The sequence below is a fragment of the Lolium perenne genome, chromosome 7 (genome assembly GCF_019359855.2).
Source record: "Lolium perenne isolate Kyuss_39 chromosome 7, Kyuss_2.0, whole genome shotgun sequence".
Lineage (NCBI taxonomy): Eukaryota > Viridiplantae > Streptophyta > Magnoliopsida > Poales > Poaceae > Lolium > Lolium perenne.
This window is the reverse complement of record NC_067250.2, coordinates 195179398-195251486: the sequence shown is the minus strand read 5'-3', so window position 1 is coordinate 195251486 and position 72089 is coordinate 195179398. Positions and strand designations below refer to the sequence as shown.

The following is a 72089-nucleotide window of genomic DNA, read 5'->3' as shown; positions in this document are numbered from 1 at the left end:
CAGAGTAATTAATCATCATATTATCAAGAAGCTTTGTTGCTTCACCAAGAGTGATGGACATAAAGGTACCTCCAGCAGCTGAATCCAATAGGTTCCGTGAAGAAAAATTCAGTCCTGCATAAAAGGTTTGGATGATCATCCAAGTAGTCAGTCCATGGGTTGGGCAATTTTTAACCAAAGATTTCATTCTTTCCCATGCTTGTGCAACATGCTCAGTATCTAAGTGTTTAAAATTCATTATGCTACTCCTCAAAGATATAATTTTAGCAGGGGGATAATATCTACCAATAAAAGCATCCTTGCATTTAGTCCATGAATCAATACTATTCTTAGGCACAGATAGCAACCGATCTTTAGCTCTTCCTCTTAATGAGAAAGGAAACAATTTTAATTTTATAATGTCACCATCTACATACTTATACTTTTGCATTTCACATAATTCAACAAAGTTATTGAGATGGGCAGCAGCATCATCAGAACTAACACCAGAAAATTGCTCTCGCATAACAAGATTCAGTAAAGCAGGTTTCATTTCAAAGAATTCCGCTGTAGTAGCAGGTGGAGCAATAGGTGTGCATAAGAAATCATTATTATTTGTGGTTTTGAAGTCACACAACTTAGTATTTTCAGGAGTACCCATTTTAGCAATAGTAAATAAAGCAAACTAGATAAAGTAAATGCAAGTAACTAATTTTTTTTTGTGTTTTTAATATAGAGTGCAAACAAGATAGCAAGTAAAGTAAAGCTAGCAACTAATTTTTTTGTGTTTTGATTTAGTGCAGCAAACAAAGTGGTAAATAAAATAATGCAAGACAAAAACAAAGTAAAGAGATTGGATTGTGGAGACTCCCCTTGCAGCGTGTCTTGATCTCCCCGGCAACGGCGCCAGAAAATCTGCTTGATACGCGTACAGCACGCGTCCGTTGGGAACCCCAAGAGGAAGGTGTGATGCGTACAGCGGCAAGTTTTCCCTCAGTAAGAAACCAAGGTTTATCGAACCAGTAGGAGCCAAGAAGCACGTTGAAGGTTGATGGCGGCGAGATGTAGTGCGGCGCAACACCAGGGATTCCGGCGCCAACGTGGAACCTGCACAACACAACCCAAGTACTTTGCCCCAACGAAACAGTGAGGTTGTCAATCTCACCGGCTTGTTGTAACAAAGGATTAGATGTATAGTGTGGATGATGATTGTTTGCAGAAAACAGTAGAACAAGTATTGCAGTAGATTGTATTCGATGTAAAAGAATGGACCGGGGTCCACAGTTCACTAGAGGTGTCTCTCCCATAAGATAAATAGCATGTTGGGTGAACAAATTACAGTTGGGCAATTGACAAATAGAGAGGGCATGACCATGCACATACATGATATGATGAGTATTGTGAGATTTAATTGGGCATTACGACAAAGTACATAGACCGCTATCCAGCATGCATCTATGCCTAAAAAGTCCACCTTCAGGTTATCATCCGAACCCCTTCCCGTATTAAGTTGCAAACATCAGACAATTGCATTAAATATGGTGCGTAATGTAATCAATAACTACATCCTCGGACATAGCATCAATGTTTTATCCCTAGTGGCAACAACACATCCATAACCTTAGAGGTTTCTCTCACTCCCCCAGATTCACGGACACATGAACCCACTATCGAGCATAAATACTCCCTCTTGGAGTTACAAGCATCAACTTGGCCAAAGCATCTACTAGTAACGGAGAGCATGCAAGATCATAAACAACACATAGATTGATAATCAACATAACATAGTATTCTCTATCCATCGGATCCCAACAAACACAACATATAGCATTACAGATAGATGATCTTGATCATGTTAGGCAGCTCACAAGATCCGACAATGAAGCACATAAGGAGAAGACAACAATCTAGCTACTGCTATGGACCCATAGTCCAGGGGTGAACTACTCACTCATCACTCCGGAGGCGACCATGGCGGTGTAGAGTCCTCCGGGAGATGAATCCCCTCTCCGGCAGGGTGCCGGAGGCGATCTCCTGAATCCCCCGAGATGGGATTGGCGGCGGCGGCGTCTCTGGAAGGTTTTCCGTATCGTGGCTCTCGGTACTGGGGGTTTCGCGACGAAGACTATTTGTAGGCGGAAGGGCAGGTCAGGGGGCCACACGAGGGGCCCAGACGACAGGCCGGCGCGGCCAGGGCTTGGGCCGCACCGCCCTAGTGTCTGGCCACCTCGTGGCCCCACTTCGTCTCCTCTCCAGTCTTCTGGAAGCTTCGTGGTAAAATAGGCCCCTGGGCGTTGATTTCGTCCAATTCCGAGAATATTTCCTTACTAGGATTTCTGAAACCAAAAACAGCAGAAAACAGCAACTGGCTCTTCGGCATCTCGTTAATAGGTTAGTGCCGGAAAATGCATAAATATGACATAAAGTATGCATAAAACATGTAGATATCATCAATAATGTGGCATGGAACATAAGAAATTATCGATACGTCGGAGACGCATCAACATCCATACCGGGACAACATAGACAGCAGATAATGGACTCCTCTTTTATGCATAAGCATTCAACAATTATTAATTTTCTCATATGAGATTGAGGATATTTGTCCAAAACTGAAACTTCCACCATGGATCATGGCTTTAGTTAGCGGCCCAATGTTCTTCTCTAACATTATGCATGCTCTAACCATTCTAGCGGTAAATCTCCCTTACTTCAGACAAGACGAACATGCATAGCAACTCACATGATATTCAACAAAGAGTAGTTGATGGCGTCACCAGGAACATGGTTATCGCACAACAAGCAACTTAATAAGAGATAAAGTGCATAAGTACATATTCAATACCACAATAGTTTTTAGGCTATTTGTCCCATGAGCTATATATTGCAAAGGTAGAGGATAGAAATTTAAAGGTAGCACTCAAGCAATTTACTTTGGAATGGCGGAGAAATACCATGTAGTAGGTAGGTATGGTGGACACAAATGGCATAGTGGTTGGCTCAAGGATTTTGGATGCATGAGAAGTATTCCCTCTCGGTACAAGGTTTAGGCTAGCAAGGTTTATTTGAAACAAACACAAGGATGAAGCGGTGCAGCAAAACTCACATAAAAGACATATTGTAAACATTATAAGACTCTACACCGTCTTCCTTGTTGTTCAAACTCAATACTAGAAATTATCTAGACCTTAGAGAGACCAATTATGCAAACCAAATTTTAGCAAGCTGTATGTATTTCTTCATTAATGGGTGCAAAGTATATGATGCAAGAGCTTAAACATGAGCACAACAATTTCCAAGTATCACATTATCCAAGACATCATACCAATTACTACATGTAGCATTTTCTATTTCCAACCATATAACAATTAACGAAGCAGTTTAAACCTTCGCCATGAAAATTAAAAGCTAAGAACACATGTGTTCATATGAACCAGCGGAGCGTGTCTCTCTCCCACACAAGCATGCATTTATTCAAACAAAAACAAAAACAAACAGACACTCCAAGTAAAGTACATAAGATGTGACCGAATAAAAATATAGTTTCAAGAGAAGGAACCTGATAATTTGTCGATGAAGAAGGGGATGCCTTGGGCATCCCCAAGCTTAGATGCTTGAGTCTTCTTGAAATATGCAGGGGTGAACCACCGGGGCATCCCCAAGCTTAGAGTTTTCACTCTTCTTGATCATATTGTATCATCCTCCTCTCTTGACCATTGAAAACTTCCTCCACACCAAACTCGAAATAAACTCATTAGAGGGTTAGTGCATAATCAAAAATTCATATGTTCAGAGGTGACACAATCATTGTTAACACTTCTGGACATTGCCCAAAGCTTCTGAAAGTTAATGGAACAAAGAAATCCATTCAACATAGCAAAAGAGGCAATGCGAAATAAAAGGCAGAATCTGTCAAAACAGAACAGTCCGTAAAGACGAATTTTAAAGAGGCACCAGACTTGCTCAAATGAAAATGCTCAAATTGAATGAAAGTTGCGTACATATCTGAGGATCACTCACGTAAATTGGCAGAATTTTCTGAGTTTCCTACAGAGAATTCAACCCAGATTCGTGACAGCAAGAAATCTGTTTCTGCGCAGCAATCCAAATCTAGTATGAACCTTACTATCAAAGACTTTACTTGGCACAACAATGCAATAAAATAAAGATAAGGAGAGGTTGCTACATTAGTAACAACTTCCAAGACACAAATATAAAATAAAGTACTGTAGCAAAATAAAAACCATGGGTTATCTCCCAAGAAGTTCTTTCTTTATAGCCATTAAGATGGGCTCAGCAGTTTTAATGATGCACTCGCAAGAAATAGTATTTGAAGCAAAAGAGAGCATCAAGAGGCAAATTCAAAACAAATTTAAGTCTAACATGCTTCCTATGAAAAGGAATCTTGTAAATAAACAAGTCATGTAGGCATAATGCAATAAGCATAGGAAAACTAGACAAGCTCAACTTCAAAAATTTCAGCACATAGAGAGGTGTTTTAGTAACATGAAAATTTCTACAACCATATTTTACTCTCTCATAATAATATCCAGTAGCATCATGAGCAAACTCAACAATATAACTATCACATAAAGCATTCTTATCATGAGTCTCATGCATAAAATTATTACTCTCCACATAAGCATAATCAATTTTAGTAGTTGTAGTGGGAGCAAATTCAACAAAGTAGCTATCATTATTATTCTCATCATCAAATATAGGAGGCATATTATAATCATAATCAAATTTATCCTCCATAACAGGCGGCACCAAAAGACCACTATCATTATAATCATCATAAATAGGAGGTAAAGTATCATCAAAGTAAATTTTCTCCTCAATGCTTGGGGGACTAAAAAGATCATGCTCATCAAAACCAGCTTCCCCAAGCTTAGAATTTTCCATAGCATTAGCAACAATAGTGTTCAAAGCATTCATATTAATAACATTCCCATTAGCATGCATATAAAGTTCCATGGGTTTTTTAATTCTCTCTTCAAACACATCATGTCCTAATTCAAGATAAAGTTCATAAAGATCTCTCATATTTTTGTTGTTTTCCATTATGCCTAACTAGTGTAAACAAGAAACAAAAAGATGCAATTGCAGGATCTAAAGGAAATAGCTTCGAGTACTTACAACGGCGAAAAATAGCTTAGTAGCCGAGATCCGGAGTGTGAGTACCTTTTACCTTTCCTCCCCGGCAACGGCGCTGATGGCGTGTAACTCACACGTTCGTTGGGAACCCCAAGAGGAAGGTATGATGCGCACAGCAGCAAGTTTTCCCTCAGAAAGAAACCAAGGTTTATCGAACCAGGAGGAGCCAAGAAGCACGTTGAAGGTTGATGGCGGCGGGATGTAGTGCGGCGCAACACCAGGGATTCCGGCGCCAGCGTGGAACCTGCACAACACAACCAAAGTACTTTGCCCCAACGAAACAGTGAGGTTGTCAATCTCACCGGCTTGCTGTAACAAAGGATTAACCGTATTGTGTGGAAGATGATTGTTTGCAGAAAACAGTAGAACAAGTATTGCAGTAGATTGTATTTCAGTAAAGAGAATTGGATCGGGGTCCACAGTTCACTAGAGGTGTCTCTCCCATAAGACAAACAGCATGTTGGGTGAACAAATTACAGTTGGGCAATTGACAAATAAAGAGAGCATGACCATGCACATACATATCATGATGAGTATAGTGAGATTTAATTGGGCATTACGACAAAGTACATAGACCGCCATCCAACTGCATCTATGCCTAAAAAGTCCACCTTCAGGTTATCATCCGAACCCCCTCCAGTATTAAGTTGCTAACAACAGACAATTGCATTAAGTATTGCGCGTAATGTAACTAGTGACTACATCCTTGAACATAACACCAATGTTTTATCCCTAGTGGCAATAGCACATCCATAACCTTAGAGGTTCTTGTCACCCCTCCAGATTCACGGAGACATGAACCCACTATCGAGCATAAATACTCCCTCTTGGAGTTACTAGCATCAACTTGGCCAGAGCATCTACTAATAACGGAGAGCATGCAAGATCATAAACAACACATAGATATAACTTTGATAATCAACATAACAAGTATTCTCTATTCATCGGATCCCAACAAACGCAACATATAGAATTACAGATAGATGATCTTGATCATGTTAGGCAGCTCACAAGATCCGACAATGATAGCACAATGGGGAGAAGACAACCATCTAGCTACTGCTATGGACCCATAGTCCAGGGGTAGACTACTCACACATCACACCGGAGGCGACCATGGCGGCGTAGAGTCCTCCGGGAGATGATTCCCCTCTCCGGCAGGGTGCCGGAGGCGATCTCCTGGATCCCCCGAGATGGGATCGGTGTTGGCGGCGTCTCTGGAAGGTTTTCCGTATCGTGGCTCTCGGTACTGGGGGTTTCGTCACGGAGGCTATTTGTAGGAGGAAGGGCAGGTCAAGAGGCGGCACGGGGGCCCCACACCATAGGGCCGCGCGGCCAAGGGGGGGCCGCGCCGCCCTAGGGTGTGGCCCTCGTGGCCCCTCTTCGTCTCTCCTTCGGACTTGGAAGCTTCGTGGAAAAATAGGCCCCCTGGGCTTTGATTTCGTCCAATTCCGAGAATATTTCCTTACTAGGATTTCTGAAACCAAAAACAGCAGAAACAAAGAATCTGGCACTTCGGCATCTTGTTAATAGGTTAGTTCCAGAAAATGCACGAATATGACATAAAGTGTGCATAAAACATGTAGATAACATCAATAATGTGGCATGGAACATAAGAAAGTATCGATACGTCGGAGACGTATCAGCATCCCCAAGCTTAGTTCTGCTCGTCCCGAGCAGGTAAAACGATAACACAGATAATTTCTGGAGTGGCATGCCATCATAATCTTGATCATACTATTTGTAAAGCATATGTAGTGAATGCAGCGATCAAAACAATGTATATGACATGAGTAAACAGGTGAATCATAAAGCAAAGACTTTTCATGAATAGCACTTCAAGACAAGCATCAATAAGTCTTGCATAAGAGTTAACTCATAAAGCAATAATTCAAAGTAAAGGCATTGAAGCAACACAAAAGAAGATTAAGTTTCAGCGGTTGCTTTCAACTTGTAACATGTATATCTCATGGATATTGTCAACATAGAGTGATATAATAAGTGCAATAGGCAAATATGTAGGAATCAATGCACAGTTCACACAAGTGTTTGCTTCTTGAGGTGGAGAGAAATAGGTGAACTGACTCAACATTGAAAGTAAAAGAATGGTCCTCCATAGAGGAAAAGCATCGATTGCTATATTTGTGCTAGAGCTTTGATTTTGAAAACATGAAACAATTTTGTCAACGGTAGTAATAAAGCATATGCATCATGTAAATTATATCTTATAAGTTGCAAGCCTCATGCATAGTGTACTAATAGTGCCCGCACCTTGTCCTAATTAGCTTGGACTACCGGATCATCACAATGCACTGTTTTAACCAAGTGTCACAAAGGGCTACCTCTATGCCACTTTGTACAAAGGTCTAAGGAGAAAGCTCGCATTGGATTTCTCGCTATTGATTATTCTTCAACTTAGACATCCATACCGGGACAACATAGAACCTTGAGATAATGGACTCCTCTTTTATGCATAAGCATGTAACAACAATTAATAATTTTCTCATTTGAGATTGAGGATATATGTCCAAAACTGAAACTTCCACCATGGATCATGGCTTTAGTTAGCGGCCCAATGTTCTTCTCTAACATATGCATGCATAACCATAAGGTGGTAGATCTCTCTTACTTCAGACAAGACGGACATGCATAGCAACTCACATGAAATTCAACAATGAATAATTGATGGCGTCCCCAGTGAACATGGTTATCGCACAACAAGCAACTTAATAAGAGATAAAGTGCATAATTACATATTCAATACCACAATAGTTTTTAAGCTATTTGTCCCATGAGCTATATATTGCAAAGGTGAAGGATGGAATTTTAAAGGTAGCACTCAAGCAATTTACTTTGGAATGGCGGAAAATACCATGTAGTAGGTAGGTATGGTGGACACAAATGGCATAGTGGTTGGCTCAAGTATTTTGGATGCATGAGAAGTATTCCCTCTCGATACAAGGTTTAGGCTAGCAAGGCTTATTTGAAACAAACACAAGGATGAACCGGTGCAGCAAAACTCACATAAAAGACATATTGAAAACATTATAAGACTCTACACCGTCTTCCTTGTTGTTCAAACTCAATACTAGAAATTATCTAGACCTTAGAGAAACCAAATATGCAAACCAAATTTTAGCATGCTCTATGTATTTCTTCATTAATGGGTGCAAAGCATATGATGCAAGAGCTTAAACATGAGCACAACAATTGCCAAGTATCACATTACCCAAGACATTTATAGCAATTACTACATGTATCATTTTCCAATTCCAACCATATAACAATTTAACGAAGAAGAAACTTCGCCATGAATACTATGAGTAGAAACCAAGGACATACTTGTCCATATGCTACAGCGGAGCGTGTCTCTCTCCCATAAAGTGAATGCTAGGATCCATTTTATTCAAACAAAACAAAAAAACAAAAACAAACCGACGCTCCAAGAAAAAGCACATAAGATGTGATGGAATAAAAATATAGTTTCAGGGGAGGAACCTGATAATGTTGTCGATGAAGAAGGGGATGCCTTGGGCATCCCCAAGCTTAGACGCTTGAGTCTTCTTGATATATGCAGGGGTGAACCACCGGGGCATCCCCAAGCTTAGAGCTTTCACTCTCCTTGATCATGGTGCATCATACTCCTCTCTTGATCCTTGAAAACTTCCTCCACACCAAACTCGAAACAACTCATTAGAGGGTTAGTGCACAATAAAAATTAACATATTCAGAGGTGACACAATCATTCTTAACACTTCTGGACATTGCATAATGCTACTGGACATTAATGGATCAAAGAAATTCATCCAACATAGCAAAAGAGGCAATGCGAAATAAAAGGCAGAATCTGTCAAAACAGAACAGTTCGTATTGACGAATTTTAAAATGGCACCAGACTTGCTCAAATGAAAATGCTCAAATTGAATGAAAGTTGCGTACATATCTGAGGATCATGCACGTAAATTGGCTTAATTTTATGAGCTACCTACAGGGAGGTGGCCCCAGATTCATGACAGCAAAGAAATCTGGAACTGCGCAGTAATCCAAATCTAGTACTTACTTTTCTATCAACGGCTTAACTTGGCACAACAAAACACAAAACTAAGATAAGGAGAGGTTGCTACAGTAGTAAACAACTTCCAAGACACAAAATAAAAACAAAGTACTGTAGGTAAAAAACATGGGTTGTCTCCCATAAGCGCTTTTCTTTAACGCCTTTCAGCTAGGCGCAGAAAGTGTGTATCAAGTATTATCAAGAGACGAAGTGTCAACATCATAATTTGTTCTCATAATAGAATCAAAAGGTAACTTCATTCTCTTTCTAGGGAAGTGTTCCATACCTTTCTTGAGAGGAAATTGATATTTTATATTACCTTCCTTCATATCAATAATAGCACCAACAGTTCGAAGAAAAGGTCTTCCCAATATAATGGGACAAGATGCATTGCATTCAATATCCAAGACAACAAAATCAACGGGAACAAGGTTATTGTTAACGGTAATGTGAACATTATCAACTTTCCCCAAAGGTTTCTTTGTAGAATGATCAGCAAGATTAACATCCAAATAACAATTTTTCAGTGGTGGCAAGTCAAGCATATTATAAATTTTCTTAGGCATAACAGAAATACTTGCACCAAGATCACATAAAGCATTACAATCAAAATCTTTAACCTTCATCTTAATGATGGGCTCCCAACCATCCTCTAGCTTTTTAGGAATAGAGGCTTCGCGCTCTAGTTTCTCTTCTCTAGCTTTTATGAGAGCATTTGTAATATGATGTGTAAAAGCCAAATTTATAGCACTAGCATTAGGACTTTTAGCAAGTTTTTGCAAGAACTTCATAACTTCAGAGATGTGGCAATCATCAAAATTCAAACCATTATAATCTAAAGCAATGGGATCATCATCCCCAATGTTGGAAAAAATTTCAGTAGCTTTATCACAGGCAGTTTTAGCAGTTTTAGCAGTTTCAGGCAGTTTCTCGCGCTTTGCATTAGAAGTGGAAACATTGCTAACACCAATTCTTTTATTAGTATTAGTAGGAGGTGCAGCAACATGTGTAGCATTAGCATTACTAGTGGTGGTAATAGTCCAAACTTTAGCTATATTCTTCTCTTTAGCTAGTTTTTCATTTTCTTCTCTATCCCACCTAGCACGCAGTTCAGCCATTAATCTTATATTCTCATTAATTCTAACTTGGATGGCATTTGCTGTAGTAACAATTTTATTATGATGATTCTCATTAGGCATAACTTTTGATTTCAAAAGATCAACATCAGCAGCAAGACTATCAACTTTAGAAGCAAGTATATCAATTTTCCCAAGCTTTTCTTCAACAGATTTGTTAAAAGCAGTTTGTGTACTAATAAATTCTTTAAGCATGGCTTCAAGTCCAGGGGGTGAATTCCTATTATTGTTGTAAGAATTCCCATAAGAATTACCATAGCCGTTGCCATTATTATAAGGATATGGCCTATAGTTGTTACTAGAATTGTTCCGGTAAGCATTGTTGTTGAAATTATTATTTTTAATGAAGTTCACATCAACATGTTCTTCTTGTGCAACCAATGAAGCTAATGGAACATTATTAGGATCAATATTAGTCCTATCATTCACAAGCATAGACATAATAGCATCAATCTTATCACTCAAGGAAGAGGTTTCTTCGACAGAATTTACCTTCTTACCTTGTGGAGCTCTTTCCGTGTGCCATTCAGAGTAGTTGATCATCATATTATCAAGAATCTTTGTTGCTTCACCAAGAGTGATGGACATAAAGGTACCTCCAGCAGCTGAATCCAATAAATTCCGTGAAGAAAAATTTAGTCCTGCATAGAAGGTTTGGATGATCATCCAAGTAGTCAGTCCATGGGTTGGGTAATTTTTAACCAGAGATTTCATTCTTTCCCAAGCTTGAGCAACATGTTCAGTATCTAATTGTTTAAAATTCATTATGCTACTCCTCAAAGATATAATTTTAGCAGGGGGATAATATCTACCAATAAAAGCATCCTTGCATTTAGTTCATGAATCAATACTATTCTTAGGCAGAGATAGCAACCAATCTTTAGCTCTTCCTCTTAATGAGAAAGGGAACAATTTTAGTTTAATAATATCACCATCTACATCTTTATATTTTTGCATTTCACATAGTTCAACAAAATTATTAAGATGGGCAGCAGCATCATCAGAACTAACACCAGAAAATTGCTCTCGCATAACAAGATTCGGTAAAGCAGGTTTAATTTCAAAGAATTCTGCTGTAGTAGCAGGTGGAGCAATAGGTGTGCATAAGAAATCATTATTATTTGTGGTTGTGAAGTCACACAACTTAGTATTTTCAGGGTTGGCCATTTTAGCAACAGTAAATAAAGCAAACTAGATAAAGTAAATGCAAGTAAACTAATTTTTTTGTGTTTTTGATATAGCAAACAAGATAGCAAATAAAGTAAAACTAGCAACTAATTTTTTTGTATTTTGATTTAGTGCAGCAAACAAAGTAGTAAATAAAACTAAGCAAGACAAAAACAAAGTAAAGAGATTGAGAAGTGGAGACTCCCCTTGCAGCGTGTCTTGATCTCCCCGGCAACGGCGCCAGAAAATATGCTTGATGGCGTGTAACTCACACGTTCGTTGGGAACCCCAAGAGGAAGGTATGATGCGCACAGCAGCAAGTTTTCCCTCAGAAAGAAACCAAGGTTTATCGAACCAGGAGGAGCCAAGAAGCACGTTGAAGGTTGATGGCGGCGGGATGTAGTGCGGCGCAACACCAGGGATTCCGGCGCCAGCGTGGAACCTGCACAACACAACCAAAGTACTTTGCCCCAACGAAACAGTGAGGTTGTCAATCTCACCGGCTTGCTGTAACAAAGGATTAACCGTATTGTGTGGAAGATGATTGTTTGCAGAAAACAGTAGAACAAGTATTGCAGTAGATTGTAGACAGTGTTGGGCCTTGATACGTCTCCGACGTATCGATAATTTCTTATGTTCCATGCCACATTATTGATGATATCTACATGTTTTATGCATACTTTATGTCATATTTATGCATTTTCCGGCACTAACCTATTAACGAGATGCCGAAGAGCCGATTCTTTGTTTCTGCTGTTTTTGGTTTCAGAAATCCTAGTAAGGAAATATTCTCGGAATTGGACGAAATCAACGCCCAGGGGCCTATTTTACCACGAAGCTTCCAGAAGACCGAAGAGGAGACGAAGTGGGGCCACGAGGTGGCCAGACAACAGGGCGGCGCGGCCCAGGTCCTGGCCGCGCGGCCCTGGCGTCTGGGCCCCTCTTGACGCCCCCTGACATGCCCTTCCGCCTACAAATAGTCTTCGTCGCGAAACCCCCAGTACCGAGAGCCACGATACGGAAAACTTTCCAGAGACGCCGCCGCCGCCAATCCCATCTCGGGGGATTCATGAGATCGCCTCCGGCACCCTGCCGGAGAGGGGAATCATCTCCCGGAGGACACTAGACCGCCATGGTCGCCTCCGGAGTGATGAGTGAGTAGTTCACCCCTGGACTATGGGTCCATAGCAGTAGCTAGATGGTTGTCTTCTCCCCATTATGCTTCATTGTCGGATCTTGTGAGCTGCCTAACATGATCAAGATCATCTATCTGTAATGCTATATGTTGTGTTTGTTGGGATCCGATGGATAGAGAATACTATGTTATGTTGATTATCAATCTATGTGTTGTTTATGATCTTGCATGCTCTCCGTTACTAGTAGATGCTTTGGCCAAGTTGATGCTTGTAACTCCAAGAGGGAGTATTTATGCTCGATAGTGGGTTCATGTCTCCGTGAATCTGGGGGAGTGAGAGAAACCTCTAAGGTTATGGATGTGCTGTTGCCACTAGGGATAAAACATTGATGCTATGTCCGAGGATGTAGTTATTGATTACATTACGCACCATACTTAATGCAATTGTCTGTTGTTTGCAACTTAATACTGGAAGGGGTTCAGATGATAACCTGAAGGTGGACTTTTTAGGCATAGATGCATGCTGGATAGCGGTCTATGTACTTTGTCGTAATGCCCAATTAAATCTCACAATACTCATCATGTCATGTATGTGCATGGTCATGCCCTCTCTATTTGTCAATTGCCCAACTGTAATTTGTTCACCCAACATGCTATTTATCTTATGGGAGAGACACCTCTAGTGAACTGTGGACCCCGGTCCATTCTTTTACATCGAATACAATCTACTGCAATACTTGTTCTACTATTTTCTGCAAACAATCATCATCCACACTATACATCTAATCCTTTGTTACAGCAAGCCGGTGAGATTGACAACCTCACTGTTTCGTTGGGGCAAAGTACTTTGGTTGTGTTGTGCAGGTTCCACGTTGGCGCCGGAATCCCTGGTGTTGCGCCGCACTACATCTCGCCGCCATCAACCTTCAACGTGCTTCTTGGCTCCTACTGGTTCGATAAACCTTGGTTTCTTACTGAGGGAAAACTTGCCGCTGTACGCATCACACCTTCCTCTTGGGGTTCCCAATGGACGCGTGCTGTACGCGTATCAGGCCTCCAAGAGCAGAGGTTTGTAGAACAGCAGCAAGTTTCCCTTAAGTGGATCACCCAAGGTTTATCGAACTCAGGGAGGAAGAGGTCAAAGATATCCCTCTCATGCAACCCTGCAACCACAAAGCAAGAAGTCTCTTGTGTCCCCAACACACCTAATAGGTGCACTAGTTCGGCGAAGAGATAGTTAAATACAGGTGGTATGAATAAGTATGAGCAGTAGTAACGGCGCCAGAAAAGTGCTTTGCTGCCCAGGACTGGCGTGTGGTTGATGGTGGTAATATTGCGGACAGTACAGATGCAGTAGAACTGTAAACAAGCAGCGATAGCAGTATTGGAAACAAGGCCTAGGGATCATACTTTCACTAGTGGACACTCTCAACATTGATCACATAACAGAATAAATAAATAGATGCTAGACTCTACACTCTCTTGTTGGATGATGAACACCACTAACTGTGTAGGATTACACGAACCCTCAATGCCGGAGTTAACAAGCTCCACAATATTCGATGTTCATATTTAAATAACCTTAGAGTGCATGACAGATCAACACAACTAAACCAAGTACTAACATAGCATGCACACTGTCACCTTCACGCTACGAAAGGAGGAATAGATCACATCAATACCATCATAGCAATAGTTAACTTCATAATCTACAAGAGATCACAATCATAACCTACGCCAAGTACTACACGATGCACACACTGTCACCATTACACCGTGCAGGAGGAATAGACTACTTTAATAACATCACTAGAGTAGCACACAGATAAATTGTGATACAAAACACATTGTAATCATAAAGAGATATAAATAAGCACTTCACTATGCCATTCATAACAGTGAATAAGTATTCTGTGAAATATAGCCTAAGAGACCCACACGGTGCACACACTGTCACCTTTACACACGTGGGACAAGGAGTCTCCGGAGATCACATAAGTAAAATCCACTTGACTAGCATAATTACATCTAGATTACAAGCATCATCATATGAATCTCAATCATGTAAGGCAACTCATGAGATTATTGTATTGAAGTACATAGGGAGAGAGATTAACCACATAGCTACCGGTACAGCCCCTTAGCCTCGATGGAGAACTACTCCCTCCTCATGGGAGACAACAGCGGTGATGAAGATGGCGGTGGAGATGGCAGCGGTGTCGATGGAGAAGCCTTCCGGGGGCACTTCCCCGTCCCGGCGGCGTGCCGAAACAGAGAGTTCTGTCCCCCAGATCTTGGCTTCGCGATGGCGGCGGCTCTGGAAGGTTTCTCGTACCGTGGCTTTTCCGTATCGAAGATTTAGGTCAGGGACCTTTTTATAGGCGAAGAGGCGGCGTCAGAAGGTCAACGAGGCGACGACACAACAGGGGGGCGCGGGCCCCCCCTTGGCCGCGCCAGGGTAGTGTCTGGTGGGCCTGTGGCCCCCCTCTGGCTCCTCTCGGGTGTTCTGGAAGCTTCGTGGGATCCTAAGATGCTGGGCGTTGATTTCGTCCGATTCCGAGAATATTTCCTTACTAGGATTTCTGAAACCAAAAACAGCAGAAAACAGGAACTGGCCCTTCGGCATCTCGTCAATAGGTTAGTTCCGGAAAACGCATAAATATGACATAAAGTATGCATAAAACATGTAGATATCATCAATAATGTGGCATGGAACATAAGAAATTATCGATACGTCGGAGACGTATCAGTCCTGCATTTTCCGGTTCCACGCCCGGCAGTGCCGGCTGTCTCATCGGCTGGCCCGGCGCCGACCGGCCCTAGGACCGGTGCCATCCGGGCACATACCAGGGAGCCTGTCACCGTCGCCCGGTGCCCGCCCGACCTCACTTCCGGTTTCAACCGGTCGCCCTAGTGCCTGGCCCGACGGCGACCTGTGGATCAGACCTCCCGGCACACACCGGCTCCTGCTCCGGTGACATCCGGGCACATATACCGTGAGCCCAGAATCCGCCCGGTTCTGGCCCGGCGCCTCGCCCGGCAGCTACCGGCTAGCCCGGTCTGAGACCCGACAGGACCGGGTGTCCCACCGGCCGGTCTGGTGCCACGCTCGGTGAACCGGCTGGCTGACCGGCTGGGTCGTTTTTTGCCCGTTGTTCTCCCCAACGGTTATATTTTCCCTTGGGCTATAAATATCCCTTCTTCCACCTTGGGTTGAGTAAGTTTTTCCACACTCTCTCCTCCATTGTTGACTTTGAAGAACTTGCCATATCTCTTGATTCCCCCCATGATTCTTGCTCATCCTTGAGGGATCTAAGAGAAGAGATCTAGATCTACAATTCCCACCAATCCTTTTCTCTTCTAAGTGAGGAGAACCCTTTAGATCTAGATCTTGGAGTCATTTGTTGATTTCCTCCTTGTTCTTCCCCTCTAATCTCATCCTAGCATTTGTTGCTTTGGTGGGATTTCAGTATGAAGGCTTTGAACACCTCTAGTGTTCTTGGTTTGCATCATTGCATAGTGTTGAGCTCTCAACCACGATTAGTTCGAGTGAGAGACCGTGAGCTTGTTACTCTTGGAGGGTGACCTCCTAGTTGGCTTGGTGGCTGTTCTGGTGACCTCTTCGTGGAAGGTTGTGAAGAGGCCCGGGCTTCTCATTCGTGGAGCTTGTGAAGTGGTTGTGGAACTTTCCATCTCCGGAGTGGAGGAAAAGCTAACCATAAGAAAAAGGTCATTATCCTTCGTGGGTTTGGCTCGGAGAAGAAGGTGAGCCTTTGTGGCGTTGGGGAATCCTTCGTGAGACCTCCACCTCTCCAAACGTGACGTACCTTCTTGCAAAGGAAGGGAACATGGGAATACATCTTCATGTCCGTGTGCCTCGGTTATTTCTATACCCGAGCTTACTTTCCTTGTGATAGCCTTCGAGCTTGAAGTATCTATTATATCTTGCTATCACTTGTTGTTCATATACATATCTTGTGCCTATCTTACTTAGCTCTAATTGTTATTGTTGCACTTAGTTGAGCCTATCATATTTAGGATTTGTGCTTGTAGAATAAACATAGTTTAATTCTTACAAGCCAAATTCGTAAGAGTTTTTAAACGCCTATTCACCCCCTCTAGACGACATCTCGTCCTTTCACAAGGAGACACCGTAGGTGGAGTTGTGTCTAGGTCTAATATTGCGTCTATGTTGTCAATGTTGCGATATGTCTAAGGAGTGCCCCTACCTGAGTTTATATATGCAACCAGACTAAAGTTTACAAGAGTCTTAGTCGACTACATATTGAAGTTGCTTTCTTGAGCCTTCTTCATAATGTATCGAGCTAGATATGATAATAATGGGTAGAGTCCGCGTAGATACTCAAAGTTAGAAGTATCATTCGGAATCAAGTGAGTAAATTGACTCGGAAGTACATCAGATCAACGTCGTAAGTCATGTGTGGCCCGTTGAATAAAAAAAAAAACCAACAGGCCCGAAGTCTCTAGCTACAACGCCGGGCCGGGCCGGACTATGCTACGTACGGAATATAACAGACCCCACCCCGGCCTCTGTCCGTATCTTAGGTCGTTGGTGACTGACTTCGTGTATTCCAAAAGAACAGGCAATGTCGAGTGGCGGCAGCAGCGGCGGAGGAGAAGAAGCGGCTAGCGAAATCTCGGAGGTGCTCTCCTCCGTGGTGCAGCCGTTGCCAATACCTCTCTTCTATAGCCGGACGAGACGGTCCTCGCAGCATGTCAACGCGAGAGAAAAGATGCTTCACCCGGGATCAGATCACGACCTCAAATTGAAATCCATCTCCTGCAAACCAACCACGGAGGTGTTTGAGGTAGAGGAAGAGATGGAGGGACAGCAAGAGGAAGATGAAGAGGAGCAGGAAGAGGAAGAGGAGGAGGAGAAGGAGGAGGAAGAAGAGGAGGAAGAGGAAGAGGAGGATGAAGAGGAGGAGGAGGAGGGGGGAGAGGAAGACGAGGAGGACTCCATGGAGGTCGAGAAAAAGGAGTTCGCTGAACACCAGAGATGCTGGGAAAACAGATTTGGCAAGGGATTCGGAGCTTCGAGTGAGTAAGCGTATCTGATTTTAGCATGCTTTTCTTCTTGTTACTGCACGACTCTCAACCCTCCGCAAGGCCTCGTTAATGCACTAGTGGGACGATTCCAGGGATCCACTCAATCCCCTAGTGAAACTAATTAATCCCTTCCCAGCCCAATACCCTCAACTCATTTGTTTTGTATGAGTGCTTGGAAGTTTGAGTGGATTGTTGAAGATTAAACTAGAACTAGCTCCCCACAGTGAAGATGCAAACAACGCCACAAGAATATCAGCTACTCATTTTCCCGTTGAATTATTCCCTATCATTAGTACAATGAAGTAGGAGAAGAAAAGGTTAATTTCAGCATGAACCGAAAAGAAAGACATGACTAAGAGAGCTACTGATCTAGATACCAACAGAGTTAGCAATATTGAATCATTTTCAAAAAAAAAATCTCATCAGAGCATTGATTAAAGGCAGCGAACAATTTCTGTTTCAAGAGGAGAATAAATGTGGTCCGGATTGTGTAATCATTGAGTATCTAGAATTGCACAAGAAGAAGCTCATTTTAACTTCCATAACATCATGCCATAGAAACACAAACAGTTCCAAAGGTTGATAGTTTAAGAAATTAAAACAATAAGATTATGTTCAGTTTATTACTAATAGTCAAACGAGAATTAGTACTCAAATATTAGTGCAGATTGAAGATTTTTGACCCTCCACTAGAGGCTTTGTAAAAACAACGATATATGCTGGTCAGTTGATTAATATGAACAGTAGGGGTAGCTTCTGCTGTATTTTATTGCCTAGATGAACACACACAAAAAAGGAGCTAAACTAACAAGTGCTTTATGTACAACTGTCACAGAGAAAGCATGAAAGAACTAAAGCAGTGTTCAGCAGTAAATTCATGTTATTTCGTTTAAAGCTGAAATTAGCAGATATATAATGAATAAGATCAACAGTGAACAGTCGACTGATTTTGAAATGTGAAGATTAAGCCTGGACTTGGAAAGGTAAGTAGGTGACTCCGCCGAGACTAGAGAAAGGTACATAGCGGATACCAGATTCTAGAAAACAAACAGTATGGCACCCAATACTGAATGGATAAGCAATTGGGGCTGGTGGTTCCCACTGTAGAATGTACCAGCACTGGGTCAAAGAGGTGTCTTGCACAGGCAACCGTCCAAGTGCAACATCTGTTCCTGCCCAGTATCTAGCAAAGTTAGGTAAGAGTGCAAAATCCATAGCAATCAGCATAATTGTTACTAGACTACTAAACTAGTACAAGTCCATGCTGATGATGCACTAAAATTTGATACTCTAATATATTCCAACAATTTGCACTAGTCTGATTTTCATATAGGATATAATTTCATATAGCCCACAAAACACATAAAGGGTGATTTTTTCTTAGTGAGAGAGACATTCATGGTCAATGCTAATGCGTGTTTTGAGCTTTATGCATGATGTTCAGATTAGAACATGTTTAATAGTGTACCTATTTAGATTAACATGGTGATATTTTAGAGTGGGCAATCAGCATATACATGGACAGGTCGAAAGGTAAAGGGAGAGTGTGCAACTAATGCAAATTACAGAAAATTTAATAATAAGCACAGCCAAATACTATTGAATGCTCTCATTTTAAAGAATCTAGCATCCTCAGATTTTGCATATCTTCTGTTAATACACTGAGGCAGCGCTGGTGCCTTCGTCCAAAAATAAAGTGTAAGCACACTCGATGCAGGTCATTAGGGCATTGGCTGATGGGTTGACGCTTCATGTCCATGGACATCATGAAAGTTTGAGCAAATCAGAAAAGCAATAGCTTGAAGAACTGCAGGAAAAGTCGTGAGCAACGACTGGATATATCAGCCTTAGTGGACCACGCCGAGTTCGTAGCATGGGCTGCGTGGGCTGCCACATCCTATGCATCTCCGTTAACCGTCCATGTCGCCTCTACCCTCTGATATGTGCTTGAGGTCGATGCAATAGCACCAGTGGCCGGGGGTGGTGTCTTCTAGAGGACATGATGCTGCAGTCTGCAGAAGGCTACGGACTTAGGTGGTGGATGGCCAAAGGTGGGAGGAGAATAATGGCATTGGCGGGGAAGTCCCTGCAGCACGGCGCTCTGCGGAAGGGAGGGGCGGCTCTTCAGAGAGGAGGGGCGGGCACATACAGGGTCAAATTAGTGCTCCGTGAAGGACTTTTTTAGCGACGGGGAGGATGTGATTGAGAGAGAAGCGATGGGCTGGTTTTGTTGGGCCAAATCGGCTGGCTTTGTCAGTTTGTATGTACGAACTTTTTTTAGATGTAATACCAGTTGATAAATAGGGGTAAAAAAATGGACAAAAAATTTGCAAGAAGCCTTTCTATAGATCAGTATATCAAAATTGGCTACAATGGGTGGATGATCCTGCGGTAACTTTGTTACTGGCAGTATGTAGCCATTCATTATTATGTTTTATGACGGGATCAATTGGGTAAAATCCACGCTCTCTTTAGTTCATTCATATTAGAGTATTTATCTTGCACACTTTACTAATTGGGTGCTAAATGAGTGCAGCGACATTCAGTCCAATGCTCTTTACACACTACACACCGGGTTTTATCCCGTTAGGTGCAGTTCGTGCCAGAAGCCTACAGATCTATTCCATCAAATTTGCTAAAATAAAACACCTGAAGTGGCCACTGGATGTGTATGGTGTGGTTGCGGCGCGGGACTATGTGGATAACAAACGCAACATTCTGTTCTATCGTACAAGCTGTTGGTACCAAACCCTCAATAAAAATGTACGTATGGTATTCTTTGTATTCATTTTACTGAGCTTGTTGTCTGCTTGTTGATTACTTCAATATTAACGATCATGTTTGCAGAATCCTTATTTGCATTTGACTGGCCCTAGTCGCGCAATTGTGTCCGAGGAACCTGTCGAAATAGAAATCCAACTGAGAGTAACGGGACAGCCTGAAGATAGACAGTTGATCAACCAAGTTATCCGATATAAGAATCCTGGCAATTTTGAGTGGTTTTATTCCTACCCCTCCAACCGCTTGTGCAAACTGGAGTTATGCTTTGAACAACTTGAACGGTCATGTCAGGCCACTGTGGTTGGTGTTCGTGCTATTGAAGGGTCGCCTTTTAAGTACGGTGGACGAGTTGTTTGTTGTACATTACCTTGGGAGGACCCTTCTAGGAAAGTTGTGCTATTTGATTCGAAGCATGGAACAACGCGAATGTTTTCTGAGGGACGTATGACTGCGAAGTCAGATGGTTACCTCGATCTGTCAAGATGTGTTGTTTCTGTACAAGGAATGCTCAAAGTTTTCATTCATACCTACTCGCGCTCTGGTGCTACCCTTGCAAGTGGTCGTGTGGTCTTCAAAGCCAAAGAAAGCCAAATAAGTAATGCTACATGTGTCCTTCACAGCAGCAAGCCGTCTAAAGGGAAGGACTCTAAAGTAAAAATTACTGTTGCTTGGTCCCGCTTGGTTAGAACCAAATCCTCTATCGAGCATAAGTGCTTAGGTATTTGTTAATGATGGTCGAGCTTGAGATTGCCATGAACGTCAACCAGTCTTATGTGTAATGATCAAACCAAATGTACTACTACAGGTTATATGCTCATTTACTGCCTTTACTTCTGATTACCGTTTTGCCCAACAATCTATTACTAGCTAAATACTCTGTGTGTTGCCATGGAATAATAAAATAATATTTTGAACCATTGACAAACACAATGTTTCAGTTTCAGCTTGTAAATCTGGGGTCTTTGTATGTCTAAACCTCTTCATTAACCATGCCGTGCACATCTCCATCTCTCTTACTCCTTACGTAGAAGTGCCGCTAGTTGATTAAAAAATGTTTTGATTGTAGTCTATATCACATTGTGTGCATTAATTTAGGGGAATTGCTAGTTTAGAATTAGTTTTGCTCAGTCAATGTATCAGTCTGATGGATGTATTTGTCTCCGGTGTATTTGAGCAATCTGGGCTTTGTGGGGTTGTCTAGGCTTTTCTGTTGGATCCAGCAGGATCAACTAGCTCTAGTTTGAGCCACAAAAGAATAAGATCAGAAATACCTTGGTCTGAAGATGATGCCATGCCTCCTCTTGTTTAATTGCTCACACCAGGATGGAGCAATTTGTGCTAGGTTCTTCCTTGTGCTTTAGTGCTAGTCTGATCGGTGGCTTGTTCTTGAGAGAGAGTGTGTAAGAGAGAAGGCAGAGAGCAGCAGCCATATGTTCTACTCTCTTCTAGGGTCATTTGACCCCTTTATATATGTTTAGCACTATGCACTAGGGGAACCAGCACCGTTGGATCAAAATCGATGTCTCCGATCAAGACAACACATAAGGATAGGTGGCCATTTACTGTAGCACCGGCCTACTGTAGCACCGCCCTACTGTAGCACCGTCCTACTGTAGCAACCCAAAAAGATCTGACCTAGGAGAGCAGCCTAGATCACCAAAATATCCAACATTCTCCCCCTTGATCGTAAGGCTGATCATTATAAGCTCATTTTTTCAACAAAATAATGCACTAGGACGAAAAGATTATAATGGTCTGTTAGGTACCATTTAATCTAGTGACTATAGCACATTACTTCATATCAAAATGAACCTCTTTAATTTATGAGCTCCATAAACTTTATTCACATCATATATTAACTTAATTTACATAATTCTTTACATAAACATCATAAACATTACAGACTCATCTTTTGATAAAATGGTACATCAAGACAATAGGTTACAACAGTCAATTAAGTACTGCTAAACCAAGTGACTATGGTTCCCATCCGATCTCAAAATGAGCCCCTTTTGGGGAGATGGTGCCATAATAGTTCCAACTTCTCCAGGATTAAAAGCTTTCAACCAAACCCATGCCGGCAACATGCTCTCTAAATACGCTGGGTGGTAAGCCTTTCGTGAGCGGATCCGCTAACATAAACTTAGTGTTAATGTACTTGATATCTATTGTTTGATCCTGGATTCTATCTTTCACAACAAGATACTTAATGTCAATAAATTTGCCAGCTGCACTTGACTTGTTGTTACTCGCATAGATCACTGCGGGTTGATTATCGCAGTATAGAGTGAGAGGCCTGGAAATGCTGTCAATCACTCTTAGTTCCGGGATAAAATTCTTCAACCATACCGCCTGCCCGGTTGCCTCATAACATGCTACAAATTCTGCCTGCATTGTCGACGATGCAGTAACAGTTTGCTTTGAGCTTTTCCATGATATAGCTCCTTTTGCAAGGGTGAAGATATAACCTGATGTGGATTTCTTAGTATCAACACACCCCGCAAAATCAGCATCTGAATAACCCACTATTTCGAGGTTATCAGATTTTTCATAAGTAAGCATGAGGCCTTTAGTACCTTGCAAATAACGCAAGACCTTTTTAGCAGCCTTCCAGTGATCCAGACCTGGATTGGACTGATATCTGCCAAGCATCCCGGTCACAAAAGCTAAATCAGGGCGAGTGCACACTTGTGCATACATAATACTCCCAACAATTGAGGCATAAGGAATTGACTTCATCTGCGCAGATTCATAATTATTTCTTGGGCACTGGAAAGTCCCAAATTTATCGCCCTTAACAATAGGAGCAGGCGAGGCTGAGCACTTATACATATTGTACTTTTTCAGTACCTTTTCAATATATGCTCTCTGAGATAGCCCCAAGATCCCTCTGGATCTATCCCGGTGAATTTCAATTCCTAAAACATAAGTTGCTTCACCGAGATCTTTCATATCGAACTTTGAAGACAGGAATCTCTTGGTCTCCATCAACATATTTTTATCACTACTGGCCAAGAGTATGTCATCAACATATAATATCAGGAAGATAAAATTACTCCCCCTGAACTTAACATAAACACAATTGTCCTTCTTATTTTCCTTAAAGCCAAATTTCTTTATGACTTGATCAAATTTGAGATACCACTCTCTTGATACTTGTTTCAAACCATAGATGGATTTCTTCAGATGACATCCTAAATGTTTATTTTCTTCCATAACAAAACCTTCCGGTTGTGCCATGTAAACATCTTCGCGTAAGTCACCATTTAGAAATGCCGTTTTGACATCCATCTGATGTAGCTCTAAATCATAATGAGCTACGAGTGCCATAATTATTCTGAATGAATCCTTCGAAGAGACGGGTGAAAAAGTTTCATTATAATCAATCCCTTCTCTTTGAGTGAATCCTTTTGCCACAAGCCTTGCTTTAAACCTTTCGATATCACCCTTGGAGTCACGTTTGGTCTTATAGACCCATTTGCATCCAACTGTTTTGGCTCCTTCAGGGATTTCTACTAAGTCCCATACATCATTAGTGCTCATGGACTTCATTTCATCTTTCATAGCATCGAGCCATTTAGACGAATATTCACTTTCCATAGCCTCCTTAAATGAGGTGGGATCATTATCCAACACTGGCTCATTTGTATCCTCACTCATGTAGGTGAGATAATCATCAGGAATAGCAGGCTTTCTAGCCCACTGTGACCTTCTAAGAGGCTCATTATTCGGCACATTAATAACAGTTTGAGACTGCTGATTATTTTCAATAAGAGCATCATTAGATGTGACATCTGGAACAGTCGTCGGTGTATCAGCAGGTGTTGCATTAGCAGCACGTTGCCTTCTTGAATACACTCGTAATTGCTGTTCTTGGTCCTTTTGTTGTCCAGTTATGTGAGCACCATCAGCTACAGGAGCTGAAACTTGAGGTGCAATTTCAGTATGTACTGGAAACACTGGCTCTTGGATTACAGGCATCGGGACATATTCCTGTTTTTCCTCCAAGACTATTTCTCTGGGAGTCATGCTCCCCCTCATCATATCACTTTCCAAGAACACAGCGTGTCTTGTTTCAACAAATTTCGTTGTCTGATTTGGACAATAAAATCGATATGCTTTAGATTTGTCAGGATAACCAATAAAATGGCAACTGACTGTCTTGGGGTCTAATTTTCCCATAACCGGATTAAAAATCCTTGCTTCAGCAGGACAGCCCCATACATGAAAATAATTCAGGGTTGGCTTTTTCCGATCCATAATTCATACGGTGTTTTGGGCACCGATTTACTGGGAACCCTGTTAAGAATATGTGCTGCTGTTTTAAGGGCTTCCATCCATAAATTCACCGGTAAAGTGGAGTGGCTTAACATACTCCGCACCATATCCATAAGTGTGCGGTTTCTCCTTTCAGCCACCCCGTTTTGCTGAGGTTCACCCGGTGCTGAGTACTGGGCGGCAATGCCATTTTCCTGTAAGAATTTTGCAAATGGTCCAGGAATTTGACCATAAGTTGCATGTCTGCCGTAGTATTCACCACCACGATCAGATCTTACAACTTTAATTCTTTTATTACATTGATTTTCAACTTCAGCTTTGAAAATCTTGAACTTGTCTAATGCCTCTGATTTTTCTTTGATTTGATAAATATATCCATAACGGGAGAAATCATCAGTGAACGTTATGAATGAATTATAACCGTCCACCGATCTCACATTAAACGGACCACATATATCCGTATGAATTAATTCCAAAACTCCCGTGCTTCGGTTTGCACCTTTCTTAATTTTCTTGGCATATTTTCCTTTGATGCAGTCGATACAATGATCAACATCCGCATCCGAAAAATCAAGAGAAGGAAGAACTTGATCTTTAATGAGACGCTCAATCCTCCCCCTCGAAATATGGCCTAAACGATAGTGCCATAATTTCGAAGAAGTCTCATTATCATTACGTTTGCGTTTGGTACCGACATTTATATTTGAGGTAGAACCCACATTATTTATATCATCACAAAGGGAAATTACATAAAGTTTGTCGTGTCGACAGGCAAGGCCAACATTATTATTGTCATACATAATTATACACTGCTTATTCCCAAAGTGACACTCATAACTATCATCATCTAAACATGAGACGGAAACTAAATTCCGTTTCATCGAGGGTACATAAAGAACATTATTTAGCTGAAGCTTAAAACCGCCATGAAGTGTAAGAGTGAAGTCTCCAATCGCCTCGGCATAAGCTTCAACACCATTAGCAACTCTAATTGTTCTTTCCCCTCTTTTTAGGGTCTTCCTCATATTGAATCCCTGCAACGAATTTACAACATGAATTGTTGCACCTGAATCAATCCACCAAGTATTGGTGGCATAATTAACATAAAGGGATTCTTCAACAACAGTAATAGTGTCGGTACCTCTTTCTTTGAGCCATCTCTTGAAGCCAAAACAATCCTTTCGCCTATGCCCACCTTTTCCACAAAAGTGGCAAGCATTGGAATTATTTCCTTCAGCATTAGGCGCTTTTTCTGGCTTCTTTTGCTGTGAACCTTTTGAGGATTGGCCTTTTTCCTTGAACTTATAAGGCTTGGGCTTCACATATTCATTCACAAATTTTCTATACTTCTTCTTTTGTGAATGACCAAACTGATTAACATGATCAATTCTGTCAGCCTTAAGCCTTTCTTCTTCTTGCACACATCGCGCCATCATTTCATCAATCTCCCATTTAACATCCATCGCATTATAGTTGATCATAAATGGATCAAATTGGGGAGGCAAAGATGACATAATAAAATGGACGAGGAAACAATTAGAGATTTCCATCTCCATTGACTTTAGTTTGGCGGCCATGTTGCATTTTTTCATAATATGCTCTCGAAGACTTCCAGTGGGATCATATTTTTCATCAATTAGCCTTCTGATAAGACTTGTTGCATAAACTTTAGAAGACCCTTTAAATTGATGCTCAATTTTTGCAAAGTACCCTTTTGCTGTCTCACAATCAGGAAGGGCTCCCCTCATACTCTGTGTAATGGAGCCCTTTATCATCATAAGGCACTTGCGATTAGAGTCATCCCACTTAGCCTTAATAATGTCATATTCCTTCTTGAGGGCTTCATAATTTTCATTATTTTCTTTAGGCACCTCAGGAGGATCATTAAGGAGAGCATAATCAATATTGAGTAAGGCCATAGTGATCTCAAGCTTCTCCTTCCACGTGACATAATTGCTGCCATTTAGCTGTTCGATGCCATTTAGCATTCCAGCAATATTAGAGACATTAGTTGCTGCAAAAGAAAAATTCAAAATGCTTTAGTAAGCATCATCATAATCATCATTAAATTTTATTGATCAAATTCAAATCAGCTTTGGCCAGAGATGAAAATGAACAACAAAATTTTGTGGACAAATATTCATCAATTAGCTTTGGCCAAATTGATAAATAGAAGCCACACATTAATGATCCTCATTCATTATTTTCTTTTACCGACCCGGTTCACATCAGCTTTGGCCAGAAGTGAAACAGACCAATAAAAGAATTTTGCAGTTAAAATGCCCGTCAAACAACTTTGGTCAGAATGACAAGGCATAAAACCACACTTTATTTGAGGATCCATAAACTTTATTTTGCAGCGAAAGCATTATCACATAATAATTATAGTGATAAATATCACCATAATTCATTAATCATAAATAAACTAAATAATAAATATAATAACAACATGCAAATTATCTAAGCATGGCAATTAAAATTGTGGCCTAAAATAAACATAATAAGCATAATCAATTTATCCAGAAAAATAGCCTTGAAAAGATATTTATTTCAGCCCTAATTTTTTTTTATTTTTTATTTTTATTATTAGCATAATAATCCTGCTGAACTGGGCCAAAATTGGCCCAGCCCAGCACTTTAACTCCCCCTGATCCCCTCCTGGGCCTTGGCCCATTAGCAACGTGCCAGGACGACCTGGACCGTCGGATGCAATCCGACGGCCAGGAACGACTGCAGCTGGAACAAAACCAGCCCGCCGTCGCCTGGCCCCCGCGAAACCCTAGCCCATTTCATTTCCTCCTCTCCTCTCCCGACAGCGGCGGCAACGCCGAGCGACCAAGAGACAGCGGCGGCGAGTACCACGCGACGGGGAAGAAGACTCGGCGTCATCTAGGCCCTCTCGCCGGAGTTGCGTGCAGCTTTGGCCAGCGCGCAGCTCCGTCGAGCGGCTCTGGACGGCACCCTGCGCGAGGCGAGCGAACGCGTGCGGGCGTCCCCGCGACAGCGTCGACCGCCAGCGCAAGTCCGGCACCGCGGCGGCCTTCAACGGCGACGTGCGCGCGAGGAAGGAACGCCAGGGCCCGGTGCGGTGGTCGGCAGGTTTGCTCGGGTACATGCCCGGGCAGAACCGCCATCATTAAATGGTGGCACCGGCGCCGCCGTGGCCAGCGACGGCGACGACACCCATAAGGTAAATTCCACCGCCATGATTCTTAAGTTAGGGTTAGGGTTCCTCCAAAATGGGGAATTTCATGATTTAGGGTTTCGGTAAATTGGGGATTTTGCTTTAGGGTTGATCACGGCATCAAATCAATCCATCCCCACTTCAATTCACACTTAGCCGAAACCATAAACATCAAAATAGGGGAAAATTTCATCACTTTAGGGTTTCGGATTGGGAAAAAACATCAAGATTTATGCATAATTAACTTATTTCCCCTTAAATCTTAATCAATCTGAAACCAAAAGTTCATAATTGAGGAGGGGAAAGGAGGAAAAACAATTTCTAGGGTTTCTGGAAAAAAATAGGAATTTAACATAAGGGCTTTAATTCCTTTAGTTAATAGCTCAAATTGAAACCCTAGAGTATCACATAGTCTGTTAGGGCTTGGAGTTTGAAAAAACAGGGCTTAAACTTAAGGCATGATTAATAACCAGGAAGAACAGCCTTTAAACATAAGCATAAAATTCTTTCACAGAAGCAACTTGGGCATATGCCTTGACTTGGTGACAACATAAACACATGGGTATGTGCATATGCCCTTGATCTTGATCTTAGCTTGATAAATCAAACATGAATCTTAACATAAGAGGGCTCAAACTTAAGAGCTAGATGCTCTGATACCATTGTTGGATCCAGCAGGATCAACTAGCTCTAGTTTGAGCCACAAAAGAATAAGATCAGAAATACCTTGGTCTGAAGATGATGCCATGCCTCCTCTTGTTTAATTGCTCACACCAGGATGGAGCAATTTGTGCTAGGTTCTTCCTAGTGCTTTAGTGCTAGCCTGATCGGTGGCTTGTTCTTGAGAGAGAGTGTGTAAGAGAGAAGGCAGAGAGCAGCAGCCATATGTTCTACTCTCTTCTAGGGTCATTTGACCCCTTTATATATGTTTAGCACTATGCACTAGGGGAACCAGCACCGTTGGATCAAAATCGATGTCTCCGATCAAGACAACACATAAGGATAGGTGGCCATTTACTGTAGCACCGCCCTACTGTAGCACCGTCCTACTGTAGCAACCCAAAAAGATCTGACCTAGGAGAGCAGCCTAGATCACCAAAATATCCAACATTTTCTTGTACCCTATTTGCCCTCCGAAGTGAATTCCCTCGCTAGCGATTGACTGTCCGCGGGGTCTGACCAGGTCCGCGTGAAGCGCTATTTTTTCGTTTTTTGACACAATGATGTTCCCTTCCGTGTGGAGATTGACCGGGGAGGGGATGGAACGCTGTCGCGCGGCAGCAGTGCGGTAGAGGGCGGAGCAGCATCGTGTCGTGAGCCCCTAGCGGTTGTGGGTGAGCTGGCAGGGTGGTGAGCTTGCAGAGAGCCGGCCAGCATCGTGGAGGACAGGGAACACGTCGAAGGATGCCAACGTTGACACGGTGAAGGCATGGGACAAGGTGGAAAGCTTCAACTATGTATGGAGAGCCGGCGAGACTGAATGTGGAGGGTGGTTGCGGTGCTTGATTGGGAGCGACCGACATTTTGGGAGATCAAATGTGTTCTGTGTTCTGTTGTAGGAAAAATATGGACCCGATCGCCTTTTGCAAAGAGGAGTCAGGGTTGGATGTAAAATGAGAGGGGGGAGCCGTACCCGTAAAGGCCTGGTGTAGTTGAGCCATTGGAAGTTAGGCTATTTGTTTGTCAATTCCCTTTTGTCTTTTTGTCAACTGAGAAGCTCGCCGTTGGGAGTTGGCCTAGTGTGGTTAATTATGTAGTTTTATTTAAAATTTAACTTAGTTGTACTCACAAACAGCTGCTAACTTGCATCCATCTCCGTCCAACGAAACCGAGATCGGCACATCCTTGTAGATAGATGTATCAGTATCTTATTTTATTTCCTTGTAGATAGATGTGTTAGTTATCGCAATGCTTACTGGGCAAAGTGTTCTTCTTCTTCCCCAATGCAAGTTCGCTCTATAACATGATGATATATCTGTGTCAGTTACTCAAGTGTATCCTTTGCTCTAGTCTAGTTCATATATCTCCCCTACCAGACACTGCTGCATGATTATTTACATCTGCCTGGAATTCCGTACCTTCTTATTTTGAGACACGTTTGCTTCTTTTCATTTCAGGATGTGAAAATAGTTCGATGGGAACTCAAGACTGATTCTCTTGATATTATTAGGATGTCTATTCATGGTTTCAAAACTGTGCTCCGTCGTAGGCGCAGACTTTTCAAAAGAGTGATGTCGCTCCATGTTAATGGTACTCCAGTCACCCAGCTGAATCATGGCCCAAAAGTAATGTCCATTGCTTTGCTTGCCTTATATCCTGTGTGAGGTCAAATTGTTGTTAATTGGGACCTAACAATATCGTTAAATTGATAACTGCAGGAGACCTACCACATTGTTGAGATCACTCTTGATGGCCACGCCGTTTTCCAACTTCTTTTTCGACAGAGTGATGGATATTTAGTTGCATTTCGTCTTCTCAAAAACAAGAAAAACCTACTTGCCTGGGAGGGATGGTTTCATTTCAGTGACCCTGACATCAAGTTACCTCTCTTTTTTGGCGAACGAAGATCAGTGGAGTGGGCTTGTGGCTACCTGACGGCAGATAAGGTGTCTATTTGCAGACACACTATGCATTCCTTAGTGACATGTGTTATGGATTATAAACCAGCAAATTGCACTAAGAAGAGCTTTGGAGGTTATGATAGGGTTATACTGTTTCAAACATGGATGGTATTGCTTGGGGAATGCCAAAGATCTGGCGTATTCGTGGAATTTGTTGAGCTCCACCATGACAGTGAACAGCCGTCTCCAGTTGGTATTGAACTTGAGGATCATCTCCATAGTTGGGGTAATTTCTGTAGGGCTGTCCTACACATATACCTAGCACTTTTGATGAGAGACTATGGAGAACGTGGTTGGGAAAAGGAATTAGAGCTGGCTGAGTCTGAACTGTCACAAGCAGTTCTGGCTGTTACATCTAAGGGTTACGAGCTTATCAACAGGTATATAGTTTACGTCACGAGCCAGATGGTACTGAGACTAATAAAATCAACGGTGAACTCTCCATGCCTCTTCTCTTGGGTACTGAAGTTCATCACTTGTTGCATTTGATAAAGTGCGACAGTGAACTTGTACAGGACATTCACAAGTTGATGAACATTGGGGCATTAGGGATAGAAGCCAGATGCATCACTGCCAGATTCTGGCCCTGATGTTCTCAGTCCAATCTGCTTATCAGATTCAGTTTCTGGGCAGCATCCCTTCAGCGTTGCCCTTGACAGTGGGGGATTCCGATAGTCCACTGAAGTGCCAATTTTGTGCTTGGCTTGCGGCAAAGAACTGCTGTTTGACTTCAGATAATCTTCAGAAGAGAGGCTGGCACTGCAATCCGATCTGCCAGCTATGTTCATTGCAACCTGAAACTGCCCTGCACCTGTTTGCAGCTTGCTCTTATTCAAGGCAGGTCTGGGGCTTGGTCCTGCACAAGCTGGACACCACCCTACCACTCCCCTTGTGGCTGCTTCCTGACCTTCTCCACCCGTTGTTGCTGCTTCTGGCCTGCTCCAATGGTGGTGAGACAATTGTGTTGCTTTTTTTTTGCAGAAGTGTGTAAAGGCACAATTCTTCATCACTGGACCTTGACTTTGGTTCATCATCATCAAGTGCAGCTATCAAATGGACTCTAGTGCAAAAAACAAAAAAGATTATTTCAAGGACTGAACTAGAAGAGAGCTAAAGAAGAAAAGGATCTTTGTGCTAAGAATAGAAGAAAACTAGAGAGCCTGATTACATAGAGACCAGATGAGATCGGGAGAAAAGGAGCCGCAGCCTCCATCTCTTCGTCAGGTTGGCTTCTATCCCTAATCCCCCAACACTCTGCTCAGTTCCAGGCCACCGCCGGCCAGCAGGTGGCGCGTCACCACACCTGCCTCTTTCCACTACTCCTTCACTGACGCTGGGATGCTGCACCGCCGGGACGTCAAGGAAGACACGCCTTCGCAACGCTGAACTGCTGCTGCTATTCTCCAACCATCTGCTGCTGATCTTCCCCAAGAAGAGAACGACCTGAAGCTCTCCATCCTCTACCGTCCCCTGCTGCTGCTATTTCCGTGGTGACCAAACTCACTCTTTCCGGGTCTTCTCCTCTGTTTATCTTCTCTGCCAAGTGAACTGAAACTTTGTAATTCGAGTTTGTGGTCTGTGCCTTCCAAACCATGTGAGAATTGGATACACGTGCAACCTGTTTGTTGACATGCCCCTGTGATGTACTGTTACGTGTACTACTGCGTGATTGAGGTTGTACTGGCAGACAGATTTATCTCCTGATTGTGCGTGGTGAGCTGTGCCTTGGTAATTTTGATTGATTGTGCCAGTCTTGTTAAAATTGACTATATTGTGACAATGATCTAGGACCATGAAGTTTGTAACTTGCTAATTTGGTACGTGTACGACTGCGTGATTGAGGTTGTACTGGCAGACAATGATCTAGGACCATGCAGTTTGTAACTCGAGAGATAATTATTTGCAAAAGCTCTAAACATATATTTACACCGTTTAACAGCGTACCAATGGGGGCTCTGATGTGTGCCTAACCGGTGACCCAGTTGCCACCGTGACCTTCGGTGTGTTCTGATTTTGTGCTAACAAAAAAAATTCGTAGGGACTCAACAATCTGACACTTTTCCCTTATATCACTGGCAGCGCGGCGATCAAAAACAGCTATCTGGGGTTTGCTACAAGTGGCGCACTGCAATAGGGTTGTGCCGCTACAATGTACCAGTGCCGCACCAATAATACTGCGACACTACCGTGAACTTAGCAGTGGCGCACCATTTCAAACAGGGGTGGGTTAGGATTTTGGGGACCACTTACTAGTAGCACGGTAAATACAAAGCCCGGACCTTATGCGCCCGGACCCAATCCCGGCCGGACGATACGGATGGAGATTCGCGCATGGCTGTCTTGCAAAAAGGACCCTCCACATTCCGCTAATCAGGACCAGTCCCAAGAAACAGAGGTATAAATTGCCCAACTCGGGCCAGAAACCCTAAAAAAAATCCCCATCCTCCAATCCAGCCGCCGTCCTCTCCTCCCAGAGGCCAGAGGTGCCCTCCGCCCATCTCTTCGCCACCTCGCGGCGGCCGGACGGCGCGGCCGCTCACCCGCCGCCGCTAGCGTCGCCGTATCGGCGGTCGTCGGACGGGAGCTCCAGCGCGAGATCCACGGGCGGGGCCGTCGGCCTCCACACCGGCGGACGGGAGCTCCGGCGCGAGAGCCACGGGCGGGGCCGTCGGCCTCCACACCGGCGGACGGGAGCTCCGCCGCGAGAACCACCTCGCCAAATCTGCCTTTTTTATTTTGTGATTTCGATATTTGTCCTTTTTTTGGTGGATTTTTTTGGATACTCACACGAAAATGAAGATTGTGAATGGATCCCCTCTGCTTCCTGTATGAATCTTGTACGAATTTGGTGGAACCTTTTTGTATGGGTGCATGTTACTTACACTGATGTACATATGTGAAGATCTGCAGAGATTTCTTGTATATTTAGCAGGAAAGGTTAAGTTCTTTGACTACCTGGAATGGATCCTTTTTGTTCCGTGTATGTATCGTGCACTGATTTCTTGGATATCTACCAGGAACCGTGAAGATCTTTTATGCCTATGTAGATACTCATCTTCAAATTCTGAAGAACTTTAGAATGACAATAATAGATCCGTATAAAAACTTTTAAAGAACTTTGTAAAAACATCACCAAATCTGAAGAACTTTATAGTCACCCAAATGGATCCACACCTCAGTTGTGAAGAACTTCATAACAGCAGCAAGGGTCTGTGAAATCGAATTTTATAAGTTGTAGGATCTTTTTGCAAAAATGAATCACCAATCTTGATGCAATGGAGGGTTGGAGATAAGGTGCTGGCGCCATAAGGTCCTGGCGAAATTCGCACCCCTAGTAGCACCATATCTTAAATTTTGGGCTACGAATGCATCGGTGCGGACACACCGGTCAATTTGGGCTGGGCCTCGGCCTGGAGGCAAGCCATTTTTTTTTACCGCATATGCTTTTGACTTTTGATCCCTTTACATCGGGCCGCTGGAGATGTCTTATGAAAGTTTTCTTTTCCAACGTCCCTAACTCCAGCGGCACGAGTTTGGGCCAGCTCGAGCATGCCTGTGGGTCGGGCCTAGGCCAAAGATTTAGGCCCGACGGTCAGGCCAGGGCTTGAGAAATACATCAAATAGGGAAGAGGTCCGGCCCAAGGCCTAGCTGTCTTTTGCTGTGATGGGCCTGGCTTGGGCCGAGATATTAGGCCCAACGATCAGGCTAGGCTAGGCCTAGGTTTTTTACGTCAGGCTTTGTTAGGTCCGAAGCCCGTCCCGACCCGACCCGAACAATGCCTACTGCCTAGGTATAATCTCACTCTTCTTTTACAAGGTGTGCACAACATGTGCACCAGGTGATAACTTGTTGATGGCTGGTGGCGAGACTTTGTTTTTTGACAACTTAATACCTCTTTATTCATTCAAAATAAGTGTTACTATATCAGGTCAGATTTAATTGACACTGGTAGAAAAACAGGCTTCCGGTGAGCCCCATAAGTCGCGAAGCTATAGGAACCGTGACTAATGGGACCTTTAGTCGCGGTTCGGGAGGCGAACCGCGACCAAAGGCCTGGGCCCAGGGCGCTCGGTGGCCAGCCGGTGCACGTGGGGGTCTTTAGTCGCGGTTGGCCTGGCCAACCGCGACTAAAGGTGCCGGAAGGCCTTTAGTCGGGGTTGGGGAGGCCAACCGGGACTAAAGCCCCTCCCCTATATATACCCATCCAGCAGCCAACACTTAGCCATTTGGAGCCATTCTCTTCACAAACTTCACAAGTGGGTGTTAGGTTTGCTTTTGGTTCCTCTTATGCACATAAGGTGTTTGATGAAATGCCCCAAGAGCATGAAACAAACATGATATGAAGTGTTGGAGCCACACTTGAGCTTTCTCATTTATTTTTTCCTCCTCGATCGCGGTTAGCAACTTGAACCTTTGATGTGTCGTTGATAAAATATGCATGTGTGTGTAGTTCATTGTTTAATTTATATTGTTTGTAGCTAGTTAGTTTAACAAATGCATGATGGTTAATTATATATTTTATATTATAATAATGCAGATGAATCGACAATGGATGTACGGTAACCGACTCTCCGGCGAGTTCGGTACGGGTTTGAAAGATTTCCTCGTAGTGGCTAATGCGAACAAGCGTGGGGTTTTGTTATCTGTCCATGTGTTAACCGTAAGAATCGGAAGGGTTACTCTTCCTCAAGAGATGTTCACATGCACCTGCTTCGGCACGGTTTCATGCCAAGCTATAATTGTTGGACCAAGCATGGAGAAAGAGGGGTTATAATGGAAGAAGATGAAGAAGGGGATGATTTCATCGATGAAAGCTATCTTGCTCATTTCGGTGATACTTTCATGGAGGATCTTTGAAGGTGAAGGGGAAGGTGAAGGGGAAGGTGAAGAAGAGGCACGTGATGATCCCGTTGATGATCTTGGTCGGACCATTGCTGATGCACGGAGACGTCGCGAAACCGAAAAAGAGAGGAAGAATTTGGATCGCATGTTAGAGGATCACAGGAAGGCGCTGTACCCCGGATGCGATGATGGTCTGAAAAAGCTGGGCTGCACACTGGATTTGCTGAAATGGAAGGCACAGGCAGGTGTAGCTGACTCGGCATTTGAAAACTTGCTGAAAATGTTGAAGAATATGTTTCCAAAGAATAACGAGTTGCCCGCCGATACGTACGAAGCAAAGAAGGTTGTCTGCCCTCTAGGTTTAGAGGTTACGAAGATACATGCATGCATCAACGATCGCATCCTCTACCGCGGTGAATACGAGAATTTGAATGAATGTCCGGTATGCACCGCATTGCGTTATAAGATCGCAGGCGGTGACCCTGGTGACGATGTTGAGGGCCGAAAACCCAGGAAGAGGGTTCCCGCCAAGGTGATGTGGTATGCTCCTATAATACCACGGTTGAAACGTCTGTTCAGAAACAAAGAGCATGCCAAGTTGTTGCGATGGTACAAAGAGGACCGTAAGTCGGACGGGGAGTTGAGACACCCCGCAGATGGAACGCAATGGAGAAAGATCGACAGAGAGTTCAAAGATTTTGCAGCTGACGCAAGGAACATAAGATTTGGTCTAAGTACGGATGGCATGAATCCTTTTGGCGAGCGAGCTCCAGCCATAGTACCTGGCCGATGACTCTATGCATCTACAACCTTCCTCCTTGGTTGTGCATGAAGCGGAAGTTCATTATGATGCCAGTGCTCATCCAAGGTCCGAAGCAACCCGGCAACGACATCGATGTGTACCTAAGGCCATTAGTTGATGAACTTTTACAGCTGTGGGGCAGACCTGGTGTCCGTGTGTGGGATGAGCACAAAGAAGAGGAATTTGACCTACGAGCGTTGCTTTTCGTAACCATCAACGATTGGCCTGCTCTTAGTAACCTTTCGGGACTGTCAAATAAGGGATACAATGCATGCACGCACTGCTTACATGAGACTGAAAGTGTACATTTGCCAAATTGTAAGAAGAACGTGTACCTTGGGCATCGTCGATTTCTTCCGAAAGGTCATCCAGTAAGAAAGAAAGGCAAGCATTACAACGGCAAGGCAGATCACCGGCCGAAGCCTGCGGAACACACTGGTGCTGAGGTATTTGATATGGTCAAGGATTTGAAAGTCATCTTTGGAAAGGGTCCTGGCGGACAATCAGTTCCGAAGGGAGCTGACAGGCACGCAGCCATGTGGAAGAAGAAATCTATATTCTGGGAGCTAGAATATTGGAAAGTCCTAGAAGTCCGCTCTGCAATCGACGTGATGCACGTTACGAAGAATATTTGCGTGAACATCCTAAGCTTCTTGGGCGTGTATGGGAAGTCAAATGATACAAAGGAAGCACGGCAGGACCAGCAAAGTTTGAAAGACCCTGATGACCGGCATCCGGAACGGTTTCAAGGTCGTGCCAGCTACGCTCTGATGTGGCGGTGGCGGTGGTGGTGGTGGTGCTTCACCTACACCTCCTTCACGTCAGCCGACGCTGCCCCCCAATTCACCTCCGGCGGGTAAGCAGACGCCGCCCCCCAGTCCTCGTCCGGCGGGTGATCAGACACCGCCCCCCAATCCACCTCCGGCGAAGAAGCAGAAGCAGTCCTGGGTTATTAACCCGGACCCTTATGTACCTAGAACCACAAAGATACCAGAGCCATCACTGAAGCCTCTCCCCACAAGGCCTTGGGAACGTAGTGCCGAGGAAGTCGACGCACACGCGGCTGCTGATTATGAGAAATGGAAGGCGGACTGCAAGAAGAAAAGAGAGCCCGAGCCCAAGCAAGTATTTTCTGACAAGGAAAAGAGCTGGGCTAAGTCATTTTTGAACACACCGTCCCAAGCCACGAAGAATCTGCCTGACGACTATTTACGTGAACTTCGTAGGCAAGCACTCGCGTTCAAGAGGAACCAAGAGTTGGCGGAGAAGAAAGCCTTGGAGGAGGCCGAGAAAAAATTAGAAAGGGGGAAAGAAGTTGCCCAGCTCGGGGAACAAAGTAAACAATTGATCGCCCCGCTCATAGTGCAAGCCGCCGGTCCGGATGCCCCCGATATCATAGCAGCTGCGGCAAAGACATGGATTGACTTGTAACGAGTGCCAGAGAACAAGCGGCCGACTTAGGTATCACTCTTCGTGCACTGTTAGGCCTTGATGAGGCGCCAATGAAGGACGTAGTATTTCATATGTGAAGAATGGCCCTCTCGTCGAGCCTGCGCAGGAAGAGGATCTACCTCGACAAATGAAAGGTCTGCTAAATTGGTACAAGGGTTACATAAAACTTAAAAACGCCAAAGACTATATTTATGCGGAAGTTAGATATGAGCATCACTTCAAACATTACTATATAACAATTCATCGGAGTGAATTGTTCCAGCTGTTCAATCTGCGCAAGCTCGATAAATCTATCATCAGTTGCTACGTTCTGTAAGTGATTTATTAATTTCTACCCCATCTCGTTCATTGCCTGCACTATATATATATATATATTGTCCTAACTATCTTGTTGTGTACGCTATTATGCAGAATGAAGAAGCGGGAAATGCGAATAAGGAACATCCATGATGTTGGGTTCATTGACCCACAAATCGTTAATTCATATGTGTTAGAACACCACCCCGCCGACGTGGAGGATGACCTGTGGCGGTTTTTTAGAAAACAGAAACTCAAAAGTGATATTCTATTTCCTTACCATTTTGGGTGAGTGTTTCTGTCTTGAGCACATTCTCTTTTGTTTACTCCATGCATGGTATGTGGCTAATCGATGAGTTATGCATGACTGTGCATGTATCGTGTCCGCAGGTTCCACTGGATTCTTATGGTAATTCAATTTCACACCTCCACAGTTCTCGTCCACGACTCTCTGAATATGGATCCGGCGCTTTGGGCCGACATGAGAAAAATGATGCAAAAGTAATTATTTTCATTCATTTACGCTCTATATCGATCGGCCTATTTCGTTCATCATTTCCTAATATCAAGTAACTAATTAATAACTCTCTTGTTCATTTAATTTTCTTTGCCTCGTAGGGTTTGGAGACGGTTCGTAGATCAAAAGGTCGGTGAATTCAAAAAAGAGCTACAATTTAAATTGGCAGTGCGGACGACTGGGGATATTCAGCCACCGGGGACCAATCTATGTGGATACTATGTTTCTGAGATGATCCGTAGATACACCAATGAGCGGGACCAGCAGTGTGAGAACAACATCATGAGGAATAACCTCCGGAAGACGCTTAGTCCAGAAGCTCGCTTCCGACCACTTCAAGAGGAACTAGCTGGATGGTTGGCGAGGGAAGTCATCGATCCTAGAGGAGAACACTATTACGATGACGTAGAACTTCATATGCACTAAATTATGGATGGAAACTTGTTCAAAATTGTATATGGTCATCCGATATTGAATATATATTGTATATTCCTCTTGAATTCTTTTTGGTTCTAATTTCAAATTTGTTTGAAATTGTACATTCATATGCATGTATGTAGTACCGTAGAATATGTGAAACTCCTTCAAAATTAAAACCCAAAAGAAATAAAATAATACAAATTAAAAAGAAACCAGATTTAGGGGAGGGGGGCTAAACCCTAAACCTGCGGAGGCCTTTAGTCGCGGTTGGCCGAAGAACCGCGACTAAAGGTCCTCCTCCCCTGGCGCTCGCACTGCGGCCCACGTGGACGGGCCTTTAGTCGCGGTTCGTAAGGAACCGCGACTAAAGGGGGGGGCCTTTAGTCGCGCTACTTTGGTCGCGGTTGCGCAACCGCGACTAATGGCAGTTGCGAACCGCGACCAAAGGCCCTTTTTCCACCAGTGTGACGTGGGTAACTGCACTGCATGCATATATTTAGTACAATGCGCGCGTCAATCTTTTTCGACCGGAGGTAGTACATCTTTAATCAAAAGAGATGCAATATTAGTAGGGGGTTTCTCCATCCAAATACTAGGATTAGAAAACCTAGCCATACGGGCTGGTGGCGAGACTTTACTCGTGGTCGTGAATACTAAGAGCATCTCCACTCGTGTCTTCCAAACTGTTCCCCAAAGGGATTTGGGTCGCGTCGGATAAAAAATCGTTCTTAGCCGCGCGTCCAAATGCCTTTTTGTCCAGCGCGGCCCAATACGATGTCCGACGCCCCGAGCACGTCCCCACTATAGGGGACGCTCCGGGCACGCCGGACACAACGAAATGAGAGGCGAGGAGGCGCGGGCCCGACGCATCAGCGGCTCAGACGCTCAACCGCCGCCTACGTAGCGACGATGTAGTTTCCGGGAAGGGGAACATCGCATTGGCAACCGCGTCGACCGACGCACCAACCGCCGGAATGGAGGGCGAACTCCTCGGAAGAGCAACCGCCTCTCTCTTCGACTTCTGCGTCGCCGTTCATCCGCGCTCAATAAGACCCGTACGTAGACGCTTTCGGATCTTCAACTGGCCGCCATTCATCCAAGCTTCTCACGATGAGCTAAATCTCTGGCCTTCCATCTGACACCGACAACGAGGGCAAGTCTCCAGGATGGCGCCATTGGTGGGACAGAGTCCGGACGGCCAGCAGCGGCGATGATTCCCCGCCACCACTGGACAACGCGGAGGAATGACATGCCGTGGAGGAGGAGGCGGAGGAGGAAGGGTCTGAGGAGGCGACGACGACGCACTACTAGATATCTCCTTTTAGCCGAGGGTCAAATTACCGTCGGATATTTTAGTTCACCCTCGGATACAATTATATCCAACGGTTCACCGTCGGTAATCTCCCGTCGGCTTTGCTCGGTCGGCCATTACACAAATAGCCGATGGTACGCTTGGCTAATATCTTTTCCCACGGTAATAAATCGACGGTGATCCATCGGACATGTTCTAGTCACCATCCACCGGTTCCCCATGCATCATGTTTATATTAACCGAGAGTTTTTATCTCCCGTCGGTTACTAGGGTTAATGCAAATGGGGGTCGCTATAGATGAAAGGCTGGTCAACCGTCTAAAATATAGGCCCATTTTATTTTTCTTATTCATTCTTCCTTTATTTCAGCTCTTGTTGCCATCTTTCAGCTATGTCCCACAAGATTTGTTCGTCCCCGTTGTTGTGTTTCCATTTATTCCAGCTCGTGTCTCCTAATATTTCATACATATCGGAGAAATACCGAATATTGAGAAACAGAGAACGTTCATATCAGCCAAATAAATTATTACAGAGACTTCACACACTGCAATTAACAATTAACACAATGTGATCTCAATTACAAGATCCATCACGTCCAAGTCGCGTAGAAGCGACCTTTGACTGGATCTGGCGAAGGCAAGCCCGTGGAGGATTGATATACAGTGGTAGACGACTAGCTTTGGCTCCTTCCAGCAGGGACTGAGGGCATCTCCAACCGCGCGACCCAAACCGCGCCCGCGCGTCCGGATGGATCGAGCCGGACAAAAACACGGCACAGCGCGGGGACGCACCGCAAAAGCGGACGGCCGCGACGTCCGGAACGACGCAAACCCGGCCCAAATCTGGGCTAGGTTTGCGTGGCCGCGGATGGCACGCGCCGTCCGCTAGCGTCCGGGCGCTGGTCGCCTCGTCTCCCTGGGGCCCACCTGTCGGTGACCAGGGGAATCTATTAAATGGGGACTGGAGGGGATCTGGCCCTCCACTCCAGTCCCCACTCCACTTCCCGCAGCGAAACCGCCGCCATGGCCAAGCGACGGTTCGCCAACGACGACGAGGCGAGCAACAGCCGCCGTCGCCCGCCGGCGCTGCGGGCTGCGGGAAGAAACCGAGGCGGCCTCCACATCGGAGTGGCCGCCCGCGGCGGTGCGGCATTGCCGCAACCGCCGCCTCTCCTGCTCGAGCCGAAGCCCGAGTCCTCAGAGGAGGACCCGGACCTCCGCGCCGCGCTGATGATCTCGGTGGCGGAGGAGGAGGCGAAATGGCCGCACCTCCATGCGGCCATTCGCACCTCCGAGATGGAGGAGGCGGCCCGGCGGGAGGTCGAGGAGGCGGAGGGCTGGGAGCTCTACGCCCAGGCCCGCCAGGCGCGACGGGAGGAGGAGGAGGCGGCGCGGCGGGAGGAGGCCAGGCGCCGCGCCGACGAGAGCGCCGCCGGAGCAGCGGCGGAAGGAGGACAGGCGCCGCGCGGAGCAGCGGCGGCGCCAGGAGGCCAGGCGCCGCGACTGGCAGGAGAGGAGCAGCGCCTCAGGGAGGAGGCGTTGCTCCGTGCGCCGCCGCAGCCTCGGGTGGCTCCGGACCCCCACTCGGCCTGGGAGGAGGCCCTGTGGTCTCCGTGGTCGGAGTCCCCGGCGCGGTCCAGCCACAACAGCGCGTTGCCGCCCGGGGACGTCGTCCACGACGACGACGTCGCCGACGACGCCAACATGGGCTAGGCGGCGCACCGGCGGCCACCGCGCCGCCGACCAAACCCTAATAGAGGGTTTTTATATTAGTTTAAATTTAAAAGCCCATATAGGGGCTTCTTTTGTTAGTTTTATTTGCCCAAAATAGGGCTATGTACAAATTTGCCCAAAATAGGGCATATGTTCAATGAAATTTCGTTTAAATTCGCATTTTTTTTTTGTTTTCGTGTTTCTCCGGTTATGCGATGCGTCCGCGTGTTGGGCGCAACGCGCGACCCAAACGGACACGCGGACGCGAGCCGCTGTCCGTGTGTCCGCTCGGCCACCCAAACGGCCCAAACCGGACGGCCCAGCGCCGTCCGTTTGGGTCGCGCGGTTGGAGATGCCCTGACCTCCGGATCCGGTGCCTCAGGGACGCACAGGTGGCCTGCTCAGCTCGCTCTCGTAGTTGTCCTCACCACATCCTATAGAGAAACGGAAACAGGGAGGAGGCGCTGCTCCGTGCGCCGTCGCAGCCTCGGGTGGCTCCGGACCCCCACTCGGCCTGGGAGGAGGCCCTGTGGTCTCCGTGGCCGGAGTCCCCGGCGCGGTCCAGCCACAACAGCGCGTCGCCGCCCGGGGACGTCGTCCACGACGACGACGTCGCCGACGATGCCCACAGGGGCTAGGCGGCGCACCGGCGGCCACCGCGCCGCCGACCAAACCCTAATAGAGGGTTTTTATATTAGTTTAAATTTAAAAGCCCATATAGGGGCTTCTTTTGTTAGTTTTATTTGCCCAAAATAGGGCTATGTACAAATTTGCCCAAAATAGGGCATATGTTCAATGAAATTTCGTTTAAATTCGCATTTTTTTTTGTTTTCGTGTTTCTCCGGTTATGCGATGCGTCCGCGCGTTGGGCGCAACGCGCGACCCAAACGGACACGCGGACGCAAGCCGCTGTCCGTGTGTCCGCTCGGCCACCCAAACGGCCCAAACCGGACGGCCCAGCGCCGTCCGTTTGGGTCGCGCGGTTGGAGATGCCCTGACCTCCGGATCCGGTGCCTCAGGGACGCACAGGTGGCATGCTCAGCTCGCTCTCGTAGTTGTCCTCACCACATCCTATAGAGAAACAGAAACAGGGAGGAGGCGCTGCTCCGTGCGCCGCCGCAGCCTCGGGTGGCTCCGGACCCCCACTCGGCCTGGGAGGAGGCCCTGTGGTCTCCGTGGCCGGAGTCCCGGCGCGGTCTAGCCACAACAGCGCGTCGCCGCCCGGGGACGTCGTCCACGACGACGACGTCGCCGACGACGCCCACAGGGGCTAGGCGGCGCACCGGCGGCCACCGCGCCGCCGACCAAACCCTAATAGAGGGTTTTTATATTAGTTTAAATTTAAAAGCCCATATAGGGGCTTCTTTTGTTAGTTTTATTTGCACAAAATAGGGCTATGTACAAATTTGCCCAAAATAGGGCATATGTTCAATGAAATTTCGTTTAAATTCGCATTTTTTTTTTTCGTGTTTCTCCGGTTATGCGATGCGTCCGCGCGTTGGGTGCAACGCGCGACCCAAACGGACACGTGGACGCGAGCCGCTGTCCGTGTGTCCGCTCGGCCACCCAAACGGCCCAAACCGGACGGCCCAGCGCCGTCCGTTTGGGTCGCGCGGTTGGAGATGCCCTGACCTCCGGATCCGGTGCCTCAGGGACGCACAGGTGGCCTGCTCAGCTCGCTCTCGTAGTTGTCCTCACCACATCCTATAGAGAAACGGAAACAGAGATACTGATAATAAAGTCTGAAATAAACCTTGTATTCATAGAGGGGGTTGGAATGAAACCCTATACTCCTAATCCCGGAAATCATCACCCTAAACTTCTTGTTCCCGGTCTATTTTTGCCTTTGTGTAGTTCCCAAACAAGGATACTGTGACGTGGCCAGGAAGTCCCATATCTCTCTCGTTGACATCATCAGTCGCTCTATCTCTTTCTCGAAATCGTTGTGTAGCATGGCAGGGCCACTCAAAATCGTGCCCTGGAGCTCGCCGGCGTAGCCTGCAGCAGGACGCGCGACCGGTAGCTCGACCCCGCGGTCTATAGCACGGGGCCCACATATCAGTGACACAAGGGGGGGTTATGATAAAAGTACCCCCCAACTGGGGGGGTTATCATCAATTTTACCATAGCACGGCGCGTGACCGGGAGCTCCACGGCGCGGCCTGCAACACAGAGCACGACCGGGAGCTTAACATCGCGGCCTGCAGCACGCCGCGCGAACGGGAGCTCGACTGCGTGGCCTGCAGCATGGCGCGCGACCGCGAGCTCGACGGCGTGGCCAGCAGCACTGCGTGCGCTCGACGGCGCGGCCTGCAGCATGGCGCGCGACCACGAGCTCGACGACGTGGCATGCACCACTGCGCGGACGGGTCTCGACTCTCGACAGCGCGGCCTGCAGCACGGCGCGCGACCGGGACCTATACGGCGCGGCCTGCAGCACAACGCGCGAACGGGAGCTCGATAGCGCGTGGCCTGGACCTCGATCGATGGTGCGGCCCGCAGCCCGGATCACGACCTAGAGCTTGGCGATGTGGCATGCAATGCAACCCTATGTGTGACCTGCAGCGTGGCGCACAACCTACATCCCGGCGGCACGCGGCCTCCAGCTCGCTCAGTTTTCTTCCACCTCGCGCTGACAAGTTCGCCGACCGTCAGTGTGACTTTGAACCGTGCTGGTCAGGTTCACCTTTGGCAGCGGAGACGCCGAGCAAAACAACGGTGATCACAGTGCAGCAGAAGTTCGGCTATGGCCTGCAAGGATGACAAAGGGGAAAGGGCAGGCTCGCCGATAGAATCATTTGAGTCCGCGATCCTGGTGTTGACTTGTGCCACGTCTGCAAATCCCGGTGCAAACAAGCTTCGTGCAAGTAAATACCGGGAACCCGGAAGTCTAGGGTGCTGATTCGTGGGATTAGGAGTATAGGGTTTGATTTGGCTACCCTCTACAAATACAGGGTTTATTTCAGACTTTACTCAAAACGAATAGAGAGAGAGCCGGGAAGGAGAATGTCAGGAATCCAGGCATGCTAATTAAGACTTGTCGTTGTGACCGCTGCACGGCACGCTATATTAGTACCAATGGGAATCTGCTTCAAATTATAAGATCAGACAACGATCAATTAGTAGTTGGAAAAGATGAAACCGATCTACTCCGTATCTATGTAGATCAAGATGAGATGCAGATTGATTAGCTATTTGAAAAGTTCCATGTGCCAGACCATTCCGCTTGCATGCAGCGCCATGACAGACTTAGAGCATCTCCAGTCGCGTCCCTCAAAAAACGTCCGGCACAAATGATTTGGGGCACGTTTAGGATCGCGCCGGACAAAAAGAGATCAAAAATCTGTACATAAAAGAGACCCTTTTCAGCCGCGTCCCTCAAACAGCGTCCGGATGCATGCATTTTAATAGAAGGGACCACCCCATGTGGGAAAAGTAGGTGACAGAAAGTGTGGGGAAAGAGAATGGCATGTGGGGACGCCGGACACAAAATGAGGCGCTATTTAGCTTTGGGGGACGCGACTGGGACGCGATTTTCTCCATTTCTTGTCCGCCGTCCCCCAAACGTCGTTTGGGGGACGCGACTGGAGATGCTCTTAGAGATACAAACCACGGACGGAGATTAATAGAAACGAGATTACCTCGCTGGAGGATCTGGAGACTCGGCGTGCTCCGGCCTCGGCGCCATCCTCTATCCAGTGGGCACCTACGCACTGGCGGAGCTTCGTTGGGGCCAAACCGGGCCGTGGCCCGCCCAGCTTTTTTGCAAAATATTCAACTCCTATAAGGCCCATCCTAGCCCGTGAGCACACAACAGCCTGCCCTTCCACCCAGCCACAGTCCACGGAGATGTTCCTGCGCTCGACTATCTCTGTCAGTCTGTCTGCATTCCCCTCTCGAAAGAACTCTACACAGGCAGCGGCCATTGGGATGGCGGCCACACGTGTTTAGACAAGGAAATGAGGGGATTTGGGGGGCAATTGGAGGAGGGCAGAGGAGGCAGCAGCGCCGCGTGCAGCTAGCGTGTCCAGGGCACCACTGCTGCAACCTGTAGGTGCGGCCGCATCGCAAGGGTCCGATGCGTCGGCACCGGCCGGAGGTTCAGCAGCCGGCAAGCGACCGAATCAGGCCCTACTCCTTTCCAATTTTCTATCCAGATGTATTACTTCTTTCTTTCCCTGTTTTTTTTTTTTGGTAAGGAGTAGCAATTTCATAGCATGGGATGGCGGAATGTTTAGGTTTTCTTCAAATTGCAGCAGCCATGAGAAAAACCACTTAGAGAAGAATTGACTTTGTCTTGGAAATAAAAGAAATGAAATCAGTGAAGTTAAAGAAAAAGAGAAGAAGACGATACTTCAGCACTACATTTGCTCGTTAGTCGGTACTCTTCCAGTTTCTCTACAAGCGCTGAACATGTATTTCCTAGTATGAAGATTTTTTTTTGAGGTATCCTAGTATGAAGATTATTAAAGCAAGCCTGCACAACAAGATGGAAGATGTCAATCTTGCTAATAACCCGTTAGTTCACATAGAGTGTGATATTTTGGAGGAATCAACTATGATGATGCCATTTCAGATTTCAAAAGCATCAAAGATTGGGCAGCTGACCTGTAATATGTATCTCCATACTTAAACCCATCTAATATCTAGCTTATTTTGGTATACCTTCTGATTTTATGTAACCAATGGGAACAATGAAATTTGATCAATAACTAGTGAAGCGTTGTGTTTCGCAACAAAAAAATTTGTGTTTATTTTAGCTTGGCCCGCCCATGATTTCTTGTCAAGCTCCGCCACTGCACCTACGTACGGTCCATCAACTTGGTGTCTTGATCACGCTTTTGGTTCAGCTTCTCGCGCGAATCAGTTCAACTTCGCCGACCTCGAGCGCGAGACGCTGGAACACATGGAGGAAGAGTGCGCTCCTCTGCCAATGTCCTGCACACCGACGACCGCTCGCCTCCTGCCCCTGGGCTCGATCAACATGTGCGTCGCGAGAATGGTATAGCACAGTATCGTCGGCAGATCGCAGGAGAAAATAATGGGAGGGATCGTGAGTAGTTTTTTTAAACTGAAGGCCTAAGCCCTGCTTTATAAATTAATAAAGCACCAAGAGAATCATACATAGTCAGGATACATAACGAGCAAACGCTCCCACACTACACAGCACGAAACACAGGTCCCCAGACCTACCCATAGCTAAGGTTCAAGATGACAACAACATAAGATAGAAACAAGGTTCAGCACAACAACCGGCACCATCCCCCTGGTACAAGGTAGAAAGAAGAAACAAGACGGCATCAGGGGCCGTCGACGCCGCCAGGTCCGCATGCATCCGCCGAAGAGAATCCATCGCCGCATCCACGAGTCCTCTATCCTTCCACTTCACCAGCATCCGCCATTGCTGCATGTAGATGGTCATTTTGAACAAGGCATCAGCTGGTTTGCCAATAAGAACTCTTTTCATAGTTAGCTTATTACGGATATTCCATAAGGTCCAAGCTAACGCCGCGAAGGAGAACCAAACTACTCGTCTATACGGCCCGGTCAAACCATGAGAGATAGCAAGGAAATCGCCTGCCCCTGCAGGGTTCCAGGAGCAATGCAGGAGCTCCCTGACTCCCGCCCATAGGAAGCGCGCCAGTGGACATGTGAAGAAGATGTGATCACAGTCCTCAGGCTCACCACACAGAGAGCAAAGCCCATTAGACGGGCCTCTCCGCTTGGCCACCTGCAAAGAGCAAGGCAGTTTACCCCAGAGGAGTTGCCACAGGAATACCCTTATCCTCGGTGGCACCCTCGTCCGCCAGACCTCCCTAAAGTGCGTAACCGCCGCGCCCTGCGACAGCCGGCAGTACAGAGACTTAGCAGAGAAGTCGCCTGAAGCCTCCAAGCGCCAAGAAACCACATCGTCATCAGCACTGGCCTGGGTGAAATCTAGCTCCCTCGTGAGATTGTCCCATTCCACCGACTCCGCGAGGGAAAAAGGACGCCTAAACCTCAAGCGCCAACCCGGGCCATCCCTGGCCCCCAACACCGTAATGAACGGTGAGTCACAACAGCTGAAAAGCACCGGATATCTGTCCCTGAGCGGAGCGGTGCCCAGCCACCAATCCAGCCAGAAGAACGTCTGTTTCCCGTTACGGACGCTATGCTTCGCGCCCAGTTTAAAATACCACTTGACTCTCTGGATCGAGTTCCAAAATTGTGATCCCTTGGTAGGCACCAGCGGCGAGAAGAGATCATGCTCCCCAAGGTACTTTGCTCTAATCAGATCAGCCCAAAGCCCATCTGCATTGTGGTAGAGTTTCCACACCCATTTAAGCATGAGCGCAATGTTCATATGCCTGGTGTTGAGGATACCCAAACCCCCAACCTCCTTTGGCCGGCACACCGTCGCCCAGTCGACCATGTGGTATTTGCGCTTATCCCCCACCCCTTCCCAAAAGAAGCGGGAGCGCACCTTGTCAAAAGCCACATGCGTTGAGTCAAAGAGCATAAACAAGCTCATAGCAAACAACGGAAGGCTTGACAAGCAAGAATTCGTCAGCTCCAGACGTCCCGCTGAAGCCAAAAAGATACCCTGCCAAGGATCCACCCGTTTGGCCACTTTCGCCGTCAAGAAATCCCAGTCCGAGGCGCGCAGCGTTTTGTTGCTCAAAGGTAATCCCAGGTACTTAATGGGAAATCTCCCCAAACGGCAGTTAAGGAGCCGAGCCACCAGCTCCTGTTCCTGAGGTGTGGTCCCAACCACGACAACCTCACTTTTAGCAAGGTTGATCTTAAGGCCGGACATCAGCTCAAAACTAATCAAAACGAGCTTTAGATTGGCAATACCCTCATCTGACGGCTCAATCATCACCATAGTGTCGTCGGCATATTGCAAGTGGGTGACTCCCCCAGGAATCAAATGCCGCACCAGCCCCAAAATGTGTCCAGCCTCCTTAGCCCGCGACAGCATGGCCGCCAAGGCGTCGACCATGAAGTCAAAGAGGATGGGAGACAACGGGTCTCCCTGCCTGATGGATCGTGAGTAGTGGAGGCGGCGGTTTGTTTTCCGTCGACGTGCCCAAATATCCCGCGCCATGGGAATTAAATAAATTTTGACCATATGCGCGCGTGCGTGCGCACTGCATTCGTCGCCAGAAATTCAGATTGATGGATTGATGCATTCGTTGCACAGTATCGTAGGCTTTGCGAAAATTAAAATGAATAGATTGATGGATTGGCGAAAATATTTTACCTAGGATGACTAGTCGGATAGTACTAATCTCCTTCGATATTTTATGCTTATAACCGATGGTCACAATAAAACAGTAGTGTATTAGATTGCATAGCCGAGAGTTAGCTTTTCCCTGTCGGCTATGCAACTTAATACCCAACCGTGAATGTAGAGCCCTCGGGTATTCTTTCTCACCGTCGGGCATTTGGATAAATAGTCGAGGGTTAGACTGTCCCCGTCGGGCAATGGGATTTACCGTCAGGTAGTACTAGTCATACCCGAGAGGTTTTCAATTACCGTCGGGCATGAATTTTACCGTCGGTTATTAGTGGTTAGCCGACGGTCCGTCGGTTATTACAATACACCGTCGGAAATTAGGGGATTTCTAGTAGTGGCGGCGGCCCGTGCGAAGACGGAGGCGGACACGAAAGCGAAGGCCAAGGCCAAGAAGCAGCCGGCGAGCACCGGCGATGACGAGGACACAAGTTCCTCCGACGCGTTGACCGACACCGCCTCTTTGGAAGAGGTGACGAGCAGGAAGCGCCACCATGCTGAGGACGACGAGGCGGGGCCATTAAAGAAGAAGTAGTAGTTTAAATTTTTTACATGTAATTTCATTATGTTTTTTTGAAGTTTTTATATGTAATTTGTTTATGTTGCACCGATTTGAGTATTAGTAAAGAGTTTTCTTCTATCAATTAAAATTAATTTTTAAGTTTTGGGGGCGCGTTTGAGGGACACGGCTGGGGAGCGACGTCCTCCAAACGCGGCACGAACAAAACAGGTACCCAAACGCTCGATCCGGCTCCGTTTGGGGGACGGTTTGGGGGACGCGACTGGAGATAGCTGTGTTTGGTTGTTGCCCACACTAGCCCTATCGAATAATTGGCAAGAGTTGGCTGCCAATTTTTTTGGTTAAGGAATCCTTTACCCACATTTAGCCAACTATTTGGCAATAATTTGTGAGTGAGAGGGTTGGACATGTATTGGCAGGCAGCCAATATTTTCGCTACAAATAACCATAATTTGATGGGCAACACATTTTTTGGCGGGGCTACTTGAAAAACCAAACCACAATTTGATGGGCAAAGTCATGTTGCTCGAGTCAGAGCCATGTTTTCATAGTTCCTTGAACAGCATAGACGTTTGTTTCCTCCCCAACTGTACGTACGGATGATCCATTGGTCCTGCCATTTGCATACCGCCTCATTTTTTTTCTAACGGAGTACCGCCTATTAGTTACAGTTAATCAATAAACTTATTTCTTATGTGACTGAGATATATAACGTTTTACCATAATGAGAAAACCTCATATTCATCATGCATTTATGGAAAGGATCTATGAAATAGGGAGTACTAATTACTAAACAAGTCAATAAATGAATAAATGGGATCTTGTAGAGCAACTTTTGCCTACTCAATTCTTGAATTTACCATCTCAGAACGAAAGAAAACGTGACTTGATGCATCCATAGAAACGTTCCCATTAAACAGTCTGTTTTCTGATTGTTACTAGAAAAGTACCTACAAATGGAATCTGCCCTCTCCTCAAACTGTTGATCATCTCATTTCATTGTCTTGTCCTTGAGCTAAATTTGTGTGTCTTGTGGTTAGGGAGGTTTTGGGGTGGAAATAGTCTCCTGTATCAGTTGAGGTATTGTTATTATTAAGGGGACTTTTTTATGTGGTTTGGGATTTGGAACATTCCCAAAAAAAAAACTGATCTTTGAGGAAAGATCATCAAGCTTCCTACTCATGGTCTGTAAGGGTACATTGCCCCTATGTGTGGTTTTGGTAATTAATGACAACCCCTATGGACTAATGTTTTCATTGAGTTTATATGAAGGAATATTCCATAGGTACTTCTTGTATTCCATGTGTTGGATTCAAGTATGAATGCCATGAATATAAAGATACACCTTGTGTATTGACATCAAGATCATTGATTTAAAGATACATATGTGATATGATCAAGAAGATGAAATGAAGATGGAGTTCTTATGTGGAACTTAATATTAGCCATGCTCTATCTTAAGTGAGTATGAGAAGATACAAGGTTGAGTTGGGCAAGTTCAAGATGAGCATCTTGAGTGGATCACATGCTTGAAGCTTGTCGTCCATTTGGTGATAATGGACATGTGAAGATGTGCATCAATGGGGCTTTCCCATCATAGTGTATGGGGGAGCATTTGTGAGTCTTCACGAAGCAACATTGATCAAGTGAGGCATTCCGGCTTGAGTGAAGCTTGAAGAGTTATCATCAAGATCAAGCGGGATGCGCAAGGCAAAGATATGGCCTTGCTAGGTTTTCCTTTTACCGGTCTCAAGGTGGATGTTGGGAGACCGGATTATAGGATAGATAGCCGCACTATTAAGAGGGGCTTTCGGTTGAGTAACTTGATCACATCGTCTTAGGGAGCTCCATCCTTTGCATCCTTTGCATATCCTTATTGCTTCTTGGTGTTTCTATGTGTAAGGTTCTTGAGCTTGTTGCTAGCTTTACAACAAGCCCAAGTTCATCGAGAACGGAGTTCGCATGCATCTTCTATTGCGTTTTCGAGGTTGGGTGATTTTACCGGTTATTCATGATATACGGTTCTACCCTTTTATATTCATGATAAAATCCCCTCCTACAGTTTCTTGTGTTTGCACTTTCTATTGGATAGCATTTGTTGTTATCTTTCCAACAAAATTGGTTTCATGCGAATCGGAGTTCGGGAGCAATAGTTATTAAAGAAAAAGGAAAAAGGAAATAGTATAAAAAGAAAAGGAATAAAAGGGGCCAGCCGACCGGCCGGCCTGACCGGACCAGCGTCCGGCCCACCCGGTCCGAGCCGGGTTTGGCGCTGGTGCCATCCGGCCGGGATCCAGAGGCCTTTTGGCCCAAGTCCGGCTGCAGGCCCGGTCCGTGACCGGCCTGCCCGGCGCATCTCCCGGCCCAGCCGGGCTCTGCGCTTGCTGGGCTTCGCCTCCCCCGCGCGGCCCACCCGCGGCCTGCTCCCTCGCGTTGGCCAGTTTGCTGCCGCCCGCGCGGCTGCTGCTCAGCCCGGTTGCTGGGCCGGCTGGGCCGGATCCCAGGCCGGCCTCCTCAGCGCCTATTCCGGTCAGCCGGCCTGGCAGCCGGCTGGGCCATTTTCGGGCCGTTTTTCCTGTGTTTTTAATGGTTCTTTTTCCCCAACGGTTATATTTGCTCCCATGCTATAAATAGCCCTTCTTCCACGTTGATCAAACTTACTTCTTCCCTTTCTCTCACCTCCATTGTTGCATTTGAAGAAGTTGCTCTCTCTCTTGTTCCCCCCCATGATTCTTGCTCATTCTTGAGGGATCTAAGAGAGGAGATCTAGATCTACACTTCCACCAAACCATTTCTTCTCTAAGTGAGGGAATCTCTTGGGATCTAGATCTTGGAGTCTTTGGTTGACTTTCCCCTTTGTTCTTCCTCTCCAATCTCATCCTAGCATTCGTTTCTTTGGTGGGATTTGAGTGTGAAGGACTTGAACACCTCTAGTGTTCTTGCTTTGCATCGTTGCATAGTGTTGAGCTCTCCACCACGATTAGTTCGAGTGAGAGACCGTGAGCTTGTTACTCTTGGAGGGAGACCTCCTAGTTGGCTTGGTGATTGGTGCTCCGGTGATCTCTTCAAGAAGATTGTGAAGATGCCCGGGCTTCTCCTTCGTGGAGCTTGTGAAGTGGTTGTGGAGCTTGCCATCTCCGGAGCGGAGGAAAAGCTAACCATAAGGAAAGGGCCATTATCCTTCGTGGGTGTGGTTCGGAGAATAGGGTGAGCCTTCGTGGCGCGGGGAATCCTTCGTGGGACCTCCACTCCTCCAAACGTGACGTACCTTCTTGCAAAGGAAGGGAACACGGGAATACATCCTCGTCTCCGCGTGCCTCGGTTATTTCTATACCCGAGCTCTCTTTCCTTGTGATAGCCATCGTGCTTGAAGTACATATATCTTGCTATCACTTGTGCTACATATATCTTGTGCCTATCTTGCTTATCTCTAGTTGATATTGTTACACTTAGTTGAGCTTAGCATATTTAGGGTTTGTGCTTGTAAACTAAACGATAGTTTAATTCCGCATTCTTACAAGAAAAATCCGTAAGAGTTTTTAATTGCCTATTCACCCCCCCTCTAGGCGACATCTCGATCTTTCAGTTGGTATCAGAGCAAGGTCTCTCCTTGTTTAAGGCTTCACCGCCTTGAGAGTAAAGATGTCGGCTAGTATAGTGCACAATGACACAATTGTCTTTAATGGCACAAATTATCTTTTGTGGCGAAATTGCTTGCTTTGTAATCTTCGGACCTTGTGTCCACATATAGAGCAATTTCTAGATGTCGGTTTTTCTCCTCCGATGGATTCTCAAAATATATCTTTAGAGGATGAGAAAAACTTACATCTTGAAGCTCAAGTATCTAATGAGCTTTTATTCTCCTTGAGACCCGATTTTCGTAGGTTCTTGATATATATAAAGCGAAAATCGTCTCATGAGATGTGGATCAAGCTTAAGGAAATGTTTGGTGGATCCACTTCTCAATTGGTCGGTGGTGACTCCGAGGAGCTCTCTTCCCCTTCACATCATGAAGAGCTCCAAGTTGCTTCCACCTCCGGTCGTGATGAGTTATTATCTTCTTCCACTTCACCAACGTGTAGCAAGACACGAGGTAATGATATGGTGAGTGGTGAGGAAAATTGCAATGTTGATATTGTGCTCAATAGTGATGATTCTTCATCTCTATCCCATTGTAATGCTTCCTCTTTGGACTTAAACATATCTAGCATTGAAAATAACCTACATGCTTGTGTTGATAGTCCTTGCATATCATGTGTAAATTGCTTACATAGATCTCATGATGATATGCTTACCTTGTCTTGCTCCCATAATCAAAATGCTTATATTTCCTCTAGTTGTTTGTTGACTAACAATGTAGAGGAAACCGAACACTCTATGGATCAAGACATGTTTTCAAATGAGGATTCAAGAATATCTTCATCTTCATCCTCCGGTATGCACATGTGCCTTATGGCAAATGGATCAAAGGTATCTCCTACTTTGACTCCTAACACTTCCTCTAATGATGAGAGTGATGATGATGATAATGATGAAGAATATAATACCTTGGTGCATAATATGGAAACGATATATGCTTCTCTTCATGGTAATAAAGAAGCTCGTGCTAATCTCGAACACTCTATGGATACCTTGAATAAATATAGGGAAACCATAGTGGTGTTGGAGTCCCATGTTGAAAATGGGGAAATGAGATTCACTCTCCTCAAGCATGAGCTAAAAGATGAGAAGCATACTAATTTTATGCTTACACAAAAATTGAATCCTATGAGCTTGAAAATGAAAAATCTATTGATGATGCTTGTGCTACTAACTCTACTTCTTGTGAAGTGATGTCTACGGGAGCTTCTATTCTTGTAGACAGTGTTGGGCCTCCAAGAGCAGAGGTTTGTAGAACAGCAGCAAGTTTCCCTTAAGTGGATCACCCAAGGTTTATCGAACTCAGGGAGGAAGAGGTCAAAGATATCCCTCTCATGCAACCCTGCAACCACAAATCAAGAAGTCTCTTGTGTCCCCAACACACCTAATAGGTGCACTAGTTCGGCGAAGAGATAGTGAAATACAGGTGGTATGAATATATATGAGCAAATTCAACAAAGTAGCTATCAAATATAGGAGGCATATTGTAATCATAATCAATTTCATCCTCCATAACAGGTGGCAACAAAAGACTACTATCATTATAATCATCATAAATTGGAGGCAAAGTATCATCAAAGTAAATTTCCTCCTCAATGCTTGGGGGACTAAAAATATCAAGCTCATCAAAACCAGCTTCCCCAAGCTTAGAATTTTCCATAGCATTAGCAACAATAGTGTTCAAAGCATTCATATTAATAACATTCCCATTAGCATGCATATAAAGTTCCATGGGTTTTTTAATTCTCTCTTCAAACACATCATGTCCTAATTCAAGATAAAGTTCATAAAGATCTCTCATATTTTTGTTGTTTTCCATTATGCCTAACTAGTGTAAACAAGAAACAAAAAGATGCAATTGCAGGATCTAAAGGAAATAGCTTCGAGCACAAACACAATGGCGCCAGAAAGAAATGCGTACACAGGAACCGAAGTATGAGTGCCTTTTACCTTTCCTCCCCGGCAACGGCGCCGAGAAAAGTGCTTGATGTCTACGGGAGCTTCTATTCTTGTAGACAGTGTTGGGCCTCCAAGAGCAGAGGTTTGTAGAACAGCAGCAAGTTTCCCTTAAGTGGATCACCCAAGGTTTATCGAACTCAGGGAGGAAGAGGTCAAAGATATCCCTCTCATGCAACCCTGCAACCACAAAGCAAGAAGTCTCTTGTGTCCCCAACACACCTAATAGGTGCACTAGTTCGGCGAAGAGATAGTGAAATACGGGTGGTATGAATATATATGAAGCGTAGCAACGGCACCCGAGAAAAGTGCTTTGCCCAAGGCGGCGTGTAGTTGATGGTGGTGATATTGCAGGCAGTACAGATACAGTAGAACAGTAAACAAGCAGCGATAGCAGTATTTAGGAACAAGGCCTAGGGATCATACTTTCACTAGTGGACACTCTCAACATTGATCACATAAATAAATATATAGATGCTAGACTCTACACCCTCTTGTTGGATGATGAACACCACTAACTGTGTAGGATTACACGAACCCTCAATGCCGGAGTTAACAAGCTCCACAATATTCGATGTTCATATTTAAATAACCTTAGAGTGCATGACAGATCAACATAACCAAACCAAGTACTAACATAGCATGCACACTGTCACCTTCACGCTACGAAAGGAGGCATAGATCACATCAATACCATCATAGCAATAGTTAACTTCATAATCTACAAGAGATCACAATCATAGCCTACGCCAAGTACTAACACGATGCACACACTGTCACCATTACACCGTGCAGGAGGAATAAACTACTTTAATAACATCACTAGAGTAGCACACAGATAAATTGTGATACAAAACACATTGCAATCATAAAGGGATATAAATAAGCACTTCACTATGCCATACATAACAGTGAATAAGTGATACATGAAATATAGCCTAAGAGACCCACACGGTGCACACACTGTCACCTTTACACACGTGGGACAAGGAGTCTCCGGAGATCACATAAGTAAAATCCACTTGACTAGCATAATGACATCTAGATTACAAGCATCATCATATGAATCTCAATCATGTAAGGCAGCTCATGAGATTATTGTATTGAAGTACATGGGAGAGAGATTAACCACATAGCTACCGGTACAGCCCCGAGCCTCGATGAAGAACTACTCCCTCCTCATGGGAGACAACAGCGTTGATGGAGATGGCGGTGGTGTCGATGGAGGAGCCTTCCGGGGGCACTTCCCCGTCCCGGCGGCGTGCCGGAACAGAGAGTCCTGTCCCCCAGATCTTGGCTTCGCGATGGCGGCGGCTCTGGAAGGTTTCTCGTACCGTGGCTTTTCCGTACTGGGGGTTTCGCAACGAAGGCTATTTGTAGGCGGAAGGGCAGGTCAGGGGGCCACACGAGGGGCCCAGGAGATAGGTCGGCGCGGCCAAGACCTGGGCCGCGCCGCCTGATACGTCTCCGACGTATCGATAATTTCTTATGTTCCATGCCACATTATTGATGATATCTACATGTTTTATGCATACTTTATGTCATATTTATGCATTTTCTGGAACTAACCTATTAACAAGATGCCGAAGAGCCAGTTGTTTGTTTTCTCTTTTGTTTTTGGTTTCAGAAATCCTAGTAAGGAAATATTCTCGGAATTGGACGAAATCAACGCCCAGGGGCCTATTTTCACACGAAGCTTCCAGAAGACCGAAGAGTCAACGAAGTGGGGCCACGAGGCAGCCAGGAGGTAGGGCGGCGCGGCCCAAGCCCTGGCCGCGCCGACCTGTCTCCTGGGCCCCTCGTGATGCCCCCTGACCTGCCCTTCCGCCTACAAATAGCCTTCGTCGCGAAACCCCGATCGAGAGAGCCACGATACGGAAAACCTTCCAGAGACGCCGCCGCCGCCAATCCCATATCGGGGGATTCAGGAGATCGCCTCCGGCACCCTGCCGGAGAGGGGAATCATCTCCCGGAGGACTCTACACCGCCATGGTCACCTCCGGAGTGATGTGTGAGTAGTCTACCCCTGGACTATGGGTCCATAGCAGTAGCTAGATGGTTGTCTTCTCCTCATTGTGCTTAATTGTCGGGTCTTGTGAGCTGCCGAACATGATCAAGATCATCTATCTGTAATGCTATATGTTGTGTTTGTTGGGATCCGATGAATAGAGAATACCATGTTATGTTGATTATCAATTTATATCTATGTGTTGTTTATGATCTTGCATGCTCTCCGTTACTAGTAGATGCTCTGGCCAAGTTGATGCTTGTAACTCCAAGAGGGAGTATTTATGCTCGATAGTGGGTTCATGTCTCCGTGAATCTGGGGGAGTGACAAGAACCCCTAAGGTTATGGATGTGTTGTTGCCACTAGGGATAAAACATTGATGCTATGTCCGAGGATGTAGTTATTGATTAAATTACGCGCAATACTTAATGCAATTGTCTGTTGTTAGCAACTTAATACTGGAAGGGGTTCGGATGATAACCTGAAGGTGGACTTTTTAGGCATAGATGCATGCTGGATAGCGGTCTATGTACTTTGTCGTAATGCCCAATTAAATCTCACTATACTCTGAAGGAGATATGCCCTAGAGGCAATAATAAAGTGGTTATTATTTATATCTTTATGTTTATGATAAATATTTATATATCATGCTATAATTGTATTAACCGAAACATTAGTACATGTGTGATATGTAGACAACAAAGAAGTCCCTAGTATGCCTCTTAAACTAGCTTGTTGATTAATGGATGATTAGTTTCATAATCATGAACATTGGATGTTATTAATAACAAGGTTGTATCATTGTATGAATGATGTAATGGACACACCCAATTAAGCGTAGCATAAGATCTCGTCATTAAGTTATTTGCTATAAGCTTTCGATACATAGTTACCTTATGACCATGAGATCATGTAAATCACTTATGCCGGAAAGGTACTTTGATTACACCAAACGCCACTGCGTAAATGGGTGGTTATAAAGGTGGGATTAAGTATCCGGAAAGTATGAGTTGAGGCATATGGATCAATAGTGGGATTTGTCCATCCCGATGACGGATAGATATACTCTGGGCCCTCTCGGTGGAATGTCGTCTAATGTCTTGCAAGCATATGAATAGGTTCATAAGAGACCACATACCACGGTACGAGTAAAGAGTACTTGTCAGGAGACGAGGTTGAACAAGGTATAGAGTGATACCGAAGATCAAACCTCGGACAAGTAAAATATCGCGTGACAAAGGGAATTGGTATCGTATGTGAATGGTTCATTCGATCACTAAAGTCATTGTTGAATATGTGGGAGCCATTATGGATCTCCAGATCCCGCTATTGGTTATTGGTCGGAGTAAGTACTCAACCATGTCCGCATAGTTCACGAACCGTAGGGTAACACACTTAAAGTTGGATGTTGAAATGGTAGAACTTGAATATGGAATGGAGTTCGAATATTTTTTCGGAGTCCCGGATGAGATCCCGGACATCACGAGGAGTTCCGGAATGGTCCGGAGAATAAGATTCATATATAGGATGTCATTTTATGTGAATTAAAATGATTCGGAAGGTTCTATGGAAGGTTCTAGAAGGTTCTAGAAAAGTTCGGAAGAAACCACCAAGGAAGGTGGAGTCCCGGAGGGACTCCACCTCCATGGCCGGCCAACCCTAGTGGGGGAGGAGTCCCAAGTGGACTCCCCCTTAGGGGGCCGGCCACCCCCCCCCCCCATATGGAAGGGGGGAATCCCACCCCAAGTGGGATTCCCACCTTGGGTAGGTTTCCTTTTCATATGGAAGGTTTTGGGTTCGGGTCTTATTCGAAGACTTGGAGTCCAACACTTGGGGTTCCACCTATATAATGAGGGGCCAAGGGAGGGGGCCGGCCAACCCAAGAACCACAAGGTGGCCGCACCCCTATAGTGGCCGGCGCCCCCTCTCCCCAAACCCTAGCGGCCTCTCTCCTCCACCACGTCCCGCACGCTTAGCGAAGCTCCGCCGGACTTCTCCACCACCACCGACACCACGCCGTCGTGCTGTCGGATTCAAGAGGAGCTACTACTTCCGCTGCCCGCTGGAACGGGGAGGTGGACGTCGTCTTCATCAACAACCAAACGTGTGACCGAGTACGGAGGTGCTGCCCGTTCGTGGCGCCGGAAGCGATCGTGATCAAGATCTTCTACGCGCTTTTGCAAGCGGCAAGTGAACGTCTACCGCAGCAACAAGAGCCTCCTCTTGTAGGCTTTGGAATCTCTTCAAGGGTGAGACTCGATACCCCCTCGTTGCTACCGTCTTCTAGATTGCATCTTGGCTTGGATTGCGTGTTCGCGGTAGGAAATTTTTTGTTTTCTATGCATCGTTATCATACAGTGGTATCAGAGCCGTGTCTATGCATAGATGGTTGCACAAGTAGAACACAATGGTTTTGTGGGCGTTGATGCTCTTGTTATCTTTAGTTTGAGTACTTTGCATCTTTGTGGCATAGTGGGATGAAGCGGCTCGGACTAACTTTACATGACCGCGTTCATGAGACTTGTTCCTCGTTCGACATGCAACTTGTATTGCATAAGAGGCTTTGCGGGTGTCTGTCTCTCCTACTATAGTGAAGATTCAATTTACTCTTCTATTGAAAACATTAGTATCAACGTTGTGGTTCATGTTCGTAGGTAGATTAGATCTCTCTCGAAAACCCTAAACCACGTAAAATATGCAAACCAAATTAGAGACGTCTAACTTGTTTTTGCAGGGTTTGGTGATGTGATATGGCCATAATGTGATGATGAATATGTATGAGATGATCATTATTGTATTGTGGCAACCGGCAGGAGCCTTATGGTTGTCTTTAAATTTCATGTTGAGTAGTATTTCAAAGTAGTTGTAATAGTTGCTACATGGAGGAAAATCATGAAGACGGCGCCATGGACCTTGACGCTACGCCGACGATGATGGAGATCATGCCCGAAGATGATGGAGATCATGTCCGTGCTTTGGAGATGAAGATCAAAGGCGCAAAGACAAAAGGGCCATATCATATCACATATGAACTGCATGTGATGTTAATCCTTTATGCATCTTATTTTGCTTAGATCATGACGGTAGCATTATAAGATGATCCCTCACATTAATATCAAGATAATAAAGTGTTCTCCCCTCGTATGCACCATTGTCTGAGTTCGTGCGTTTCGAAGCATCTCGTGATGATCGGATGTGATAGATTCAACGTTCACATACAACGGGTGTAAGCCATGTTGCACACGCGGAATACTTGGGTTTGCTTGACGAGCCTAGCATGTACAGACATGGCCTCGGGACAACGGAAACCGAAAGGTTGAACACGAGTCATATGGATGATATGATCAACATGTTGATGTTCACCATTGAAGCTACATCATCTCACGTGATGATCGGTTTTGGTGTAGTTGATGTGGATCGTGTACCACTTAACAACTATGAGGGATGTTGTATTAAGTGGGAGTTCATTAGTAATTAGATTAAAACATGAACTAATTATCATAAACATAGTCTGAGTAGTATTTTGAATTAATTTTGTAGTATTGGCATCCGTTTTCTACCATGCGCTAGTCTTGTAATTGAGATAGAAATACTGTTAAAATCTGATAAGAAACTTTACGGATTGGTACCGTATTGTTAATGAATCAAGAATTGATTAAGTCCTATTGCAAACTTTTAGTAAACCTCACATTGTTGATTCAAAGAGCTATGGTTTCAATTAGTATCTAAAGTTATCTTGTCTCCGTGAAACTTGAAGTTCAAATCTGTTTGAAAAGTAAGGAGCTGAAAATTTAGTTTTCAGAAATAATCAAGGTATGAGATATATGTGATATCTAAGACCTTATTGCAAGATGATAGAATATAATTTGGTGAGACTACATAAACTCATAAGTTTTATGGGAATGTACGAAGTTTGAAGACGCAAGGCGTCCCAATCCTCCAACTATTGGGGCACTAATAATATTCGCATATCCATGAAGTTATCATCCTTAGTAATACCTTTGTTGCTAAGACTCGTCGTTTCGAAGCATCACGTGATGATCGGGTGTGATAGATTCTACGTGTGCATACAACGGGTGCAAGCCAGATTTGCACATGCGAATACCAAGGTTAAACTTTATGAGCCTAGCATGTACAGCCATGGTCTCAGAAAGTCATCATGATACAATGGATAAAATTATGAGTGAAATTGTTCATCATATTACAAAGTTACTAATAGTGAAATCTAGAACACTTGTCATATGATGATCAACTTCAAAGTAAGAACCTCAAGGTTATTGGTATTATACCAACAAACCTAGAAGTTATTGATGTTGAAGTGTTTTTCTGAATAATGAGGAAAGCTAAAATAGAAACTGCAAAAGATATTTTGGCAGAAAGAAAGAAAAGACTAGAAAGTCTAGCTCAGGTGTATATAAATGATATACATGTTATGGTTGTATTCCTAGTTAGGTCACACAATGAAATTCTTGGGTATTTGTACCATATTGGTTGGTATGAAGTGTCATACAAAACAACGCAATACAAGAATACAATGGCCTAAGTGACTAACAAGGAATATGATAGGAATGCACGTCTGGAACAAAAATAAAGTGTTATTATGTTCGTCGTTGGCATTATATCTAGCCCTTAGAATTTATAATAAAGAACTTAATAATTGTTATTTTGCTCTGGTCAAATGAAGACAATCAGTTGTTCAAATTATGACATTACTCCATGTATGATGGATAAGTTATTATAAATCTTAATGGTGAAACACACATACATAAAACTGACGCTAAAATGCCATAAGGCAAATGATTTGAATTCCACTTATTTGTGGAACCGCCATTTAGGTCATGTTAGAAAGGAACGCATGAAGGAACTCCATGCAAATGGATTTTTGGAGTTATTTGATTTTTGAATCATTTGGCGCTTGCAAATCTTTTCTAAAGAGAATGATTAAAATACCGTTCATAGGCCAAGAGTTGAACGGGCAACTAACTTAGTGGAAAAATACATGATGATGTATGTGGTTCACTGGGCATAGTTGTGTGCGGGAGATTCTTCTACTTCATGAAAACTTTCAACAATGAATTGAGTATATATATATGGATATATTCAATAAGGAAGAAGTTTGAAACATTTGAATGGATTCAAATAAATTTCAGCATGAAATGGAAATCATCGTAATAGAAAAGTCAAATATCTATGATTGGATCATGGTGGAAATATTTGAATTACGAGTTTTAGCGAACATCTAAGAGAGTTATGAAATTGTTCTACAACTCACGTTTCTTGGAGTATCATAGTGATGATGAAGTATCCAAGAGATGTATCCAAACCTTGTTGGGTCAATGATGAGATAAAATATTGATGTCATTATATTTTTGTGGATTATGTTTTAGTGACTACCGCTTTTACACTAAATAGAGCATCATCATGATCCAATGAAAATGACACCATACAAGTTATGGCATGGGTATAAACCCTAATAGTCATTTCTTTAAATTTTGGTCTAAGAGTATACAACCAAAATCGGATGAATGTCTTTGTTGGTTATCCCAGAGATTTAATTGGGAATTCTTCCCATGAAACAAAGACAAAAGTGTTTCTCAATGTTTCTTATTTCCAAGAAATTGTTTCTAGTGAAGTATTTGAGTGGGAGGACAATATAATTTGATAAGGTTTATGAACCTGAGCATAATGATCAGAGTAGCGCAGCATCGGAATTGGTTTCGGAAGCGGCCACAACGATCATGGCTCCCATGACTACAAAGTGTTTTAGCCATGGAGATCGAAGTACATATTGAACCTTGTAGGTATGGTTTACTTTGTGATCAAATAAATGATTTGTGGACAAAGGATTGATTTTGAACAATGGTAAACCAACTACAAACAAAGAAGTTATGATGGGCCCTAACTCCGTTAAAATGGCTATACGCCATGAAATCCAAGATAGATGAATACTTTTTGAAAGTAAATGGATCTATAAAATTGATGGACTTGGATGAAATATCCTTAAAGAAGCTCGACTTATCGAAAAATTGTTTACGACAAAGTTCAAAGAGTTGACTACGATAAGATTAGATCTTCCGTAGCAATGCTTATAGTCTATGTGGATTATTCTAGTAATCACTACATATTTCTTTTATGAGATATGCTAGTAGGATGGCAAAATACATTACTTATCAGAAGTATGTATTAAAGGTGTATACAAGATACAACCAAGAGTTTTGCTGGTCCGTGAAATACTAGATAGGTATACAAACTTCAATTGGATGAAGTGAGTATCGCGGAGTTGGAATCTTCACCGGATGAAATAGTCAAAGAGTTTTTTGATTTCATCAGAGACGATGAAGAGGCTTTCATTTGCAAGAAATTAAGTGGGAGCACTGAGACATATTTATAATACTTATGTAGAAGACATATAGTTGGTTATAAATAATGTAATTATATACTTGATTAAAAGGTTTTATTGAAAAATTAACTTCAATGAAAGGATATGGACTGAAACAAATTTTGTGTCAAGATCTATGAATATAGATTGAAACACATAATATGTTCAAATCAAAGTACATAGAATGGATATTGAAATAGTTCAATATAGAAATATTAAGAAAATGTTCTTGTCATGTGAAGGTTTAACAAGACTTGAGTGTATCTGACACTCGATGAGTAAAAACACATGAGTGATTTTAGATCATGAATAATATGTACAAAATCAGATATCTTGTGCTCTAAAAGGTTATGAGCATATACCAGAATGATTCATGTGATGATCATTGAAAAACAGTAAGAATATTCTTGAAGTACTTAACAAGAACCAAGAATATATATATAGTTTTATATGGAGAAATGACAAACAAATCGCTGTAAGATGTTGCACCGATATTTGTTTTGTCACATATGAAAATAAAATTTCAATCTCAAATTAGACTAAGTATTGTTTAAAAGGTAGTACAATGAGCTAGAAGTTGTCTATGCTAGATTTAGAAGAGTTCTAAATATTATGACGGATTCTACAAAAGAAGGCAGAATATGTCATTGTTTTGAAAATGACAAAGGATGTTAAAGTCAAGAAGTTCTTTGAGAACTTGGTGTAATTCCGATAGTGTCAGAACTTTGAAGCTATATTGTGTGTGACAATATTAGTGACATATTTCAGACCGCGGAATTAAGGTTCCACCAGAAGACCAAACATATTTAATGCCGACTCATTTGGAAATGAGTGATGCGTTGAGACGCAAATGAATTACAAAATACATACGGTTCTGAGCATGTCAGATCCGTTGACTAAAACCTCTCCCGTGAGCAAAACATGATAAAGCACCGGAAGGCCAAGGTGTTATATCTTTACAAATGTAAACTAGATTATTGACTCTAGTGCAAGTGGGAGACTGAAGGAGATATGCCCTAGAGGCAATAATAAAGTGGTTATTATTTATATCTTTATGTTTATGATAAATGTTTATATATCATGCTATAATTGTATTAACCGAAACATTAGTACATGTGTGATATGTAGACAACAAAGAAGTCCCTAGTATGCCTCTTAAACTAGCTTGTTGATTAATGGATGATTAGTTTCATAATCATGAACATTGGATGTTATTAATAACAAGGTTGTATCATTGTATGAATGATGTAATGGACACACCCAATTAAGCGTAGCATAAGATCTCGTCATTAAGTTATTTGCTATAAGCTTTCGATACATAGTTACCTAGTCCTTATGACCATGAGATCATGTAAATCACTTATGCCGGAAAGGTACTTTGATTACACCAAACACCACTGCGTAAATGGGTGGTTATAAAGGTGGGATTAAGTATCCGGAAAGTATGAGTTGAGGCATATGGATCAACAGTGGGATTTGTCCATCCCGATGACGGATAGATATACTCTGGGCCCTCTCGATGGAATGTCGTCTAATGTCTTGCAAGCATATGAATAGGTTCATAAGAGACCACATACCACGGTACGAGTAAAGAGTACTTGTCAGGAGACGAGGTTGAACAAGGTATAGAGTGATACCGAAGATCAAACCTCGGACAAGTAAAATATCGCGTGACAAAGGGAATTGGTATCGTATGTGAATGGTTCATTCGATCACTAAAGTCATTGTTGAATATGTGGGAGCCATTATGGATCTCCAGATCCCGCTATTGGTTATTGGTCGGAGTAAGTACTCAACCATGTCCGCATAGTTCACGAACCGTAGGGTGACACACTTAAAGTTGGATGTTGAAATGGTAGAACTTGAATATGGAATGGAGTTCGAATATTTGTTCGGAGTCCCGGATGAGATCCCGGACATCACGAGGAGTTCCGGAATGGTCCGGAGAATAAGATTCATATATAGGATGTCATTTTATGTGAATTAAAATGATTCGGAAGGTTCTATGGAAGGTTCTAGAAGGTTCTAGAAAAGTCCGGAAGAAACCACCAAGGAAGGTGGAGTCCCTTCGGAAATGGGGCTACATTTCTTTTCCATTTCCATTCAAGAGTTTCTATCTGTTTCCACGCCCTTTTTTTGAGACCTCGAAACATCAGGACAAATTACTTCTCTTAGGAACACATACAAGAAAAAGGATAACGGTAGCCCTCCCATTAACTACTTCATTTTCATTTATGAATTTCATAGTAATAGAAATCTATGTCCTACCGAGACAGAATTTAGAACTTGCTATCCTCTTGCCTAATAGGCACAAATTTACCTCTGTAGAAAGACTGATTCATTCGGATCAGATCGATATGAGGACCCAACTCCCTTGCATTGCCAGAATCCATGTTCGATATTTGAAGCGGGTTGACCTCCGTGCTTCTCTCATGGTACAATCCTCTTCCTGCTGAGCCCCCTTTCTCCTCGGTAACTAATAGAATAGTACTACTAACTAATACTACTAACTAATACTAATATATAGATAATCAAAATTGAAAAGAACTGTCTTTTCTGTATACTTTCCCCGTTCTATTGCTACCGCGGGTCTTATGCAATCGATCGGATCATATAGATATCCCTTCAACACAACATAGGTCATCGAAAAGATCTCGGACGACTCACCAAAGCACGAAAGCCAGTTAGAAAATGGATTCCTATTTGAAGAGCGCCTAACCGCATGGATAAGCTCACATTAACCCGTCAATTTTGGATCCAATTCGGGATTTTTCTTGGGAAGTGTCGGGAAGAAATTGGAATGGAATAATATAGATTCATACAGAGGAAAAGGTTCTCTATTGATGCAAACGCTGTACCTAGAGGATAGAGGAAGAGGGAAAAATCGAAATGAAATAAATAAAGAATAAAGCAAAAAAATAAGTCGAAGATAGAAGAGCCCAGATTCCAAATGAAGAAATGGAAACTCGAAAAGGATCCTTCTGATTCTCAAAGAATGAGGGGCAAGGGGATTGATACCGAGAAATATTTCTTCTAGGGTCCCAAGTGGACTCCCCCTTAGGGGGCCGGCCACCCCCCCATATGGAAGGGGGGAATCCCACCCCAAGTGGGATTCCCACCTTGGGTAGGTTTCCTTTTCATATGGAAGGTTTTGGGTTCGGGTCTTATTCGAAGACTTGGAGTCCAACACTTGGGGTTCCACCTATATAATGAGGGGCCAAGGGAGGGGGCCGGCCAACCCAAGAACCACAAGGTGGCCGCACCCCTATAGTGGCCGGCGCCCCCTCTCCCCAAACCCTAGCGGCCTCTCTCCTCCACCACGTCCCGCACGCTTAGCGAAGCTCCGTCGGACTTCTTCACCACCACTGACACCACGCCGTCGTGCTGTCGGATTCAAGAGGAGCTACTACTTCCGCTGCCCGCTGGGACGGGGAGGTGGACGTCGTCTTCATCAACAACCGAACGTGTGACCGAGTACGGAGGTGCTGCCCGTTCGTGGCGCCGGAAGCGATCGTGATCAAGACCTTCTACGCGCTTTTGCAAGCGGCAAGTGAACGTCTACCGCAGCAACAAGAGCCTCCTCTTGTAGGCTTTGGAATCTCTTCAAGGGTGAGACTCGATACCCCCTCGTTGCTACCGTCTTCTAGATTGCATCTTGGCTTGGATTGCGTGTTCGCGGTAGGAAATTTTTTGTTTTCTATGCAACGTTATCATACATACTCATCATAATATGTATGTGCATGGTCATGCCCTCTCTATTTGTCAATTTCCCAACTGTAATTTGTTCACCCAACATGCTATTTATCTTATGGGAGAGACACCTCTAGTGAACTGTGGACCCCGGTCCAATTCTCTATACTGAAATACAATCTACTGCAATTGTTCTACTGTTCTCTGCAAACAATCATCATCCACACTATACATCTAATCCTTTGTTACAGCAAGCCGGTGAGATTGACAACCTCGCTGTTTCGTTGGGGCAAAGTACTTTGGTTGTGTTGTGCAGGTTCCACATTGGCGCCGGAATCCCTGGTGTTGCGCCGCACTACATCTCGCCGCCATCAACCTTCAACGTGCTTCTTGGCTCCTACTGGTTCGATAAACCTTGGTTTCATACTGAGGGAAAACTTGCCGCTGTACGCATCACACCTTCCTCTTGGGGTTCCCAACGGACGCGTGCTGTACGCGTATCAAGCTCTTTTTCTGGCGCCGTTGCCGGGGAGATCAAGACACGCTGCAAGGGGAGTCTCCATATCTCAATCTCTTTACTTTGTTTTTGTCTTGCTTAATTTTATTTACTACTTTGTTTGCTGCACTAAATCAAAATACAAAAAAAATTAGTTGCTAGTTTTACTTTATTTACTATCTTGTTTGCTATATCAAAAACACAAAAAAATTAGTTACTTGCAGTTACTTTATCTAGTTTGCTTTATTTACTACTGCTAAAATGGGTACTCCTGAAAATACTAAGTTGTGTGACTTCACAACCACAAATAATAATGATTTCTTATGCACACCTATTGCTCCACCCGCTACTACAGCAGAATTCTTTGAAATTAAACCTGCTTTACTAAATCTTGTTATGCGAGAGCAATTTTCTGGTGTTAGTTCTGATGATGCTGCTGCCCATCTCAATAATTTTGTTGAACTTTGTGAGATGCAAAAATATAAAGATGTAGATGGTGACATTATAAAATTAAAATTGTTCCCTTTCTCATTAATAGGAAGAGCTAAAGATTGGTTGCTATCTCTGCCTAAAAATAGTATTGATTCATGGACTAAATGCAAGGATGCTTTTATTGGTAGATATTATCCCCCTGCTAAAATTATATCTTTGAGGAGTAGCATAATGAATTTTAAACAATTGGATACTGAGCATGTTGCACAAGCATGGGAAAGAATGAAATCTTTGGTTAAAAATTGCCCAACCCATGGACTGACTACTTGGATGATCATCCAAACCTTTTATGCAGGACTGAATTTTTCTTCGCGGAACCTATTGGATTCAGCTGCTGGAGGTACCTTTATGTCCATCACTCTTGGTGAAGCAACAAAGCTTCTTGATAATATGATGATCAATTACTCTGAATGGCACACGGAAAGAGCTCCACAAGGTAAGAAGGTAAATTCTGTCGAAGAAACCTCTTACTTGAGTGATAAGATTGATGCTATTATGTCTATGCTTGTGAATGGTAGGCCTAATGTTGATACTAATAATGTTCCGTTAGCGTCATTGGTTGCTCAAAAAGAATATATTGATGTGAATTTCATTAAAAATAACAATTATAATAATTCTAGGCCATATCCTGCTAATGGTAACTCTTATGGTAGATACGCTTCACCTAATGAGGAAAAGATGTTAGAAATTGAAAGATCCACCAAGAACTTTATGCAATCACAATATGAGCAAAATAAATTGTTTACTAAAACTATGAATGAGCAATCTACCTTGTTGAAGAATATAGGAAATCAACTTGAAAATCTGAATATGGAGATCTCTGGGTTGCAAACTAAACTTGCGAATGCTGAAAACCGAATCTCATACATGTCTGCGTCACAATCTTCTTTAATTAATAAAATGGCTGCTAAACCTGAGGATATAGATAATAAAATTGCTACTACAGCAAATGCCATCCAAGTTAGAATTAATGAGAATATAAGATTGATGGCCGAATTGCGTGCTAGGTGGGAAAGAGAAGAAAATGAAAAAGAAGATAATATAGCTAAAGTTTGGACTATTACCACCACTAGTAATGCTAATGCTACACATGTTGCTGCACCTCCTAATATTAATAATAAAAGAATTGGTGTTAGCAATGTTTCCACTTCTAATGCAAAGCGCGAAAAACTGCCTGAAACTGCTAAAACTGCTGAAACTGACTGTGATAAAACTGCTGAATTTTTTTCCAACATTGGGGATGATGATCCCATTGCTTTAGATTATAATGGTTTGAATTTTGATGATTGCCACATCTCTGAAGTTATAAAGTTCTTACAAAAACTTGCTAAGAGTCCTAATGCTAGTGCTATAAATTTGGCTTTCACGAAACATATTACAAATGCTCTCATAAAAGCTAGAGAAGAGAAATTAGAACGCGAAGCTTCTATTCCTAGGAAGCTAGAGGATGGTTGGGAGCCCATCATTAAGATGAAGGTCAATGACTTTGATTGTAATGCTTTATGTGATCTAGGTGCAAGTATTTCTGTTATGCCTAAGAAAATTTATAATATGCTTGACTTGCCACCGCTGAAAAATTGTTATTTGGATGTTAATCTTGCTGATCATTCTACAAAGAAACCTTTGGGGAAAATTGATAATATTCGCATTACCGTTAACAATAACCTTGTCCCTGTTGATTTTGTTGTCTTGGATATTGAATGCAATGCATCTTGTCCCATTATATTGGGAAGACCTTTTCTTCGAACGGTTGGTGCTACCATTGATATGAAGGAAGGTAATATTAAATATCAATTTCCTCTCAAGAAAGGTATGGAACACTTCCCTAGAAAAAGAATGAAGTTACCTTTTGATTCTTTTATTAGAACAAATTATGATGTTGACACTTCGTCTCTTGACAACACTTGATATACACTTTCTGCGCCTAGCTGAAAGGCGTTAAAGAAAAGCGCTTATGGGAGACAACCCATGTTTTTACTACAGTTTTTTTTATTTTATATTTGAGTCTTGGAAGTTGTTTACTACTGTAGCAACCTCTCCTTATCTTAGTTTAGTGTTTTGTTGTGCCAAGTAAAGTCGTTGATAGTAAGGTTCATACTAGATTTGGATTACTGCGGAGAAACAGATTTCTTTGCTGTCACGAATCTGGGCAAAATTCTCTGTAGGTAACTCCGAGAATTATGCCAATTTACATGAGTGATCCTCAGATATGTATGCAACTTTCATTCAATTTGAGAATTTTCATTTGAGCAAGTCTGGTGCCTCAATAAAATTCGTCTTTATGAACTGTTCTGTTTTGACAGATTCTGCCTTTTATTTCGCATTGCCTGTTTTGATATGTTCGATGGATTTTTCGATTCCATTGACTTTCAGTAGCTTTGTGCAATGTCCAGAAGTGTTAAGAATGATTATGTCACCTCTGAACATGTATATTTTTATTGTGCACAAACTCTCTAATGAGTTGTTTTGAGTTTGGTGTGGAGGAAGTTTTCAAGGATCAAGAGAGGGAGATGATACAACATGATCAAGGAGAGTGAAAGCTCTAAGCTTGGGGATACCCCGGTGGTTCACCCCTGCATATATCAAGAAGACTCAAGCGTCTAAGCTTGGGGATGCCCAAGGCATCCCCTTCTTCATCGACAACATTATCAGGTTCCTCCCCTGAAACTATATTTTTATTCCGTCACATCTTATGTGCTTTGCTTGGAGCGTCGGTTTGTTTTGTTTTTGTTTTGTTTGAATAAAATGGATCCTATCATTCTTTGTGTGGGAGAGAGACACGCTCCGCTGTTGCATATGGACAAATATGTCCTTAGGCTTTACTCATAGTATTCATGGCGAAGTTTCTTCTTCGTTAAATTGTTATATGGTTGGAATTGGAAAATGCTACATGTAGTAATTGCTAAAATGTCTTGGATAATGTGATACTTGGCAATTGTTGTGCTCATGTTTAAGCTCTTGCATCATATGCTTTGCACCCATTAATGAAGAAATACATAGAGCATGCTAAAATTTGGTTTGCATATTTGGTCTCTCTAAAGTCTAGATAATTTCTAGTATTGAGTTTGAACAACAAGGAAGACGGTGTAGAGTCTTATAATGTTTACAATATGTCTTTTATGTGAGTTTTGCTGCACTGCTTCATCCTTATGTTTGTTTTAAATAACCTTGCTAGCCTAAACCTTGTACCGAGAGGGAATACTTCTCATGCATCCAAAATACTTGAGCCAACCACTATGCCATTTGTGTCCACCATACCTACCTACTACATGGTATTTCTCCGCCATTCCAAAGTAAATTGCTTGAGTGCTACCTTTAAAATTTCTATCCTCTACCTTTGCAATATATAGCTCATGGGACAAATAGCCTAAAAACTATTGTGGTATTGAATATGTACTTATGCACTTTATCTCTTATTAAGTTGCTTGTTGTGCGATAACCATGTTCATGGGGACGCCATCAACTACTCTTTGTTGAATATCATGTGAGTTCCTATGCATGTTCGTCTTGTCTGAAGTAAGGGAGATTTACCACCTATAATGGTTAGAGCATGCATTTTGTTAGAGAAGAACATTGGGCCGCTAACTAAAGCCATGATCCATGGTGGAAGTTTCAGTTTTGGACATATATCCTCAATCTCATATGAGAAAATTAATTGTTGCTACATGCTTATGCATTCCATTATCTGTTGTCTATGTTGTCCCGGTATGGATGTCT

The 72089-nt window shown here is 44.1% G+C and overlaps 2 protein-coding genes across 5 annotated transcripts; one reads left to right on the top strand and one right to left on the bottom strand.

The window, feature by feature from the left end:
- Positions 1-17585: 17585 nt before the first annotated feature.
- Positions 17586-31093, top strand: LOC127314596 (uncharacterized). 4 transcript variants are annotated; one of them, XM_071824670.1, is made up of 5 exons: positions 17586-17693; positions 20235-20461; positions 20546-21284; positions 30059-30226; positions 30320-31093. In XM_071824670.1, exons 3-5 carry the CDS (start codon positions 21258-21260, stop codon positions 31049-31051), a joined length of 927 nt encoding a protein of 308 aa, XP_071680771.1. In that variant the 5' UTR covers positions 17586-17693; positions 20235-20461; positions 20546-21257; the 3' UTR covers positions 31052-31093. The 4 variants fall into 4 exon arrangements, with proteins under 4 accessions (XP_071680771.1, XP_071680770.1, XP_071680769.1 ...); XM_071824669.1 differs by having other exon boundaries at positions 17589-17689; XM_071824671.1 differs by lacking the exon at positions 17586-17693 and adding an exon at positions 19717-20151.
- On the bottom strand, positions 25454-29053 carry LOC139834220 (uncharacterized). Its single transcript, XM_071824672.1, has 3 exons — positions 28668-29053; positions 25899-26771; positions 25454-25791 (listed from the first exon to the last, which is right to left on the bottom strand). Exons 1-3 carry the CDS (start codon positions 28687-28689, stop codon positions 25745-25747), a joined length of 942 nt encoding a protein of 313 aa, XP_071680773.1. The 5' UTR covers positions 28690-29053; the 3' UTR covers positions 25454-25744.
- Positions 31094-72089: the final 40996 nt, after the last annotated feature.

Excerpts from the sequence above, each read along its gene's own strand:
- LOC127314596 (XM_071824668.1), top strand. The coding sequence starts at position 17,611 with ATGGAGGTCGAGAAAAAGGAGTTCGCTGAACACCAGAGATGCTGGGAA. Across the intron at positions 17,690-20,234 it reads CAAGGGATTCGGAGCTTCGA|CGACATTCAGTCCAATGCTC; the intron begins GTGAGTAAGCGT and ends AAATGAGTGCAG. Across the intron at positions 20,462-20,545 it reads ACCAAACCCTCAATAAAAAT|AATCCTTATTTGCATTTGAC; the intron begins GTACGTATGGTA and ends TCATGTTTGCAG.
- LOC139834220 (XM_071824672.1), bottom strand. The coding sequence starts at position 28,689 with ATGGCATCATCTTCAGACCAAG. Across the intron at positions 26,772-28,667 it reads GGCATCATCTTCAGACCAAG|CAACTAATGTCTCTAATATT; the intron begins GTATTTCTGATC and ends TTTCTTTTGCAG. Across the intron at positions 25,792-25,898 it reads GAGATGGCTCAAAGAAAGAG|GGATTCAATATGAGGAAGAC; the intron begins GTACCGACACTA and ends AATTCGTTGCAG.